Source organism: Centruroides vittatus, unplaced genomic scaffold (assembly GCF_030686945.1).
Source record: "Centruroides vittatus isolate TY-2023 unplaced genomic scaffold, ASM3068694v2 contig_1032, whole genome shotgun sequence".
Classification (NCBI taxonomy): Eukaryota; Metazoa; Arthropoda; class Arachnida; order Scorpiones; family Buthidae; genus Centruroides; species Centruroides vittatus.
This window is the reverse complement of record NW_027120670.1, coordinates 471,884-539,925: the sequence shown is the minus strand read 5'-3', so window position 1 is coordinate 539,925 and position 68,042 is coordinate 471,884. Positions and strand designations below refer to the sequence as shown.

Below are 68,042 nucleotides of genomic sequence, written 5' to 3'. Positions count from 1 at the left end.
TAAATGCTATTCTCAGAACACAATTAAATGCAAAACACACAGTTAAAGCAATAAACACATATGTCATCCCAGTACTCACATATTCTTTTGGAGTTATACATTGGACTCACACTGATCTTGAGCAACTCCAAAGGAAAACAAGAACAACACTTACTAAGCATAAACAACATCATCCTAAATCCGCCACAGAAAGATTAACCCTTCCACGTAAAGATGGCGGACGTGGCCTGATTGACATAGTTAACCTTCACTACAAACAAATACAGTCACTGCGAGAGTTTTTCTACAAAAAACAAGAAACATCACAATTACATAAAGCAGTAACTCTAGCAGACTCGAATAACACACCATTAAACTTACACTCACATCATATGGACACAACACAACATATAAAAAGCATAGACACCATTAAGCAATCGTGGGCTCGAAAGGCACTCCATGGCAGGCATCCTTACGATCTGGCCCAGGATTTTGTTGACAAAACTGCGTCAAACAGCTGGTTGGCTCGGGGATGCCTCTTTGGGGAGACGGAAGGATTCATGATTGCCATACAGGATCAGGTCATAAATACTAAAAACTACAGAAAACACATAGTCAAAGATGCAACACTCACAAATGACACATGTAGAAAATGTCACATCATGCCAGAAACTATACAACACATCACCTCTGGTTGCAAGCTCTTGGCACAGACAGATTATTTACACAGACATAACCAAGTAGCAAATATAATACACCAAGAGCTTGCAAAGAAACACAAATTAGCAGACATCCACGAACCATATTACAAATACATTCCACAGACAGTATTGGAAAACAACACGCACAAAATGTACTACGACAGAGCCATAATCACAGATAAAACAATTTACCACAACAGACCAGACATCACACTCATTGACAAACACAATAAAATCACATACATTATAGACATATCCATTCCAAACACTCACAATATACAAAACGCATGCACTGAAAAAATTAGCAAGTACACAGAACTCGCCCAGGAAATAAGGCATCTGTGGAGGATGGATAAGGTGCTTATTGTACCTGTTGTTCTCTCCTTTACAGGTGTCATACCACACACACTACACAAAAGCCTGGGCACATTACAATTGAATAGAAACACATACATCACTCTACAGAAGGCCACTATATTGAATACATGTCATATTGTGAGAAAATTCCTGAATACAGACACACACACTGATACACTTCTTTAATTTCTGTTTTGGTTACTATGCCTTGACTTTGGTCCGGCATAGTACACAGCCACCGGTGTTAACCGAGTATATCTCACTTAACCCAACATAATAATAATAATTAAAAGACATATATATATATGTCTTTTAATTAGATGTGTTGTAACACATCTAATTAAAAGGCCGTAAGTTTCTCAACCTGGTTCCGCGATCCCACTTTAATGTGATATTAAAGTGGAATCGCGGAACAATAATGAAATCATTTTATGAGAAAAAATCATTTATTATAAACTTATAAACATTTTACTTACAATAAGTATACATGTAAAGAAAAGAAATTAATGTGATGGTTGCATTTGTTTTTCATTTAAAATTTTCTCCATCTACGTTAGAAACACACAAAAGCAAATTGTTTTCGAGTAATAAAAGACGATTCCTATATTTAGTTTTTAGCGCAACCATAGACGAAAAACCTTTTCACAGAGATAAGACGTGGCGAAAGGGATTAATATTTTCAATGCTTCTGTGACTAAATTTCCATATTCATGTCGACGAGCAAGCCAAAACGTATTTAAATCTTCAGATGTAAATTGCAGTTGTAGCGTTTCGATGAGCTGGTCGTGAATCTCAACTGGTAACTTAGCAGCGGCAACAACATTTTCATTAAACGGATTCAGTACCCATCTTTTCGAAAAATCCATTTTATCTTTCGGGAAATACTCCGTCAACTGAGTTTTTAGCTCGCGCAAATGCATCTTTATGCAATCCAAACTGTGGTGAATAATAGTGTCTTGTTCATTCAAATTTTTCTCAATATAATCCGAAGTGAATGGGAACATACCCAAATTTTTGCTTTAAAGGCGAATAATCCAGATATCAAGCTTCTTAATGAACGCATGAACTTTGTCTGCCATTAATAAAATGTTTTTATCACGTCCTTGTAAATTCACATTCAAGTCGTTTAAATGCAAAAATACATCAGCTAAGTAAGCCAACAACAACATACACTCATTATTTTATAAAAACAATGAGAATTGCGTTTGTTTATCATGGAAAAATATTAATTCATCTCGCAATTCCAATACGCAGGTTAACACTTTCCCTCGCGATAACCATCTAACTTCTGTTATTATTCCTTTGGGTGAGGGTCGCGAAATATTAATTTTATTTATACAGTAGAGAGTCGTTAATACGAATCAATTGGGAAATGGGGTTGTTCGGATTAGTGGTTTGTTCAGATAACCGATTATGTACGAAAAAATATATTAACCTGTCCGATGTTCAAATTTTTCTCCGTTGCGTGTCGCTTCGTGTTGAATTTTCGTCGATTTTAAGCCTAACGAAAATTTTTATAATGATAATCGAGGCTATTGTATCGTTAAAAATTATTTCTTTAGTTTGTACAAAATAAATATATTGAAGAATATAAAAACATGAAAATTATATTTTAGAAGTAAATCTAGTATCAAAAACGTTCGATTCAGCACGACACAGTCAGACTGAAAATCGTTCGGATAACCGGCGATTCGGATAACCGGGGTTTGGATTAACGACTCTCTACTGTATTTACTATTTGGGAGTTCGCGGAGTCAAAAAGGTTGAGAATCGCTGATCTAGACTAAGTATTAAACAATATTAAGGGCTAAAAGCAATTGATTAGTCCTTTAAAACTTTCTTTTCATATAAAGCAGTATCTTGTCCTGTCAGACTGCGAGAATAACCCCCAGAAAAGCATCTTTTTAAAACTTTGTCCATGATATAAAAATACTGCAGTTCTATTAAGTTTAAATTGAAAAAGTGCTGCCAACCTATTAAATAACAAACCACGTCAAGTGGAAGATAGACCACAAACATGGCAAAGGGACGGAGAAAACGTACGTTTTGTCACGTGACATGCGACCTTGCAACCTCTCTATATCCTAAAATACAAATTTCATCGTAAACCTCCGAAAACGCTAAGCCGAATTTTAAAGAAATAATTTCGATTTATACCGATCTAATAAATATTTGGTGCATTCCGCTAGATTGCAGGTCTGTTTGATTGCTTAGGATAGTGCATATTTTTACGTAAATTTGTCGTCATTCTTTAGAATTTTCTATTGTAAACTTGAGTTAATGACTTCATGTTGTAATAACGTGCACTATTTCAACCAATCGAACAGACCCTGCGACGCAAAAAAGTTCCGTCACTACAATTTCGTTATTACTTTGACAATATGTGATATAGGGTGTTTGTTGCCATATTCGAAAAGTTGTTTCCTTTAAATTTTTACGGTTGGAGCAAACTACTTCGTAGTTATGACACTCTAAGTACTCCAAGTACTAAGTAAGTTACTTTAATTATAAAATCCTTATAGTTGTTTGGAGACATTTTTGTATCGTTGTAACACATGCCGGTGAAGGATTCTAGAAACAATATTAAAATGAAAGAAAATATTGATAGATAAAGAACATATAAAACGACAGTTACACTTTGCAACTGGTGTAGCATGTACTCTAATTTCAAAAAGTAAAGAAACTTTCCAAATAATATTTGCCCTTCGAGGCGTGTCAGTAAATTTTCGGATCAGCTTTTAGACTGATATTATACAATACTGATATCTAACTCCTGTAGTACTTCAGACTGTTGCATTAATTCCCACGAAACAGATTAGATAATATCTGTTTCGTGGAAATTAGATTAAATAATATCTTATCTGATTTATTTACAAAAAATGCAGCTAGGTTTAAACATTCAAATCACTAAAAATTAGAATATTTAATTACATTGAATAGAATTATTATTTTAGTTTAGCAAGTGTTCAAAATAACGTTAAAAATCATTTTAAAATTCATAAAGAAATATGCTAACTGCGTACACCGTTTTCACACCACTTTTACCTCCAAGAAATATCAATTTTAAATCACTTTAAGGGGTATAAAAGTGGTAATTATGTTAATATTAATTTTTAACATTGAGATTATGGAAATCGATGGCTCGCTTTACGATTGTTTTTCACGATCATTATCATACTATCTTGTAATAGTACAAACAATCCTCTAGCCATTCAAAAATTCATTTTTCTACTTTAAAATCATTAAAACACCTCTAAATCATTGCTAAAAATATAAAATTATCTATTTTATTTAGCTACCTGATATTTATTATCTTCAAATCCTTCCCACTCTCGTGTGATGCAATAAAGCAACAAACCTATCACAGCATATCGGTCGCTATCAGAATTTACGTCGTTTCTAGCTGCACCCTCAACGAAATGAACGTGATGAATTTATTACACACATCGCCTCTTCCGTTAAAAATACAAGAAGAAACATTTTCGATATTCAGGTAAGTAACGTGTATTTTAAAAGACTAATCACTGGAGCGTGACTCTCTTACCTATAAATTAAGATAAACATTTCATGATAAAATTCCACGAAACATTTGCCTCGGTTCAAAATCTGTATTACAGTTAAGTCTTCTATAAATTGTGTAAGAATACCCAGCCAAAAAAAAACGATAAAACGAGAGGTGGGTTGATCGTCATAATACTGACACACTAGTCGATCGTGTGAGGGGTTACTATATTACTTTACTTTCCGGACTGTTAGGAAAGTATTGTAATTGTGCTGAATTTGATCCTCCGGATTTTTTCGGAATACTTCCAAATATTGACAGTTTGAATCTCTGGAATCAAAAAAAGTAAAAAAATAGAAAGAGAAATGGAAAAAATCCGTGCGTTTGTGTGTGTGTGTGTGTGTGTGTGTGTGTGACTACGTTTTTTATAAACATAGTCTAGAGGGTGTGTTTTCGCACAGTAAGGGTACTCTGCTCGTGTCGATATAGGCTAATTGTGGAATGTGATGGCTACTGAAACAGTCACATAAATTCCGAAAGTATGCCAAATCGAATTACATTAGAAGATGAAACAAACAACTAACACAAACGATTAATTTGTTAACATCAAGCTGGACCGGAGAGAGGAAAGGGAAGCCGAGACATAAAATATTACTTTTTCCGCTTAAGAATTTTAAACGTATGGAATGCATAATTATTACAATTCTCTTTAGACAAAACTAAATAATTTATTATAATATTATCTAATGTTATTTATGTTATCATTTAGGTAAATTGTAATCTTCCGAGTAATTGTTAAAGGCGAGCAACAACATAAAATATCACTAAATTTCTTATTAACTTCTGCAGTTAAGAAGCGTGATTTATTACCATGAGCAAGGTGAAAGACGAAATCATGAAACACTTCATAAAATGCTTTGATGATAAATTTCTTTGCATACATTGTCATAAGAAATATGCTAGCGATATATCAAATTTGAAAAATCATTTAAAGAGGCTACATCCCATAGAATTCGATTTAAACAAAGACAAAGGCGACGATCCAGATTTTTATTACGATGTGAAAAAGGTCAAAGTTGAAAAGGACGATGAATCCAAAAAACGACATCAACCGTTAGTGAACAAAACAGTGGAATTACCAGATTTTTATTACGATGTAAAAACGGTCAAGTTGAAAAGGACGATGAATCCAAAAAACTAAATCGACCGTTAGTGAACAGAACAGTGGAATTACCAACAAATTCTCTTTCTCAATTTCAAGTGACCAGCTTGAGCAGGAAGAAAAACTTGGATTACAAGTTGCTTCGTATGCTTGTTACCGATTTTGAACCTTTCGAATTCGTGGAACGAAACGGCTTCTCGGATATTATAAAAGAAATGTACAAAGGCGAAGAAATCCCTAAGGCTAGTGATATTGAAAGACAATTTTCTGCCTTATACGATTTTTTAAAAAAGAAACTGTACGCAAAATTATCGGGAGTAGAATTCGTTTCCATTTCTGTAGACACATGGTCGTTATCCAACCGGAACAAGTACTTAACGTGCAGCTGCCATTTTATATTGGACGAGGAACCACGATCTGCTGTTTTAGAAACCCTACCCATCGACGATGATTCAACTCAACAAATTGGTGAGGTAAGATCAATTTTATATTTTACATTTCTGTTAATTATAGGATAATGCTCATTATAAAATCTTACATTGTGATTTTAAATATGAAATCAGGATAATAACTAGACTAGATAGAATAGTTTTTTCAGCTTTTTTCTAATAGTGGCATCCCCAAATTGATAATTTTTTTCTTTCGGTATCCCTATTTCTTTATCAATATAGTTATTGTGCTTTTCGTACTTTTAGGAACATACGTAAGAAGTGTTTCGGCACTGCTCAGCACTATTTCGCGGCACCACAGTTGAAAATCAGTGGGGTAGAATATTAACAATGTGATTTTGGATTGATGAAATTGTAAAAAATTATCATTTTGTTTGAAAAACAATGAAATTTTCTAGAAATTGTGTATCTATCAATATATTCCAAGAAATAATGCAATGTTTTGCTCAGCCCAAAACCATTTTAAATACTAAATTACAAAAAGTCTGTAAATATAACTTGTTCAAAATAAGATCATCCTATATATTCGGGAAAAAGGCTCGGAAAATTTCGGAAATTTTCTGGATCCTGGTTCAATTCCGAGCCTCCAGATTTATTTACCGTATGGCTACAAATCTAATTAGTAAAAAGAACATAAAGCAGAAAAAAGAACATAAATCATAAATGTAAATTTAAGTCAGAAATATAGTTTAGAGCAATTTCAGTCACAATCAGGAAGTTACTCTGTTGTCCCGGAAAAGATCTCATTGGACAATCTTCCAAGATATGATGTATTATCTGTCTTTCAGCACCACAATCACACTGTGGAGATGCGACTTTTCCCCACCTAAAAAGACTGTCCTACATAACCAATGTTTGGTCCGAATTCTATTTAACACATTCCAAAGATTTCTGGATAATTCAAATACAGGTGGTCGCTTAGTGATACAAGGAAGTTGTCGACTGTTCACCGGAGAGACATCAGCCCAAAGCCTTTTCCAAGATTCAGCAAAGTTGAAATTATTGGAATGCAAAGATTTAGCTCTTAAGAGAGAAGGGTGTCTTCATTTAAGTCGCTTTATGCTGAGGTCACCAATATCCTGATGAATCGGAAGTTGTGGACGGGACAACATTTTCCCGTATTCCCTGAGCAGAGCGTTATCCCTTCGGAGTACAGACGGAGAAATATGGCTCAAAATACGTAACCAATGAGTAGGAGTAGATTTAAGCGTGCCTGTTATGATACGTAGGGTATTATTTAGTTGAACATCCAGTTTTTTTAACATTAGTACTGTTCATTCATACCGGTGCACAGTATTCCGTTGCAGAGAAAACCAAGCCAAGAGCAGAGATCGTAAGGTGGACGGCGAATAGCCCCATGTAGTTCCACATAACCTTTGGAGAATGTTGTTTCTGGTATTAACCTTGGCAGCAAGATTCATCAGATGCGTTTTAAAAGATAAAGTTCTATCCAAAGTGACACCAAGATATTTTGGGTTCTTATTATATTTCAGTAAATTATTTTCAAAATAAACCTTTAATTCTTCATTTGCTAGTTTGTTATTTAGGTGAAAGCATGTAGCTTCAGTTTTTGTCTTAGTCAATTGAAGTCTCCACTGGCGTAAATATTGTCCTAAGGTAGATAAATCCTCTGTCAGGATCTTCTCAGTAATTGCAAGGTCTTTATGTCTCGTGGCAATCACCCAATAGTCTGAATACCCAAATTTTCTTGCCTTTGTTTGAGGCAAGTCAGCTTTGTAAAGACTAAAAAGCAGTGGTGCCAGGACAGAACCTTGAGGTAGGCCGTTATTTAGTTTTCTTATCCTACTTCTCGAACTTCCCATGATAACTTGAAAGGGTCGGTTACTTAACATCTCATCAATTATTTTAACTATTTTTAAGCAGGGTGTAACTCGGAGCAGTTTATAGAGTAGGCCATGCCGCCAGACAGTATCATATGCTGCAGTAAGATTGACGTATACCGCAGATGTTTTCAATTCCCTTTGGTATCCAGCCTCTACAAAAGTAGTAAAGGCTAGTACCTGGTCTGTACAGCTCCTATTCGGTCGAAAACCAGCATGCTCTACCGGAATGCCTGAAACCAGCCTGCTCTAGCCTCTAAAGAGATATATTTATACCTTCACCGCTTGGCTATCCTGCCGCTAACAGAAATTCAAAATGGCGGGCTGTAGGTCTCTGTTATGTATTTTAGCCGCTGATTTGCTATTTTATTCAATGGTGCCAAGTGTTACGTTTACATCATAAAGACATAATAGTTATTTTGAGTGTACACGATAGCACAGGTTCACAAAAATTATTTCATACATTACAGCATATAATTTGCAATTTATTGTGTGACAGACAGCCGCAGTTTAGTGTTTCGTCCAATACATATTTGTGTCTGAGAACCTGAAGCCAACAGAGGCCCGGTGAGAAATCCTACGTTGACAAGGCATGAAACTACCACTGATAAAAGATAAATTAAAAAATATTTGTAGTAAATAAATTAAAAGATACCCCAGTAGATTTAATTGAAGTACTCCTCTATTTTATTTACTGCTCACCAGTAGCCGAGTGGATTAAACCACTAAACAGGGTTAGTTGGTCGTAAGTTCGTGCTTCACTAAGGGTTGGCTACGTGGAGTTTTCGGGGTTTTCTTAACATGTCTAATATCTAAATAAGGGCGTTTTCCAGAGAGGCATCCTTTTGCGAGATCATCCACGTGTTGCATTGTCTTATACCATAAATTGTAATTCATCTAGCCTACTAATAAAAAATTCACCATTAAAGAATTGATTCCGATTTCATATTATGGAAATTTTTATTAGGTTTACTTTGCTTGAATTCTCTTAAATTTTTATAAACTTCCATTTTCAGATATTGAAGCACATCTTTATTAACTGGGGTATTTCGAAAGACAAAATTGTGTGCATCGTGAGTGATAATGGCAACATCTCCGAAGCAATGACCAAGTTAGATATTCATCATCTGCCGAGTTTTGCACACAAGTTAGCACTCGTTGCTAACGATTGTCTGAAATCTCGAGTCGTCACCCAATTGACAAAGAAGATTAACGATCTTGTAACGTTCTTTCAAACCTGCAAGATTAAATATCTTACGAAAGAAATTGAAACGGTTAAAACAAATTTCAACTCAATAAAATTAACATCATCACACTGGATCAACGATTACCATAGAATGAATTTCATCCTCAAAAACCATAAAATGTTAGTTGAACTTTGTAGTTTTTTATCAAATGCACCTTCGTTCTCATCTGAGGAATTGGAAAAGATGCAAGATTGCATTTCTTGCATGGATCCTATATATAAAGCGTGCAAAGAAATCTGCCGCGATAAATATGCAACGCAATCATCGATAATTCCAATTTTGTATATTATCAATCAAGAGTTCAATAAAATGGAAATGCAGAAGATGAAGTCATCCGATGGTGTCGATCTTCTAAAAAAAATGAAAATATCTGTGAAAAAGAGGCTAAACATATATGAAACGTTTCCAATTACCACAAAGAGCACGTTACTCGATCCAAGATGGAAAAAGTCCTTTTTCAGACAACAAATTATTGATGAAAAAGCCGAAAAATTAATTTATGATGAAGATCCGCCTGTCGTTTGCCATCCGAATGATTCAATCGATAGTGATGATCTTAAAAATCCAGCAAATGATGACAGCAACGACGATAGTATATTTAAACAGTTAGATGAAATGAGTAAAGCATGCGAAACACACACATCAGTTTTGAGAAGCAACACGAATCTTCCTCAATACTTACGTGAATCAACCATTCACAGAAAATACGATCCGTTGGAGTACTGGAAGAAAAACAAATGTAGATTTTCGGATTTACATAGAAAAGCCTTAAAGAGTTTCACTGTTCCAGCTAATTCAGTATCTTCAGAATGGATCTCACTGGACGAAGGGATGTTTATGGAAAACCAACGCAAGAAGATAAAGCCCGAATACATTGATAAGTACATGTTTCTGCATCAGAATATATGGCTGAAAAACGTCGACAATTATGATTATTTGTAATTCTGTAAATTTATTAATTACATAGTTTCGTTTGCGTAAACATTTTTTAAAATCATTTTTAAATAAATAAATATTTTATCATATTATTGTTGTCGTTGTTATCGAATTAATTTAAACACAATATTTACAGATAACCAGAAGTAAATATAGACTCCAAATCTTAGTAAATAAAGTATTTAAATACTACGGAAAGACGTGTTGTATTCTGCAGGAGCTAAACACCTCTTTTTTTTTACATAGACAACCGACTCTGATTTAGACTTGTTTCGTCTCTGTGATTTAGACGAAAATTTTGACAATAAACCTAAAATTATTTTGAAATACTGTGTCACCACAAGCAAATAAGTTTCGGAGTTGCTCATGGACAAAGATAAGTCTAATATGAAAATAGAGTAGCATAGTCACAGCGTTTTTTTTAAATTGTTAAATTTATAGACAATTTCCTCGTGCACTCATGTTTGCCTCATATTTTACTTACTTTTCAGAATGTTTATTAAAGTTTTATTTATTTCCAAGCAAACGAAACATTATTTAACAGGAATGGCGTAGTATTTTCATGTACAAATTTCATTTTGTAATTCTATTTTTTTTTTTTTTTTTTTTTTTTTTTTGAAAATTTTTCCGCTGATGTTAAAAACTGTTAAAAACATTATTATTAATTATAAATTAATCTAAAAATGCACAATTTTAATATCTATTTTGATAAATCTTTAAACAGTTAATATGAAATTTAATAAGTTTCATTAAATATAAAAATTTATATACATTTAAGACAATTCGATTTACAGTTTAATCGTTGAAATAATTATTAAGGATACACCGATAAGCAAAATGGCCGATTACCGAATACCGATTAATCGGCCGATTAGTGTTGTTAATTATATTATGATTATTATCGCATGAAATTATGTATTCTTAATAAAAATATAAAATTTCATACGATAAAAATAATTTTATAACAATTTGTTATAAAAATAATTTTCAATATGAAGCTATTTTTTTCTTTTTTAGATTTATGTATTAAATTAAAATGATAAATGATTATTTCGGAAAACTTTTAAATTTTAATTAATAGCCAAATCCAAACCCATCATGGCTTCTAGTATTCTTTGAAAATTTTTTTAGGAAAGATAAAAACGAGAAGTTTTTCAAGGTCAATTTGTGCCAGGCTTCTATATCGAGAGGTGGAAAAAATGCTAAAACTTTTACCACCAAAATCATGATAAATCTCTGAAAAAATGTCATCATGAAAACTTTTTAAAATAAACATAAAAGATGAAAAGAGAAAGTTCGAAACGAAAGAAGCTGGATGTTCGTCAGTAACAACGGAAACTCATATCCAAAGACAAACTACTTTAACTCAACTCAATTAATAGAGAAGAAAAAATTGTGGGACATAAATGATCAACGATCCAACGAAGTTCATTATTTGATTGGATAAATGATAAGTGTAGATAAGTGTTAAAAACATTATTATTAATTATAAATTAATCTAAAAATGCACAATTTTTATTAAAATTACTGTGGAAGCCAGCAAAAATCATACTCTGTTGTGTCTGATTTAGGATTTCGAAATTACTAAAAGAAAAGTAGTTCCTAGTTACAATATTCTCAGCAGAAAATATTTTTCTGAAAATATCATCCCTGATATATTGCAAAAAGTTCGGTCAAAAATTCAAAAAGCTATTGATGATGCAAAATGTATTTCTTTAATCGCTAATATTTGGACAGCAACTACAAACTATTCTTATTTTGTAAGTGTAAACAAAATAAGAAATCATCCTCCAACTGGTTGAAGGATGATTTTCAGCAAGAAAGAGCTGTTTTGCGAATTGTTTCCTTTGAAGGTTCCCATACAGCTACAAAAATCAGTAAACAGATAAACATTGTTCTTGAACAGTATAAGTTGAGAAGTGATAAGATATTCTTAGTACTGAGAAATTCTGGAACAAATATATTAATAGTAGCTGGTATAAGGCATTATCATGCTTTATATATACACTGCAGCTGACATTAAACGAATGCATATTTTCTCAACAAGATGTATATAATCACAGTTAATAGAAATATTATCACACATTTTAATTATACTGGTGTAGCTGTAAGCAAATTAAAAGATTTGCAAAACAAGTTAGGTTTGCAGAAACACAAGTTAATTCAAGATGTTCCTACTCGCAGGATGTTCCTGGAATTCTACATACTACATGTTGCAAATAAACTTGAAACAGCAAAAAGTCCTTGTTACATATGCTATACATAATAAAATTTCTACGTTGAGCCTAAGTCTATCAGTAGTCTCTCGTTGAAAAAATTGTTCTACTTTTAAAACCATTCGAAGAAATTACTGTGGAAGCTAGTACCGAGAAACCACTTCACCTTTAATAATTCACACAATAGAGACTCTAAAATTATTCTTATCATCAAAAGCAAAGAGCGGTAGTTCCTTTAGTGGCATTAATACCACAATAGGAGGACTAGAAAATTCAATAAAAAAGATCTTCAGCATATATAGAAAACAAGTCTTTATGCTTGTCATCTTTATTAGATCCAAGATTCAAAATAAAATTTCAAAAAAAAAAACAAAAACAAAATATGGTAGAGGAAATAAAAAGATGGACAATCGATAGCTTAGATGATGTTGATAATTCAAAATCTCAAGAATTAAATCCTGAAGCTTTTATTTCTGGAGATGATCAAAATGGAGGATAATCTCTGAGTTTTACTAATTTATTTGATGAATTAGCTTCTGGCAAACGAAAGAATGAATAAGAGCACGAACGAACGAACGTTTCGATCAAGAATTATAAAAATATTTACATTTACCTCTTATACAAAGACATAATGATCCATTTTTGTAGTGAAGTTCAAAAAAACTTTTTACAAATTTAAGCAAAATAGCTATGAAATGTCTAAGTGCTCCAGTATGTTCCATTGAAAGTGAAAGAATTTTCCGCACTGGAGGTAACATTTATGAGCCGGCAAGAAATACGCTATGTCCTGAAAATGGTGAAATTCTCATAGTTTTGCATTACAATTTAAGGTTTTAAAGTTTGAATATTAAATTTTTATTTGTTTTATATATTTAAAATTTAAACTTTAAATTGGTTATATTATACCTTATAATATGTATTGATAAAATAAATAATTTAAGTTAAAAAATCTTTTAATATTCAGTTTGTTATGTCATAAATAATAAATATATAACAGAAATTTATTATTCTTTATTACTATTCTTATACGTAACATTCTAACAAAAATATTAAAATGCAAAATTGGCCGATTATTAAAACCGATTCATCGGGGAAATGGCCGATATGGCTAATTACCGATTACTTACCGATTAATCGGTGCATCCTTAATAATTATAATTCTGGCTTAGACATATACCGATTACAACGTGATTTTTTTTCTTTTTTTTATTTAAGTTCAACGTTAAAATATATTTTTTTTCTTGTAGTTAATTCCAGTGGTCAATATTTTGCGGTAAAAGTTTTTAGAAGTAGAACACCAATTGAAATACATTATAGACTAAACATTTGTATAAGTCGCCTTGGCCAGTTATAACAGTTTAAATAACAACCGTAACACAGTCTATAATCTCTAAACTCGAGAAACACTGCCAAATGTTTTCGTTTACACTTTGGCGACGAAAGACGTCACACTGTCGCTGTTCAATGAAATTTAACCGAAGTGTAAGAACGAATCCTCGAATGGTGCTTCTATGTAACTGGAGTAACTATCAGTAAATTGGAAAGAGAAAAAACCAAACCGAGATGAAAAGTCAAGTTCGGTTCATTAAGTAGTAGCCGAGTGAAAGGTCATTTCCGGGTAGCAAAGTCATATCCGGTAGAAAGTCCGTGGAAGACAGACCGGTCAGAGAAAAGGTTTGTTTCTTCCAGAAGAAACTCCTTTTTCACCAAGGCTTTTTACGCTTTACTGATTTTATCATAATTACTTTCGACTTCTTTTGGTCGAGTCCTATTTCACGCGACTGTTTCTCTACCGTCCATTCCGAAACTTCAGGATATCGCCATTCCAGGTGTGCCATTTCCTTAATTCTTTGAAATTGTCCATTGAAAGCGCGAGTATTGTGAAAACAGAACTTTGCATTAATTAAAAATATATTCGTATTGTCTTAATTTAATTTAAATTGTAAATAAAAGATATAAAAATTTCTAATACAAAAATACTTTTAAATGCAATAAAGATTTAATAAAGTCATAGAAGATTATAGAAAATGATTGTAGTAATTATACATTTAAATTATAAAACCTTTCAAAATCAAAAGTGAATGTTATATTTAATAATTAGAGGTATTATTATATTATTTTTATCGTTTCAACTATTTTTAATGTTCGAAGTATAATTAGAGAAATCAGTTTATACAAATTATACAATTCTATCGATTGCCATGGAGGGGAACAATTGTGAAAATAGAAAAAAATATGAGATGACGAGTGAACTCGGATTATTCTAATTGAAGTTTAGACTAATTATATATAGAGGTGCAAATTTTGTTTGGGATATGATGTGTATGCATGTACCTTACCGATACATTATGTAAATACATCGGTGGATAACAATGTGATACATTTATTAAATTTTATTTTGCTTTAACAATTCGATTGGATTTGGGCTTAATGAAAATTAACAATGAAAAGTATGAATCAATTTCTACTAAAATTGATGAAAAGATCCGATTCGTCGTCTTTCCGAAAAACTCGCGCAACGATCGATCATTTATTGTCGAAATAGAGCTTGTCCGAAAATCATTGTCACTAATTACGATATTCTGCTTAACAATGTTTAAAAAATAACCTAAATTTAGAATGATCCGTAGTCTAAACTTACCAATACAGTCGCTGCAAGGGTAGCGAAACTCAAAACAAAAACACTTGAAATAAATACATTTCAATCGCACGAACTGATGATCGAGCCGCTGGCAAATTGTCAGAGTTTTATTGTTGCGACACAAATGTTAAAAATTTAAATATTTCCCCATACAAAACTCCGTAGACGGTGGCAATTCAAACTCAGGGCGCCGGTTTTTTTTTTTTTTTTTTTTTTTTTTAACTCTTTCCGCCCTGTCGGCACTAAGAGGGCCTCTTTTAGTAGGCCCATTATGGGTTCGGCCAGGCCCACAATGGGGCGACCGGGTGGTGAGGGACGGGGCCCGACATATCCGAACGGACCACCCCCCCGAAAAATTCCTGGGGATTATTCGACCCGTTCGGATTCGATCCCGGGTCCCCCAGAGCGGTAGGCTGCCACCTTTACCGCTCGGCCATCCGGCCGTCCCAGGGCGCCGGTTAGTGAACTGGTATTTTTCAATTTGCGACTACACCCTGATATATGTTACAAATGGCAGATCACAAGGCCCATGCCTATACTTTCGGAAGCATCGAAGTAAAAATAATCATTATAAATAATTTAAAATGTTATTATTGTTAATTGTCTACTTGGACTTTACTTATTAATAGGACTTTATACTGGTGTTTAAAGATGGACTTTTCATTACACAGTGAAATGTTTAATTGTAAAACGAGAAATATCCAGTTATACTCGGGATTGGAATATGTGTTTACAGTAAGTTTTAAAATTGTATTTTATTGCTAAGAAATTTTAAGTTATACAGTAACTTATTTGTTTTGTTATTGTTACTTTTTAGTGTTTGGTAGTAATACTGCTGACGAGGGGCATGCTAGCCCGAAACACGTATAATGTGTGTACAGAAATTATTACTACAGGTGATATAATAAAGAACTTTTGTTCTTTCCTGAACTAACTCTCATTACTGTGTCAATCTTTAAACACCAGTATAAAGTCCTATTAATAAGTAAAGTCCAAGTAGACAATTAACAATAATATTAGAATTTAAGGACAGTAAGGCTTTTACAACAATTTAAAATGTCTTTCACTTTTTTGAAGGAGATAGAAAACAAGTAATTTTAAAGTTTGTGTAAGTTAGACATGTTTTAAATATGTCTAATATTTAAAGAAACATGTTTAAACATTACAAATAAAGTTTCTCATTTACAAAAAATGATTCGGAGAATTTTGTGAGAATATCTCTTTTAAAAGCTACATAACTTTACATTTAAAAAAGAAAAAATTTTAGATTTGAAGGTTCTCGGAAGGTTGATTGGTTTCATTGATTGGTTTGAGCAACGCAACACAGCAGTCTGCCAGGGGAGAATTTCTCTGAGAAAACTTTCTGCAGGAAAACTTTCTCCTATTTAGATGTTAGGCATGTAAAGAAAATCCGGTAAATTTCACACGGCAAGCTGTTTAAAATGGAGTTATTTATTTTAAAAAGTTGGTACTTTACCGTTAACTGGGCGTCAATCATTTTTACTACTATTTTTAGCGAAATCGATTTTTTATTTCGTAATTCATGCATGTTTAAAATTACAAATGAAACAATGAACAATTAGAAAAAAAATAAATTTACAATTATTTTGATGTTTTGAGTAAGACATCAAGTTTCAGGGCTACAAAGTTTATATCTGTGGTTTACTCGCGATCATTTGTATCCGTCTTCTAATTAGACACTTTTGTAGGCTTTCCAACTGTCTGGAGATACTGTACTACCTTCTTTCACGTTATTTCGTATTGCATCAATCAATGTTTTAGCTGAATGGTCTCGCACGTTGACTAAAAACACTCTTTCGACTCACGGCAATTCCACCGAAGAATACGTCCAATATACGTATGCGGAAGAATACGTCCAATATTTTGTTTTCTACGTGTAAATCGACTTCGGTACACCTCAACCACCCTTGTTTGCATCACCTAATTTTACAATGATTACAGAGATTAAAGAATTGGTACGAACATAATGCATATACTTATTCCGATAAAGAGTCGTGCTGGGATTATTTCCTAACTCACCATGTAACTTTCCAATTTCTAGGAAAAAAACGAAACGCAATTTCTTCGCTCGAAAGTAGGGTGCACCTTAATGAGCCAATCGGTGCGTCGACTCGGGCTATCTGATTGTGCTACTTCATTGATTGGAATTCCTGAATTGCCCGGGGTCCACCCGATGGTGAGGGGTGATGGAAAGGATGTGATGTTTGCGGCCAGATCAATATCGGCGACGATAAGAAGGTGACGTTCGCCACCACCTGGAGGACTGAACGGCTGTCTGATGTTATAATCGTTGGACGGTTGACAAAGGTAAAGACTCCTGATAAGAGCGCCAACGGTAAAAACCCAAGCTGGGGCACTGACTGAAACAGCATATGGAAGGGACTATAACTCCCTGGGAACAGCTGGGTAACAGCGTGAGTGGTAGCACGCATCTGGAGCATTGTTACAAAGGAGATATAAGCCTACCCTGTCTCTGCGTATTGAGATAATAGGGGGGTCGTCTGTGGTACCCCCAAGGTCGTGCGGAGAGCTGCATATAGCGTTGTTTCGATCCAGCCTAAGATACTAGGAGAGGCGCCCTCCAGGATCGGTGTGCCAAATTTGCCCATTGGGCAGAGGACTGTATAAACGAGTTGGAGGAAGTCTTTTGTCCAGGCACCGATCCAGCACGAGGAAAAGTATTTGAGAAATGGCCCTGCCCAGGCAAGTTTCATCCATAGAAAGGGCAGTCCATGTGAAGGATTGAGAAAAGTGGATGCCAAGGATCCATAGACTAAGTCGCTGAGGGATTGGCCCCAATTAGAGGTTCAAGGATATAGGCAGACGATGGTGCTTGGTGAAAAATCTATCGTAGTGCTTTTGGCGGCCGAAAAGGAGAGACTCCAGGTGGGTTAGCGCCCTCTGCGCCCGTGAGTCTGCCTGTGCATGCCTAGTGCTGGAGATTACGAGATACAAATTGTCGGCATAGAGGAAGGCTGTTGCATCAGTCAGGAGAGCTTCCCAAAGATCTGCCATGTAGCACGTAAACAGAAAAGAGGCCAGCACACTTCCCTAGGAACCCCCTGTAAAAACGGATGGAGGTTGATATTGTGCCCCTCCAACGAACACGGAAGATGCGGTTTAGGAGGAAGGAATTTAACCAATAGAGTGTTTGACCACCAAAGCTCAAGGCAGACAATTTTGCCAGGAGCCCAGTCTGACACAGAGTCATAAGCACCTGCTAAGTCTAGGGCAATGACATATGTCCAGTGGCGCTTCGCCCTTTCGATAGGTATGTGGTGATGTATGGCTATGGGCACCTCTTCAACCACCCTATACAGGAGGAAACCAAAGTGATTCTTGTAAAAGATATCATATTGATTTACGAAGATGTAGAGATGGTGAAGCAGAAGTCTCTCGAAAGTCTTCACCACATGGGAAGTGACTGAGATCGGCGATATAATGAACATGCAGTTGTTTGGCTTTTAAATCTGGTGATTGGGACGATTGCTGCTGTCATCCATTCGATTGGACAAGTTCCTGTACTCCAGATTTTGTTGAGATGTACAAGAAGTTGGACGCCCTTCGGGGAAGGGCCTTGAGTCCCTGGGCTCGGATACTGTTTAGGCCTGGCATGGTGTACAGATGGTGGAGGAGAGTTCTGTAAAGGTCCAGAAGGTGGAATAGGTGGTCTGCAGTGCAGTCCCCAGTGTGGGATGCCAAAAGAGGTGCAAAAGCCCCTATAAGCCAAGGCCGACCAAAGAAGTCTGTGAGGGCTTTTGCCTGTTGAGTTGGCAGTCAGAATGTCTGGTGTCAGAAAAACCAAGTGGAAATTGATGGAGATGGTCAGGTCCCATAATTATCAGAATATCCTATAAAGCAGGCATGTCAAAGATACGGCCCGCTGATCCTGATTGGCCCGCAAAAGAATCATTTGCGGCCCGCGAATATGAATTTAATAATGCTATTTGTTTATATTTTATTATCTTGATACCAAAGAAAATGTGAAATTTTGTACTTAAACAAATAATACTTAATAAACAAAATTGTTGAACTCAATAATTACAGTAGAGAGTCGTTAATCGGAACCGCCGGTAATCGGCACGATTTTCAGTCGGACTGTGTCGTGCCGAATCGAACGTTTCTGATACTAGATTTACTTCTAAAGTATAATTTTCATGTTTTTATATTCTTCAATATATTTATTTTGTTTGTACAAAATGCAAAAATAATTTTTAACGATACGATAGCCTCGATTATTATTATAAAAATGTTCGTTAGGCTTAAAATCGACGAAAATTCAACACGAAGCGACACGCAACGGAGAAAAATTCAACACGAAGCGACACGCAACGGAGAAAAATTTGAACATCGGACAGGTTAATATATTTTTTCGTACATAATTGGTAATCGGAACAAATGACTAATCTGAACCACCCCAGTCCCCAATTGATTCCGATTTTCGACTCTCTACTGTATAATAATTATTATTTTTTGTTTTTATTTATTCGTATTGCTTAGTTATTTATTTTATTCATTTTTGTTTAATTTTTTTAAACATTACATTATGTTTTCTCTATTTCATCTTTTGCATTTTAAAATTAAAGTCCCGTCTTCGCAAGATCATTTATTACATAATTCGCACTATTTTGCATATAAAATGAATGTTTTCGAAATATTAGTAAATTACAGTTTAGCCTTGTACTTTGAGTTTTGCAATTCTTATTTTCGGATCAGTTTAGACTTGTAAACTTGCCGAAAATGTTTGTTCTGTGGTTAAAGTTATTGCTGGAAAAGCACAAATGGTGTTTTTTTTTATTGTCAAATCTCGGGTTATTAAAAAAAAAGATTTTTTGAGTCGGCTACTTTTGGGCTACTTTTTAAAAAATTTTTCGCTACAAAAGCTAAAAACATCTGGTCCACTGTCATACTCCAGACAAAAAATTGGCACTTAAGTAGTTTGAGTTTGACACTCCTGCTATAAAGTATTGCCTGGTAGGGAAAGGAACAGAGATGCCCCCACCACTCCTGGCAGGACTGGCAGACTGCACGGTGGAGCTGAGAGCCGAGTTTCTTATAAGTTTCCTCACCATTGTAGGGATGCCTGCTGGTGCAGTTTTTTGTGTGGAGGTGGCGGCAATGCAGGATCCACCAAGGTGGAAATGCCATTGGGCCCGCAAGACGGGTAGTCGTCTGGTTGTTTTTTGCTGTACAGGTCTGCGTAATGAAGGCCTGGTATGTCCGCGGATGTTCGAGTGGTGAGTCTAGTCTTGGTGGAGCCTTGTTGAGTATGGATGACACACTAAAGAGCAAAGTGCTATCCTCTGGGACCAATGAAGCCGACCCCAACAAGTCCAGGGTACAGAACATGATGTCAATAGCGGTCGATCCGCCCTGCCGAAAGTAAGTTGGTTCGCCAGAGTTCCAGCAACAGAGAACTGCCGATAGGTACTATTGAAAGAGGGTGCAGCTCGCTGTATCCAGGCGCACGCATCCATTGTCCCAGTACAGTTGGTGTGCGTTCCAATCTCTGTCTATAATCCATGGGCAATGCTGGTCCTGGAATATGTCGTTCAGGATGTCCCACCTCAGATGAACCTGTAGAGAGTAGATGTTTAGGAGAGATATCGGGAGCCCAAAACATATATGTAGGTTTCCAAGTATTCTATGTCCAGGTCTGTCGAGTAGGCTGCCGTGCATTGAGCTGGTCAGTGGTTCACTATGGCGGTTAGGAGGCCCCGCCCTGGATAGAAGGGCAATCGTCCTGGAAGATGAGGAAGAAACTGGCATCCGGCGCCAGCCACGTTTCTTGCAAGAGTAAAATGTCGGCGTGGCAGAATCATTCTGCTGCTAGAAGGAGGTCTTTTTTAGGACGGATTACGCTAACATTCCATTGAATGATATGTAAATGTTGTTGGCCATCCCGGATGTTAGGCATGTTGACTAGTAGTTGTTGAAGGTCGCCGTTGTAGTTTGATGATTCCCGCTTAAGTGGGGGACACAAATCTTCTAGTGAAGCCGCTTTGTCAGAGCTAGGCACAGGCAGGAGGTCCCTATCTGAGTTCAGGCCTTCTATGTTAGAGGCGACAGGCGTAGTAGTGGAATGGGGTCTTGAGTCCCGTTTCTTCTTCGTTGATAGTGTGGTGGTCGACAGACCCGCTGGGCAGGGTGGACGTTTTGGCACCATGGGCACTGACATGGATGCTCCAAATCGGTCAGGAATGCAGTTGGTGTCATACCCATAGCAAGCTGTATAGGGCAAGGGTCCAAGGCCCTGAGAAAGTTATGGATCTTCGCTTGTAGGGCTGCAACAGTGGTTTTGAGGAAAGTAACCCTGTTTACAAGGGCAATAAAGTCAGCGGGTCTCCTGGTTGCTGCCAGTGGAGATGTCGGTGTGCGGGGGTGTCAGGCGAGGATCTACTGGAATAGATGAGTTAGAGGCAGAGACTGCCTAAGCGTAGGATTTAGATTGGGAGCGCTGGGCATGCTTTACCTCCGCATAGGAGCATCTCTGTAGGGTGCTGAGTTTGAGTAAACATTCCTATGCCCGATGGTCACCTCCACATCTGGCACACCCACGCCCGGTGGATGTGCAGCCCTCCAGAGCATGGATTTCACTACACTGAAGATACCTACAGCAGGATTTGGGCGTATGGCCGAAAGTTAGGCAGGGAGCGCACATCCGCGTGGGCGGGGGAGGAAACGGTCTCACCTGTACAGTTGGAAAAAAAATGGTGACGTACTTCATTGGGTTTGTAATTGCGGCCGAAAAATACACAGTCCTGATCTGGATGACTGAATCTCAGTCTCTCTGAGTGAAACAGTGAACCTCTACGACAGGGAGGTGAGACGCCGTGCTCTGCGACGCCGTGAGATTTTCATACAGTTCCTGTACAGTGGTGGAGACGTCAAAGATGGATAAAAGCAGTTTGGGCGCTGTCCAGGGAGAGCTGGCCATGGACAGGGAACCTGTTGAGATTGGAGATGCTAAGTCCCGCCTCGGCAGTCCTACAATCACGGGTTTTGAGTAGGAGGTATCTCACGCACGAGTATCGAATATCGATGAATCGACGAGATGTACTGGCTTCTGAAAGTGCGGTTGGAGTGCCACGTGCAATGTTGCTGGCTGAAAACGTGGTAGGGGTCTGGCCCTCCAGAAAGATAATCAAAGGTGTAGCGGGGGGAGACCAGATTGGCATGACCTGAGTTTTTCGCAAAAGTCACTTAATCTGGCTCGCATCTGAGCGAAAAAACCGCGAGATTATTTCCAAGCATAGCACACCATTACAGAATCTATAAGGTACTGTACATCACTTTTATCAAGAAATGTAATTTACATAACCACACGACGTTGAATGACGCAACTATGAGACGAGTTACAGTACTATGCAAACTAGTTTGAAAATAAATTTAAAAATACAATTTTAACTTTTATTATTCGACATTCGAATTTACAACCAAATAACATAAAATAACAAGTTATATGTAAAATATACAACTAGAAGTTGAAATTTAACTTTTTTATATATACCAACGCGAAAATATGCTAATCGTTTTCGATATCAAATGTGTATCGTCAATCATTGTTCAAATTCAGAATAGACTTTTATAACGTTTATACAAACTTAAGTTTGCATTCACATAGTCTTTACTTACGACTAAATCTAAAATACAGCAAATATAAGTTATAAACGCGAATTGACTGGTGCCCAGTTAACGAAAAAGTACTAAAAAATTAATAAATAATTTAATACAATAGATAAATAAAATAATGTACCTTATTTAAATTAATTAATAAATACAATTTAGTAAAAAAACTCTTCTATTAAACAAATGCAAATGGCACATCATGTTAGCGTCAATTAGAGTAAGAATGTAAATAATTGTTGTTTTCGTAAGGTGGCAGCGAGTGTTTGAATGTTTATCGTTTGGTTGGCGAGATATTGAACGTTTCGTCTGTTTTCAAATTTTTTTAAATCAGTAATGGGTGAGTATTTGTGAATTTTCCGTAATTATTTAACGAAAATAAGATAGTTAAGTATATAAATACGCTTATAAATTCCGTTTGCAGACATTTTTTTAATTTTGTGAATGTGACTTTTCAATCAAATTTTTTTATGCTCTTTACTCAGTTAAAAATACATCAGACAAGTTAAAAATACAAGTGTCTGTGTTTTTATTCACAGATTCTCCCATTCACATGCTATTTCCTTTGCTTTTAATCATTCAGTAAACTTACAATACATTGCAATGTAAACATTTAGACAAAGATAAGTTCATATTCTTTTCAGTAAAAAAGTGAAGTAAGGAACATCTTACAAGATTTATTAATCAATATAATGTCAAAGATCATCCAGAAAAAAATGTATATCATTTATATTTACTATGACAAACAAGCAGGTGAATTTTAGTGTGGATGAATGATCTGTTAGTGCCAGGCATCAGCTATATTTTCATCCGTTGAGAATAGTTGTGATTGACAGCGGAGTTAGCTGGAGAGAGATGAGGAATGATGCTCCAGTCTAAATTACAAATGACATTGTGTGCTTTGAGCATTGTCAGTTTACCCACTAGGCATGTGAGACACAAGCCTCTAGAAAAGAAAAGCAATTTTACTGTTGCAATTGTATATTTTAATTTATAAGCAATACCATAGCTAAAATTAGACGTTCTTAGTTTATTGTGTTTATTTATGTAGATCTCCCAATCTTCTGTGTCTATGAGCCCTAGAAGGTCTTAATCTGTTTCCCAGTTTGTGTAGATTTAAATCAGATCCTGACGTATTGTCTTATGGCTGTCGGGCAGACAAATTTTAATGTGACGACACCAAGTTGTGTGTAAATTTAGAAAAGTCTATAGAAAGGAGCTTGTGTTATATTTTATATGTGTTAACATATACAAATGACTGTACTTAAATGAGACTGTAAACATATCTACCTTTGCTAATATAAAATAAAAATTGGCATTAATTCTGAGATAATTCCAAGATAATTAACTGTAAAAACTAATTAACTTACATAGAATTTTATTTGAAAAATATTCAAAATTCAATCCTTTTATATTTGGAACAAATTAAATTTTAGTTTAAACATTTTAAATGTTATATTAAAAAAACGTTTAAGGACACTCCCTGGAAAATGCATTTATATATCTACTAAATAAATGAATGATTTAATTATTTGTAACATCAGATACTTACTTACAAATAATTTAATTACTATATTTTATATAATGACTATATTTGTGAGGAAAATTATATAATTCAAAATGCATAATGAAATGTGTACTGAGCAGTGACTAATGGGAAAAGACACTAAGCAATATAACATAATTATGTAAATTTAATCAAAAAAGGTATATGTAAGAATTTATCATAAAATATTTTTTCTAGCAGTGCATAAAATGATTTAAATTTAAAATGTTTTGACAAGCAAAAAAAGTCATATGATTTTTGTTTGTCTGCTTGTTCTAATGTTAGATTATCAGGAGCTTGAACCTGATGATGATGACTCAACAAAAGTACAAAATAATTGTTTAAATATAAATATATAATCATTCACTGTTAAGATATCTAGTTCTGTCTATAATTATACCAATGAACATTTTAATTTTTTAACAGGGTTACACTGGCCACAGAATATAGGATTGTTTTAAAGTTTCATTTGTCATTTTTGAACAAAATAATAAAAATTTTGAATTGTAACTTTTACAAATTACATCATTTAGTATATATTTATAAATAATAAAAGAAATTTGCATTATTTGTATGTATTTGCAAAAAAACAAAGTGAGTTTGACAGTAATTTTTGAAAATACTACTCATCTTTTGTGGTGCATTATTAAAAATTACACTTAATTTTGGCTGATAAATTATGTTACAACAAGTGTTGTATGATAAAAACAATACTTGCTTTTATGACAACTATTCCTGGAAAATCACTAACATCTGTATTCACAGCTAAGGATCAAGAGTTAGAAGTTAATCAATAATCATTCTTCTAATAAAAATAAAGTGAATGGCAATTGATTAACTTCTAACTCTATTTTTGATTCTTGGTTGTGAATATCATATGGTTATAAATGAGTAGGGTTACCATACATTTGTATTTTAAAAGCTTTGTTTGTGTCTGTACCATACTTAGAAAAATAAACAAATGTCTGTACTTTTCAACTGATCATGCAGTTAATAGTAAAATCATAACCACTTAGATCTAAATCTGACAAAAGGTGCTAAATTTTTGACGATTATTATTGTATGTTGGCTAGGTGGCAACATTGTATAAGCAAATACAACATCTCTGTTGCTTAGAGAACATGCTCACATTCAATATAATAGTTTTTTAATTCATTAGTACTTGTTGTCTAAGTGGTAAAATAGTTTTCTTATATTTAAAATTCTGTGCCCCAAAGGAAAGTGTAAATTGAAACTTTATATTATATGTCTACATTTACTAGATCGAAAAATGTGAATAAATTCCTTTTATTTTGCCTCTCTATCTGAGTACTTTTAATGCTAATCTGTCGGTATTTTGCCTTCAACTGTCATGGTAACCCTATAAGTGAGCCATATATTTTCAATAAGCTTAATGTCATAAATTTAAATGATATTTTTGGAAATTTAGTTTGAGCTGTATAATACTGAACAGAATTGTCTAACTAAAGATATAACACTTAAAAACAGATTTTATACAAGTATAGAAAATTTATAGTGATAAAGTGGATGGTTATAAAGCAAACTTCAAACTGGGTCAAATTCATTTAGACAAATCAAAAGAATAAATAATTGAGTAGTAGTCTTGACAAGAAATGATACTTATTACATTGAAGTATAATAATAATCAATTAGTGATTATATTCATGTTTTATGACCACTTGGATTTGCAAACACTTTGAAAAACTGAAAACAGAGCTGCTTGGTTTGGATAATCATTCTAATTATAATTTTACATCAACATTAAGGAGAATTAATAATAAATAAATAAAACTTATGAATATAAAAATATTCCATATAAAGATTACAATACTTCCACAGTATGATTTTTGTTTCTTTGTAGGTTATTGACTACTTATATTTCTAAGACTATTTATTCATAAAAATTTCAATTAATTAATTAATTAAAATATTAAATGACAGTTTGAAGTTCAATATACCTAAGCACCAGTGCTGTATTGTTTTACAGTATGTATCTACACTAATCAACCAATCATAATTCAATAGTCTCGACAATCCAGCCATTTGCCAGTTCAATATGTCAAATAATCCAACACTAGATGACTCTTTTGTATTACTGGCACTTTTGCTAAATTGTAGACAAACTTCCCATTACAGTAATCTCTCGAGTTATTAACATGCAACTTACATAAATTCACAGTTACGTAAAATGTAATTCTCAAAAATTGGAAAAAAAATCTGAGTAGAGTAACATAATTTTACAAAGAATTATTCTATTTCAAACATTAAGTTCATTCTCTCTCTCTCTCTCTCTCTCTCTCTCTCTCTCTTTCTTTCTTTCGCAATGTACCAATTTATTACATTATTGCTCTGCTAATCCTTACTTTTCAGTCTAATTGTAAGCACATATGCAAGTGTACTGGGCACTCTTTCTTATAAACAATTCTTTTATACAAAAAGAAATATATGTACAGTGCACATATAATAATAAATACAGTATTGAGTTATTAATTATGTAGTTACACTTAAGCAATTTACAAATTTGACTTACGTAAAATTTGATTTACATAAAGGTCTACGGTTCACATTATTTACGTAACTCAGGGTATTACTGTAATTCAAACTTCAGTTCCCATTAACTTCGAGCACCTTCCCACTAAACATGGCTTGATATCAAGCCCAAACTTGGGCACAATATTAAAGATTGGTAGGTTAATCATCTTAGGCTGCACAAATTGTACAGTATTTTATAACACAATATTGTATAAAGATAAAAAAAATCAGTTCCTGAAATTTTCCACCAAAAATATTGTACTTTATACTAAATCTTCCACGGTCACTTTTTATTTTACTGCTAAATTTAGCAGAAATCTTCCAACTTAGCAATACTTGTCACCAGTGATGGCATTGTGCTCAGAAGACAAAGTAGCAGAAGACAATTGAAAATTATCTTAAAAGGATGATTAAGTTGAGAACTCTAAATACAGTAACATATGATTGCCCTCTTTTCATATTTTGTTGTCATACTGTAGCTTGTATGTTTTTGATTAATACAATGTACTAATATCATACAACTACAATGGTACTTTATTTGTACTTTGAATATTCCAGAGTTTGAATGCTACATTTGAAAGAAATTTGACTCAGAATTCCAATGATTCCTCTACAATCAAACTGCACACACAATAATAAAAAATTGCACTCACTATGTAAAATACTTTCTGTTGTGCATCCAAGTTGTCTCTTGCTCTCAGTTTGTGAAAGCATCTCTTGCATTTTACTTGGGTATTTTCAGGGATTTTTTTACAAATATCAACTTCCTGAAACATGATGTATTGATACTAAGCTAAACAATTACTATAATTAATCAGACTATTAATTAACTAGTACCAAATTACTTAGTTTCTAATTATTAATTATAGCATATTAATAGCCTGGTTAATTATGGCAATCATTTGGCCCCTATTATTAACCATGGTATTCAAGAAGTGTATGGAAGCAACAAAACCTAAGAGAAAGGTTACAGTATCAACAGATGACATAAAAAAGAAACTTATTGCAAGCATGCAGTACATATGTGATGGATCTGGAGACCAAGTTTAAGATTCTGAAGTTGATGGCATGCAGTATTCTTAAGAACAAGGAAGCAATAAAAGCATGAAATGTGGCTAAAGCTGTGACATTGATCTCCAGGAGATTGTATATTATTGAGGAGATGGAAAAACTTTTATGTCGATAACTGAGAAGCAATTGGCTGGTAGTATCTTCTCCAAGAGGATTATTTGCAATAAAACCAAGCAAGCTGCATAATGACCTTAATAAACAGAACATCATCACTCCTCACTAAGGGCATTTACAGAAAATTGCATTTACTACAGTAAATGCAATTTTCATTTCATTATACATTATTTACATATTTATTGTTTTCATCTTTTAATTTATTATTCAGAGCATTTAATTGTGTTATTTTTACCTTAAATTTTGTGTATTTGCTGATTAATTATATCAAAATGGGTATTGTTTAGGGTCTAGAAGCAGATTATTTCACTTTCCATTATTTCTAATAATTGATTTGGACTTTGTTGATATGGACAGGAGTTCAAACAACCTCTTGGAACAAATTCAATTCAGAGTATGAGGCACTGCTGTAAATATTTTCTTTCTGAATGATAAGCCATTCAATTTACCTTACTTTCAATAATCTGGCATTCTCCTTAATTTGACACTGTTCTGGTCCCATGTATCAAATTACCAAGATTGTACTATATAAGCTTATGCTTAATGTTTAGAGCTGTATCACCATTGTTTTTAAGTTTGATTTATGATAGAATTGTGTCATAAGTCAAGGACTATTTGCTATCAGCTGTAAACTCAACTAGATTACTGTCAATTTTGAAATTCTAACATTTTTCAATGCCACCAATGGTAGACAATATTCTGGATATTTGCATTTTTAGAAAACAGAATTGATGTGTAAATAGTATTTTTTTTAAATATGCTTTAAAGTTAAGTCATAAAACAACATTTTTTAGTTATTTTAAGAAGAAACTAATAGAAGAACTTGGTAGTAACAACATCAAATAAACTATAGAATTGCCAATTACCCATACAGATCTTGCATAGGATATGCATATGTAGTTAATTAACTTTTGCATAATCTCTTTCAAATGTGGTTTAATATAAATGTGTATGGATTATTTATGAATATGGAACAAAAATTTTTTGCATGAGGGAAGTGTAGATTGGTATTAAAAATGTAAAGTGTAGAACTGTTTATTTGTGTAGAAATGTTTATTTTATTTTTTCTGTACTACATAATGATTTTATTACAAATTACATTTGTAGTTTAAATGTGCTACTTTGCACATATGATGAACACTTTTCTATATATGGTATATGCAGTTTCTGTGGTTGCTACTGTATTACTTTATCTAAGATTAACCAATGTTTTAAATGTTTAAGTGCCAGTTAACTATTGCAAAAAAAAAAAGTAGGTAAACAACATTAGATAAATTACACTATTAATTAATTGTAGTAATAATAATAATAATTAGTGGACAACCTGTAGAATCACAGGATAAAGCAAGTGCTTTGTACTCTGTGTAGTTCTGATATAAGATAAACATTCTTTTATAAATTACATACACAGATGGCTCACTGGAGAACTTGATACAGAATTGTTGCAAAATTTTAATGTTGCCAAAAATTTTTTATCAACTCCCTATATGAAATAATAGGACAGTTTCAGAACTTTAGAACTTTATAATTCTGGAACAGATTGTGCAATAAACTTTTTGTTTTTCTGACATCTGCAGACCTACCCCTATCTATAATAGACACTTAATTTGTTCAAATCCACTGAGAAATGAAGTTCATCTAACAAAAATATCCTTAGTGTAATATATATACATAATGATGACTAATAGATCTTTTGAGTTTCAATATCAGAGTAAAAAACATCAGAATTTTCACTAAATATAGTTTTATTCACTTACCCCACTTAATATTATCAGTTGGTTTTTGTTGTCAGTATGGACAAGAAATTTGAATATATATTTTGGAAGTAGGATTGAAGTCTATGATTCTGTAAGTTTAAGGAATTATTCCATATTGATATCAAATTGGCCAAATTTAAATTGTGTTATTACTCTCAAATACTTTTTACAGATTGATTTTAATAATTAATGATGGTATCAGCAATGTGTTTTTTGTAGAAAGTTAGGCAAAAATTGTTAACTACAGTTTTGTTTCTCAAAATATGTTGCCAAGATCAGCCAATGATTTATCTTTCAACTTATTTGCACTACAAGTGTATTGCAATGTATAATATTACATAAAAAATCTGGTCAAACATAGGAATTTTGACATTTCTAGAATAGTTTTAAAATTTGTGAGACTTAACACAAAAAATTGATTCATTAAGTTTATTATGTCCAGAAGTTGGTTACCTGATATTTAATATGATTTTCACAACCAGTTAAAACTGGTTTGGAACAGTTGATGTTGCTATTTGTTATCTAATGAAGAAAGTATTCTGTATTAATCACTCTTTAATAATAATATATTGGTTCATTAACCTTTGGACCACCTTGTATGAGATGTCATTCCAAAGTGCGTCTCATCCACTTTTCAGAATTCAATAAAGTTTTTTAAAGCTTTAAACCTGACACTGATAATATTTGTTTATAAACTAACATGTAGAATGGATACAGTTTGGAATGACACATCTTTTGTTATTTATATTTTTAATTTTTCAAAATTAATTTTATTTCCAGAACAAGAAATAGCACAAAACACCGAAGACCTGAAAATACCCAATGAAGAAACATCGCTGCCTTCTTTTGATTTAGAATTAAGTCTCACCAATTTAGAAAAAGGTAATTATTTTTTTTATATTTTATGTATAGTACTTGGATATTTAATACAAACATTTAAACTTGTCTAAAACTTATATTGGCACATAACAACCATTTCATTTAACAGTTCATTTTTTATTATTATATGTTATTGTCTTTAATTCAGGGTAGATTATTATCTTTCCATGTCATTGATTATATATAAATCTATACCAGAGAGATACAATAATTACCTAGATTTTCGTAAACTATAACATTTTGTTATTGTAGTAGAAAAATTTTAAAGGCCAGTAACTAAAAAAGTTTATTAATTACTAAAGCATTATCTATTTATATTAACTGGAGTGTGATACTAGGAAACTGTAACATTAATGAGTCCTTGTTTTGAACAATTTTTTGTTCTACTTTTTTGATGTTTTTTCTATTTATAAATGATCTTTAATGAAATTCCTTTTATGTGGAAAGTAGATCATAATGAAAAATTATTGTTATTATTATTTTATTTATTTTTTGGTTAATTTGAACGAAAACAATATTTGTTGTGATCTATTGTCTATTTTTTATGTAATGTGATCCACTTTCTTTTTTACATTGAATTGCAAGATATTATTATAAATACATTTGCTTAAAATGATATGAACAAATTTTTGTGTGATGGAAAATAAAATGTGCAGCACATTAAAACTAATGCCTAATGTAATAATAATATATAAGTTTTCAGTGTTTTTCTGCAATTTTATATAGAAACAAACGGTACAAAAATTTAATAGTAGTGTTAAAAATAATTATATGAAAAGTAAATATTCTTATTTTTATTTCAATATAAAGTTAATTAATGCTGTTTTACTGTGTTAATGTAAATAAATGCTTTATGCCTGCATTATCTTTAAAGAAATGGTTCCTTGACCTTTTCTGCCACTCACATCTCTTGAAATTTTAAGATGCATTCTCACACCCTTGTGAAAAATTCATTATTTTTATTTAAAAGATAGCAGTATTCCATTTCCTCGTGTTTAATTTTACCTAACTTTACATACAACTTAAGCTATTAAGAAACAAATTTCATCTGTGGCCGTTAAACAATATAAAAACATTAAGGTTTAGGTTAGAGATTATAACAAAGAATTTGTAATTATTCATTTAAATTTCCTATTGATATATTTTTTTTATTACAATCTTATTTAAATCAAAATCAGTTCTCAATGAAAAAAGGATTTAAAGCTCATTAAAGAAAACTTTATCCTCATAAAACATATATTGCAGAAGTTTTATATCTCCTGAATAAGATATCTTGAGATATGAAACTAGAATAAGAGTCATTGTCTTAATCAGACTTGACTCACTGAAGGTTTTTATTAATTGGTGACTTTTTTTTATTTTAGACAAGTTTCTTTCACAGTTTCTTCTGAAATGTCTTCTATTTTATTTCTATTAACAACTGAAATTTAATTTTTTAAATGTTTTATAATTTATAAGAAAGATGGTGAAACAGTTTAACTATAAATTTTTAGGAAATAACAAAGAACTGATAATCAAACAGCTTAAAGAGGAAGAAGGCTCAATTTTGCAGTTACAGTCAATACTTTTATCTAAAAAGTTGGAAAATAAGTCACTTATAGAAGCAGTAGAAATAGTTGCTGAAGTGACAAAAAATGGTAATAATTTTAATATAATCACTAAAATCTTAAGTATTATGTTTGCTCTCTGAAGTTTGAAAATAAGTTTCATTCTGTGTTAATAAGCAAAATTTAACTATTTAATGTAATATAAATGCAATGTATGAAGTTGGCCTTTTTTTGCAGATGCTGCAAGAAAAAGATGTACAGACGAAGTACTAATATGCTATTTATTAGAACTTTTATCGAGTGATAACAATGCATTATTGTTGCAGGCTGTTCGAGCTTTAGGAAATATATGTTATATTAATGGTAAATTGTAAATAATAATACTTTATTTTTATTTTTAACTAAGATATTAATTATATTTTTTAAAAATTTTTACAGATGAAGCTTGTGAAATTGTGATGAATCACAAAGGTGTTTTTAAAATTATTGACTTATTGAATAGTTTATCTAGGGTAGAATCAACAGAAACTAGATATTTGATATATGTTTCTGTTGGATGTCTTATGAATCTAACAGACACAATAGGTAAAATTTTGAATTTAATCAAATTATATACAATATAATTGTTTTTTTATATTTTACATATGCATAAATTTCTTCTAATAGAAAAAGTACAGGAACAAGCTATTGCAGGAGGTGCTATCAGCTTATTGTTAAAATATTTAGAAAAATATTATGAAGATGAAGAAATTGCAACCAACTGTTTGTTGGTTTTGAATTGTTTATCTGTTTGTGGTATGTGTTTAATTCCATATATTTATATAACATTTGCCTTTTCTTACCTTCACTTTTTAATTATAGTAATTAAAGTATTAGTAGTAATAATTACAATTATCATTTTTAACTTTTAATTTCTAGATTAATAAAAATTATTTTAGAAATTAAATGGTTAACCTTTTACTAAAAAATACTTAAAAAGATTTTTTGAATTAACTTTTAGTAAAGAAAAAATTCAGTAAAAATTAAATAAAATATTTCATCTATTTTACAATTATTTTGAGTCACATATGGAGATTTTTCAATTTACATGTACATTTTCTTTAAAGTGTAATTTCGAATCATAATTTTAACCAATAGAATCAATAGTTCCAATATTTAAGTCTCATTTTTTACAAATTGCAAATTTACAAAAGAAAATAAAATGATTTAAACTGCATCCTAGAATTGAATATTTTCTTTAAATTGAGGATATTTTTTTGATAAATACAATTGCCTTGGATAAGTTACATTTTCTATGTACTACAAGATTTAAAATAAAGGTACCTATTTTTGAAATTTGTTTTCAACATTTTAGCTTTCATGTTGAAGTAATTACCCTACATACTTTTTGTATTAATGCCTTCTCACCATAAGATATTTTATTAATTTTTAGAACACACAAATTAATACATTTTTCTATCAGAAATTTCTTAAACAGTCTGATCATAACTTGCTAGATATTTTTAAAAATTAATATTTTAATTATTAATGTAACATTTCAGACAATACATATAGAAAAAAATTGTCTGGAATGAAAGGTCATACTCCCTTGTGTTTCATGTTAAAATTGTTTGTATTGTTTTACATTAATCATTAAAATTCATCCTTGAATTTGTTATATATTACCTCTTTGTGAGAAGCATTTTAAAAGCAAAAATTTCTGTAATGGTTGCAACTTTTATGTTTTTAATGATAAATGCAAAAACAATTTGATTTCTTTTTTCCAAATTAATAAATAAATAAATAATGATGACTTGAAATAACTGGTTTTAATTCATATCTCAGCACAATTTAACTTTTTATGTTTAAAAGTCACTGAATTTGGTCCTACAAATGCTGCGGGCTACTAAATAAAATTTCATTGAAACAAAGAAAAATGTTACATAAATTTCTTATCTGACAGCTTTTTTTTTTTCTTAGAAATTTTTCTATTCATTATTTCCTTCTATCATTTATTGCTTTGAATAATAATGTTTTGAAAGCAAAGCCAACCTCATACTTTTTTTATTTAATTTTCTGTTGAGTGGCAAATGTTTCTCTGTTCATTATAAAGTTATTGCAATCTGATATTTATGATAATGAAAGAAGAAAAATACAATAGCTACAGATTTTTAAGCTAATTTACTCTTACAATCATAAAACTGGTTATTGAATACTATCTTAAAAATACCAAATAGTAATTAAAATTCACATACTGTTACTAGTCTATTATGTATTAGTAATGTAATTTTCTACTCAATAGAAAGGACAGATTAATCATTTAGATTTGATAGTGTTTATTATTTATCTTATCTTTAAAATACTACTAAATTGCAATGAAGAAACTGGTATTAATGAAAAAGACAGTTTTAGGAAACTAAAGAGAATTATTGAGAAGAAAGAAGAAATGCAAATTTGATTTATTGATTTACATTATTTTAAAATATTTCAAGCATGTGATTTATTATTTTCAGACATTTTAAATATCTACAAACTTTTGGATATGATTAAAATTTTATAGCAGTTCTATATTATTTAAATATTTTTCTACAGGTTTTACTAGAGATTTTACAAAGAATAAAAAATACAAAATCACTAAATATACAGTGGGTGATCGGTTAACAAATATAATCCATTCCAAGACTTTGTTCACTGTTCGAATTGCTCGTTAACCGATTATCGATTTACCATAGGTTTTAATGGAAATTTAATTAATTTGTTCTGGAGACACAAAAATTAAAAAAATATATACTTTCTTACTATGTTTATTTATATGTAATAATAAAAATACATATATAGACAGTCTTGCATTTTTATTAGTTATGTTTTTTCTGTTTGAGGGGGTTAAAGAATCTGTCTAATGTCGATTGCTTTTCTCCCTTCTTCAGGATTTTTCAGAAGTAATTAATAGCATTGTAACTGTAGAAATTCCCAAGCTTCAACCTGGTTTGGATGCCATTCTAAGACCATTGTTCTGACATCCTCCTACTTTTTCAAAAGATGTTTAACAGCAGATATCGGCATTAATCCTCTTTTTCAGGAAAAAAAAAAAAAACATATCTCGCCGAGTTTCTTGGTGTTTTTCTGTCGTCAGATCTGTTTTAGGTTCCATTCCATTATGAGCTCTTCATCTTTATTTCTCAAATGTGATTTTTGTTATTTCTTTAGCTGCTTGAGTCTTCTTGATTTATACTGTATCTTTCTTAAATAAGATTGAATATTGATAGCAGCCTACTGTTGACCTGTTCAAGCCCTACTGCCCAGCAACATCAGGCATCTTCTGCCCATACCTTTGCTATTATACTCTCACCTTTCAAAAAGAAAAACCCACGCAAAACTTAACGAGTGCCTGCTCGACAGTCTTGCGAAGTTAGAAAAATAAAAGGCTGGAATTACAAGGCAGAGTTTGAAAGTTCAGAGGAATACAATCAGTATATACCGGGTTGAGCATCGATATTGACGTCTCCCACACTCTGAAAAGTTTCAAATTGTTGCCTGAAGACAAGAGAAGACCAATCGGTATTCATTATTTTATATCGCTTCTACTTGTGTTTGTTCTGTGAGGTGTTCATTATCCAATCATGTGTTTGTTGTCCAAACATAAAAATCTTTCACGAAAGTGTTCGTTATCCAATTTGTTTGTTAATCGATCTGTTCATTAACTTGATTACCCACTGTATTTGTATTTTTTCTATTGCAGAAATAGATTTTATAGATCTATAATTTAATTTATTAATTATTTAGCCGTTCTATTGAATAATGTTGATAGTTTTTTCCCTGATAAAATTTTAATAAACAGTAGGTTTTATGATAAAATATATACTGTACTAAGAAACGTTCGACTAACTGATGGTAAATACCAACCATATATACAAGTTTTGGCTTACTTACAAATTCAACTTTAACGAAGACTTGGGAACAACTCATTCACAGCTCAAGGACTGCCTGTACCTGCATTGGTTTAGAAAACACAGTGAAGCGTTGAAAATTCAGACCTCAGAACTCTGGATTTGGCTGTAAAAAAATGGATATTAACACTATCAATGGTAACTTCATTGTTCTTTCAGTCTGTCTTGAAGGTTTTCGACCAAAACTTTCTTTCTGAATTTCCGTCGGATGATAAAATTTTTGTATAAATTAAAAGACACAGTCGTTTTTAAAAATTTTTTAGACGATCACCATTTTATTTTCTTTCTTGTTCTAGAACAAACTGTTACTGGACGGCTAAGTAGCCTCAAAAGAAAGGTCTAGTCGTCAGCAGTTTGTTCTAGAACAAGAAAGAAAATAAAATGGTGATCGTCTAAAGAATTTTTAGAAATGACTGTCTTTTAATTTATACAAAACTTTTTTGTTAATTTAATGAAATGATGAGTGATAAACTGTTTATACTACATTTAAAACATAAATTATAGTCTATAGTATAGTATACAGATTGTGACAAATATAAAAAAAAAAGTAATTCTGTAAATTATGTTTTGGGTCTTTAAGTATTTCTACATTCTGTATGAAATACTGGCTAGAACTTAGAACACCTAAACTTAAATAAATAAAAATAAATGAGCAATTATTTATTGTGGCATTGTCACAATGCAAGGCTGCAATTTTTACAGTAATCATATATTTAATTTAAAATATATGCTCTCCACTTTAAATTAGTAGTGGCTTGCACCTGTACATCAAACTTTTCCTTTAACAGTTAGATAGATGACCAATATAACTATTATCTTTCGGGGAAAAGGTTTTAAATTGAAATAACATGACTTCTGGTCTAGACTGGAAGTTTCTATAAAGTTAATCATGGCCTCCTGCCCCTAAGTTTACATATCCGATCTTGTCTTTCATCTACAAGGGTGGATCAAATATAAACGGTAATTTTTTTTAGACATTTATTGATTAATAATATACACAAGTGAAAACTTTAGTTCTTCTCTACATAGCCTCCTGCAAGCTCTACACACGTTTGCCAACAATTTGTAAGCTTCAGTATTCATCTCTCATAAAAAGATTGAGGGGAAGTTATGAGTCAATTGCACATGTGCTCCTCAACAACTCCTCATTGCTTGCAAATCGTTTTCCTCCAAGTGATTCCTTCAAGGGTGCGAACAAAAAATAATCACTAGGACAAGTCTGGACTACAAGGAGGGTGTTCGAGGGTTTCACAGCCCATTTCTTCCAATTTATTCCTTGTTAAGAAAGCATTGTGAGGCCAACAACCTTGGAACCCATCAGGCACTAATTTTTGTGAAGCCAAGATGATCAGTGATAACGGATTGAACACTCCCATAGCTGATACCCATTTCTGATGAGATTTCTTCAACAGTTAACTGGCGATCACATTCAATAAGCTCTTGAACAGCACAGATGTTGTCATCTATGAGGCTTGTCCTTGGATGTCAATCATGACCTTCGTTTTTGACACGTTCTCGCTCACTCTTAAATTCTCTGGCCCACATATACACACAATTTTGAGACAGTGTACTGTCCCCAAACTGTGCCTTCAATTGACTAAAAATTTCCGAGGGTTTAATGCCCTCATTAGTCAAAAACTTAATGATGATGCTTTGTGCAACAGATGAATGTACCTTTTACTCGGTCATGGCTGTACTGATGACAGAACCAAGCCAGTTCCCCCACTCCTCACAAACCAAACATCAACTGCCCTCTACATCATCTAGCTAGGAACTGTGTGTTAAGCAGAATCGCAAAATTTCCGTTTATATTTGATCAACCCTTGTATCTTACTTTTATCAAGATTAACAAAAGACAGACAGACAGATGGATCGATGACAGTGGGAATTTATAGGTCTACAATTTTTCAAATTGCAGCCCAATTATGGTGTACTTGGGATTTATAGTACTTAAAATTCTAGTTTATGCTTATATTTGAAAATATGAATGGGATTGTGTCCCAATTAGTTTAGATTTTTGATGTTTTGCTGTATTAAATATGATTTTGTCTAATAGGAGACAAAGCATTTTATATTTGAAGATTTTTTTTTTTTTTTTGAAGTTTTCAGTCAAGATAAAAAATTTTAATAATTTTTACTTGCAAAATCTATAAAAATAAACATAGTAAATGTTCAAAAACAGTTTTGTTATAAAAATATTTTTTTCCTTTCATTTTTTCTACCACTTTAAATCACTTTTTTGTTTAAATATTAATAGTTACCAGTGAATTTCAAAGAATAATTTAACTTTAGCTTTGTGCTTTATTGTTTTCATATTAATTTTATTTTTAATATATTTACAATCAAAATTAATTTTTAAATTTCAACTTAATTAAAAGTATAGCTGTATTTTTTAAAATAGTATATTTTGTAAAAAGATCTAAAACTTTCATGCTGTTGTTCTCTTAAGCTTCATTGTTTTATAGTGTAAAAATTTACAAATTTCAGAAAATGGCAAAGCAGAATTAATGGGAAAGTCAAGTTTGAGATCTTTAATGAATGGTCTTGAAAAACCTCTTTCTAGTGATTTGATGGATTCATTGTTGGATTTACTGGAGTATCTTGCAGAAAATGGTAAATATTGTATATGTATGGAATTATTTTAAACTTTTATTTTTAATTTCCAAATTAAAAAAATTTAGATCCTGCCAAAATAAACATGGCTGAATTAGGAATGGGAGATATTATGTTGCAAGTTATCGAGAAATGTCATCGAAATGACTGGAAGGATGAAAGTCAACATATTTTAAAACTAGCTTGTGATTTAATCATTCTTATTTTAACTGGAGGTAAGAAAAGTTTCAAAATTCTCTTTGCAAAGCTTTAAATTGGTATAGAATTGTGTTTAATTTATTTGATATTGTATTTTAAAATTGTAAATTATATTTGAGTAGAGAAACAAAGTAGTTTTTAGTGGTAAGAACTTTACAATTTCAATGTTTGAGTTAAGGTTTAGATGTAATTATGTGTGCAATCAACCTGATAAACATTATTAATCAAATGATAAAGCCGATTCTTATTGGGTAACAATAAGATATTAATCAGTTTGACTAGTGATATGTGGTTAAATTGTCATCTCATGTTAGATTAATAATCCAAAATAAATTTCTTCTAGAATATTCCAAATTAAATTTATTTATTTAAAAAATTATTGTTATTATGTTTGGTTTAATGAGTTATGCTTGGTTGACACCAGTTACTGTATACTGTGCTGGATTAGAGTCAAGGCACAGCAACCAAAACAAAACAAAAATTAAATAAGTGTGTCAGTGTGTGTGTGTCTGTATTTAGGAATTTCCTAACAATATGACATGTATTCAATATAGTGGCCTTCTGCAGTGTGGTGAATGTGTTTCTACTCAATTGTAATGTTTCCAGGCTTTTGTGTAGTGTGTGTGGTATGACACCTGTAGAGAAGAGAACAACAGGTACAATAAGCACCTATCCATCCTCCACAGATGCATTATTTCCTGGGTTGACTTGTGTGTACTTGCTGATTTTTTTCAGTACATGTGTTTTGTGCATTGTGAGTGTTTGGAATGGATGTCTATAATGTATGTGATTTTATTGGGTTTGTCAATGAGTGTGACGTCTGGTTTGTTGTGGTAAATTGATTTATCTATGATTATGACTCTGTTGTAGTACATTTTGTGAGTGTTGTTTTCCAATACTGTCTTTGGAATGTATTTTTAGTATGGTTCATGGATGTCTAATAATTTGTATTTGTTTACAAGCTCTTGGTGTATTATATTTTGAAATAACCAACAATTGCCTGAAAGATTGGGCTAGACTTTGACTAATTAAATGATTAATATAAAGTAATTTGTTACTAGAGGGAGGCACTAGGTGCTATTTCTTAACTAAATTAATAGTTAAGTTATAATTTTTAATAAATTATTAAATAATTTAGAACCTTCTGGAATAAAAGAACTGACCCAGGGTGGGGCTTGAACCCACAACCTTCGCTTGTCATACTGTGCACTTGCCTGTTGTTCCATTCATACCCCAATCATAATTTATTTAATAATTTATTAAAAATTATAATTATTAATTTAGTTAAGAGATGGTGCCTAATACCTCCCTCTAGTGACAAATTATTTTATATTAATCATTTAATTAGCTAAATTCTAGCTCAATCTTTCAGATGATCGTTGGTTATTTCATTATATACTCATTGGGCTTTAGCATGTTTATTATATGTATTGTATTTGCTACTTGATTATGTCTATATAAATACTCTGTCTGTGCCAAGAGCTTGCAACCAGAGATGATGTGTTGTATAGTTTCTGACATGATGTGATGTTTTCTGCATGGTCATTTGTGAGTGTTGTATCTTTGAGTATGTGTTTTCTGTAGTTTTTAGTAGTTATGACCTGAACCTGTATGGCAATTGTAAACCCTTCCATCTCCCCAAAGAGGCATCCTTAAGCTAACCAGCTGTTTGTCAACAAATTCCTGGGCCAGGTTATAGGGATGTCTGCCAATTCAATTCCTGCTAGCATGGTGTTTAATCACAGATTCTACCAATTTTTTCAGTAGATAATTGACTATATTATCCCATTGGTGCATAATTTCACATTCAAGTTCTTGAACACAGCTGAAAATTGACAATTGTTTGCCTCTACTTTCTGATTTAAAACCCTCAGATGTTTTCAATGGGATTTGAGTCAAGACTTTTTGATGGCCAAGGTAAAACATTAATTTTCTTTGACCTGATAGAGGCTCTAGTCTTGAGTTTCCCTTTGAGTTACGGCAGGGGGCATTGTCTTGTTAGTAGTACCATTTTTCTTCCTAAATGTGATCTAAATGGAAGCAAATGTTTTTCCAATAACATCTGATAATTTTCAGATTTTAATTTAATCTTAACTTTAACAAGAATGAGTTTAACATCATAACAGAATTCTCCCCAAACCATGGCAAAGCCTCAACTCATTTTTCTACTAAAAATTCCTTAGATGCCTAGCACAAATCGTGCCAATATGCATTATTCCCATCTGAGCCATCAAGATTGAACTACTTTTCATCTGAAAACACCACATTGTTCCACTCTGGGTCAAGAACTGTTTATCCTATATCATTCTAATCTTGCTTGTTACTTACCCTTTAATTTTTTATAACTTGATTCTTGTTTTTCTGTAAATGTTTTCCAAACAGCTGTTTGTAAAACTTTTTCCCCAATTTTATGTGAAATCGCTCTTGTGGACATGTTCTGTTGAGTTGTCAGACTAAAAGCATGCCTGTAATCCCATGAGGACAATGATTTTTTCAACCAGGTCTGTTGTTCTATTTATAATTTTCTTTTTTTTTCCAAAAAAATGTTGAATTACTGTTTTGAGCCTATTAAGGAGACCAGCTATGGCCCTTTCTGAGTAACCAGCACAATAATAAATTTTCCAGATTTTTTCTTCTCCCAGTTCACTTCTCCCAGTTCACTTCCTGCTAGCATGGTGTTTAATCATAGCCACTCAAAAATAAACTTAAGAAAACTAACATTGCAATTAGTCATGTGATATCAAAGAAAACAGACAATCATTTGGGTGATAGAAGTTTTTCCTAAAGGAAGGGATTAAACCATTTTCTCATTGTAGTCTTATAGTTTATCAAAGTGAAAATTTAACTTTTGTAAGACTAATATCTAAAATGTGTTATGAGCAGTGGTGATATTCAGCGGGTTCACACAGGTTCGGCCAAACCCGTTGGTAAAATTTTCAGTTTCCCGAACCTTGTTAAATACACGTAACATTTCTCAGTACTTTTGTTTCTTTTACAAAATATATTAAAATATACGTATTATACTCTGTAACACTACTAAACTAGAGCCTTATACCCTGTTCGCACCAAGCATTTCAATCTAGATTGTGAGCACGGTTGGGGACTATGCCTTGGTGTGATCTCTCTCGACCGTTTAAATGTCGACTGAAACGTGGTTTAATCGCAATCGATTCAAGAGAGTTCTTGAAACTAGATCCAGTCATAAGAGAGATCCCACAATCTCACGCACATGAGATAATACAAGATGGCTGTGGAACACAGGGCTATGGACAGCAAAATAGAAAGGATATTGTATTTCGAGAGATGATGACATTTGTCTATTTAGAGTGAAAAATTTCTCTGCCTTAAAAAAAAAAAGGTCGATATCATTAATATACTATTGTTACCTGGTCTTTGCCCAGGGCCCCTTACGTTCCAAATACGCCACTGATTATTAGATATATCGCACAAAAGGTATTGTATTTATTTCTAGCCAAAACTTCCATTTTGTTTGTTGGTGATTGTTAGGGAAAAATTTTCTGTTAGCGAACTCTTTGTTAAATATTTCGAATATCACCACTGGTTATGAGTGTTGAACTGATTGTTCAAAATGCAATTAATTATTATATTTACTTTGTTCAGAATAATAAATGACCATTAAATATTGTTAGTTTTGAGAAAACTACAGAAATGTAGTGGTCTTATAACTTCTTAACAGACTGTATAGAACTCAGAATAGAGCAAAAAGAACATTCAAAAATTTGTATAGATTGGCTTCATTGGTTGAAGGTATTGCCATATTAAAACTATTCTTTAAAAGTATAAGGAATGCCAAAGAATGAAAGCACAACAGATTGAGAGTAAGAAAAATCAAATGAAAGGAAAGTTGGAAGAGACAGAATAAAATGATTCAAACTGAAAAGGAGAGGAAAATCCAAATTAAGAAATGAGATTAACATCATGAAGTTAGCAAAGTATGAAGCCAGTTCAACTTCTGTCCAGAATTTCAGTAATAATGATGGAACTGAGTAGGTTACATAGTGGCAATTTATTTTTTATTTCCTCTAAGTACTTCCCCTCTATACACTGACACTTCTTCCATCATTTGGTAATGGTAGTATATCTGCAGATAGAAGTATTTTGGTTGGTGTCGGAGCTGCTGCAAGACTAACTCTCTGAAGTAAAAGTGTTCTTCATGCAGTAACTTTAGTCCCCCAAGGCTTCCTTTGTCTCCTGCTCCAAAGCAAATCCAAACAGGTTATTGCACAAATGTTGTTAAATGATGGTGTATCAATCGATGTATTACTTTCTTCACATGATCACAATTCTTGGAAGATAGAAATTATTATCCATTTACTTTAAAGACTTTCAGGCTTTGTTACAATCTATTATTCCTTCCTTATATTAAAGAAGATTCTTTCTGGTCATGCCTTATGCATGACATTTTTAATACCACTTCAGCTAGACATGTATGCACAGTGATACAAAAGATAATTATAAAATTTTTTCTAGTAAATATTTAGTAAAAAAAGACCAAAAAGATTTCAAATCATTTTTAAGAGCAGCAAAAATGAGGTACTGTAATTTCAAAGCACGGTTAAAAGCTTGTGTCTTCTACCAGAAAGTTTACCAAAAGGTATTTAGGATAGAATAAAATTAGAAGAAATGTTAAATGTTTATTTCTTTAATAGATACAAGCATGAGCATTTTATATGAAGAAGGTAATGGAAATGTCTATCAGAAAACTAAATGTTGGTTGAATTCGGATGATGATGTCATGCAGATTGCTGGTGCCTTAGCAGCTGGAAATTTTGCTAGAAAAGGTAAGGATAATGTAAGTTATTTGACTTTCATGATTTTAGTGTTAAATTTTGAAATGTTTTGTAGATAGTTATTGTATACATATGGTTGAAGATCACATATCAGAAAGTCTTTTGTGTCTTCTTGAAAAACATAGTAAAGATAATGATATCAGACTGTTGCATGCTGTTTTGTCAGCTCTCAGAAATTTAGCTATACCTGGTAAGTTGTTTTTAATTTGAATTATATTAAAAAGTGATGATTTATATTCCTATTTACAAATTGTTGGTTTGAGTAAACATATTTTTATAATAATGAGCAGCTATTAATTTACTTTTTATGCAAATCATTCTAAATACAGAACAGTTTGTTTATACGGAGTGTAAATGAGATAATATTACACAGATCATGTTCATTGGTCCAGTGATAATATTTGCTTATTATACTTATTGCTGAAAATGTATCATATGAACAGTAACAGGCTGTGAAATTTTGCTAGTGCTGTTATTCCTATGATACTATGACATATGACATGTTACAAATGCTCACCTGTTAGGAAAATGGATTTGTTTATTGCTAAATCCTTATTGATTGTGATACTGTAATATCCTGTACAATATCATATAAAGTGTTTTAAGTGACTGCTGGCAGCTTATTTACATGATTTGCACTTGATATTTTGCCAAACTCTTTGGAAGATAACTGGAAATGTTTTGATGTTGTACTTGCTGTGACTATTTGTCCTAGAATATCTTATTGCACTGTTGCTTCATAGTAAGCAAAACTTCACAGCCCTCTACTACTGGCCATAAATATTATAAGCAAATATTATCACTTGGGATTACTGAACCTGCTCCCAATCTGTGTAATATCATCTTATTTACATCCTGTATAGATTAATATTGACTATAAAATATATCAAAAACTCTTAATTAAATATCACACCATATATATAATCAAAAACAAAATATTTCAAACATATTTATATAAAATATATATATTTAAGATTTCAGAATGACTGACTAATTTTTAACATTAAATAAATATAAGATTCTGAACTTATAAAACATAGTTCATATTCTCAGCACTTCAGATTCACATTAAAAAACTTAAATGACTATTCAAATAGAATATTTAACTGAAACTAAAGATATTTCAAACATATGAGATCAATCATTAATTCCATAATAATACCATTTTATATTTATAATAAAATCAAAGACAAAACCAATACATAAAAATAATAATCCAATGAAGAAGCCAAATAATAATTTAAATAAAGCAAATGGATAAATCATTACCGTAAATATAACTTTTAATTTTTTAGATCTATGTATAATTAAATATGCTACAACAATACAAACTGCTATAATTTACCTAGAAGAATTACATGATAGATTCTATCAATTAAAGCTGATTAAATCTAACAAAACTCAATCTTTTCTCAACAGTCATCAAAATAATTCTTTTTATTTGAAAATAAAATCAGTACTACTATCTCAATAACATTACATAAGTCTTGTCTTTTTATGTTCTTTGAATAACTTAAAAATTTAACATTTTTATACATAATACAGTGAAACCTTGATATATTGTTTCTGCATGTATCACTTTCCAGAAACATTGTTTAATTTGCCCATGAACAAATCCTATTTAAATTATGAAAATTAAATCTACATTTACTAGATTTACTGTTGTCCTGTATCTATCAGTTCAAATTTTTAGTTCTGAAGAACATTAATCCTAGATTGATCATTTGTAAGAAACACCACACTCAAATGTTAGTATGCACCACCTATGACCTACTATACCAACTTGAAAGCATGAATGCTGACAGGTTTTCAGAGACTTTCTATGCTCTTGATGAAATATTTGGTGCACAGTGCAGGAAAAACCTCTTCTTTGTAGATAGTTGTACTGTTCATTCTCCTTACACATTCTTCTTGAGATGTAAAGGTGATTTTTTTATCCTCCAAACTTTACCAATGTGATACAGTTGAAATGAATGTGATCAAACAGCTGGTGCAGAACCATCCATTTTTATTGTTTTGTACAGTGTGGTTAAGGGAAGAAGAATGAAGAAGGGTCTGACACTATGGAGATTAACAGAAGTGTTGAGAATGATGTCATGCAAGATGAAGACTGACTTTGATTGGAGCAAGCAGTATTGGCATAGACTATGACCCTTCTTGTGGACCAGAAGCTTGCAATATGTTGGTGTATTATAGTGGAAAGTGAAAGTTGTTTGGAGGAGGCAAGGTGATGGCAGTGATGATAACAATGAAGCTGAGGCCAAACCAGTGCTGAGTTTTACTGAAACACTTTGTATATTAGAGACCATAAGAGCATTTCTGTATGCTCATGCCATCACAAAAAAGACCAAACAAACATTATAAATATTGAAAGTTTATTGATTAGTTTGAAAGGAAAAGATGTATATGATGCAGAAACAGCATCTACAAAAATACAAAATATTATACTGTGTTCAATATTATATTTTTAATATTTCCTTCAAAATCATAAGTAAGCAAAAGAAACAAATGTTTAAAATTTTTTATAAACAAAGAGACTAATTCAAGAAGGATATAAGTCCATAAATGGCTAGTCTTGAGTCAGCAATCATTTTGCCTTCTGTTCATACAATAGGAATATATTAAATATGTTACACCTAATTATGGCTGTCACAAGCATTCTAAGTCAAATAATTTAATGGTAGCACAGTTTTTTGTTTATCTTGAAACATCAGTCCATGGGCTTATTTTATATCATTCTTGAATTAACATTTTCAATTATTGAATATATGTTTTTTAGTTTAAAATATTTAAACATTAAATATTTTTTGTATTTTGTATTAAATTTACTATTTTTTCTTTAACTTTTATAAAATCAGATTATATATAAACTATGATTATATTTTAGCTCAAAATAAGATTGTTCTTGCTCAACAAGGTGCTATTGAAAAACTTCTTCCTTTGATATCTGTAGAAGCTTATCCTATAATATTTAAATTGTTGGGAATATTGAGAATGTTAATAGATAAACAAGGTAATCCTTATTTAATAGTTTTAAAAATAATCTTGAGTAAAACAGTAACACATGTATGATAAATTTTCAGAGAAAGCTGCAGTTATTTTAGGAGAAAATAAAGAATTTGTACAGAAAGTAATAGATTGGTGCAAATCTGATGATCATCCTGGAGTCAAAGGTAAATTAATTAAAACAATAAAAATATTTTAATTTTCTAATTAATAACTTTTTTATACATAAACATCTGAAAGCCCAAAGTTGAAATTATAAGCTAAACAATTGCTGTATTAAATCAGGCTACTTTACTGCTACAATTAATAAACTGACTTGCCAAAAAATTAGAGACATCAACACATGCAATGTTGTTAAAGGAGAATTGCTTTGAGCTGGAACATTTGCATATGATGCCATAGGTATGATACTTAACAATTATGTGTGGGCTTGGTTATAGTAGCAATGGGCTGTGTAAAGGATTTATTGTTCTTTGATCTTGGATAAATTATTGGAGTAAGAAGAATGGGTCATTCTATCAGTGAGGTGACCAATTTTCTTGTGCAACAGTTTCAAGGATTTACCAGGAATACTTAAGTTCTATCTTGAGGAAACCGTGTTTTGTATTTTCTTTTCTTTTCTTTCGAAGACACAATGTAGTGACATAAACTTAAACACTGGGCGAATTTGCCCAGTGTTTAAGTTTACGTCACTACATTGTGTCTTCGAAAGAAAGAAAAGGAAAGGAATACTTAAATTCTGGACAGACACGTCAGCAACGTGTGCACAGCACTTGTGATTGGTGCAAAGAGATGGCTGCTGGTGGCTAACCAGGTTAATAACCATGCAATGAAGGACAACTCTGTGCCAAATCACATCAGACTTCAATATGGGCACTGTTGAATTCATTATTCAATGCACTGTATAATGTACTATGCATCCCTTGGGGTTTGCTAGTTGCCAACCCACTCAGTTACCACTACTAACACCCAGACATCAGGCAATGTGTCTCACCTGGGTCAACTAACATCAAAATTGAACAGTGGATGACTGATGCAGTGTGATATAGTCAGATGAATCTCGTTTTCAGCTCTTCTGAGCTGATAGTCATGTTTGTGAGTGGCAACAATTCATGAAGCTATGAATCCATTATGTCAGCAAGATGTTGTGCAAGCTGATGGCGTCTCTGTCCTGGTTTAGTGTATTCTATTGGCATAAAAAGGGACTGCAGTTGACTTTGACAAATGCAATGTATACTAATCTTATGGTAGATGTTTTGCACTCTTTTGTGCTTACTATGTTTCCTGATAGTGATGATTTGTACTAGTAGGATAAGGCTACTTCCCACAGGGCATAGGTGCACAACAATGGTTCTAGGAACATTTGACAGATTTTCAGCTATTCCTTTGGCCATCTCGTTCATCAGACTTGAACCCCATAGAGCATTTATAGGACACTGTGCAAATGTTACTCAATGCCTTTCAGAACTATCCAACAAATGAAACTGAATTATAAAGAACCATTGAACATGTCTTCTGGATTGAAATATCTGTTCAGCCACTCAGGCACCTCGTAGAGTCGATGCCATGTTGTGTAGCCGCTGTTATTCAGGCTCAGGGAGGAGCTACACATTATTAGATAGTTGAGGTAGTTGACTAATTTTTTAGCATTTCAGTTTAATTAGATTCTATATAATTTGAAACTAGACATTAGGCACTATCTTTTAATGTAATTATAATTATTAAATTATATAATATTTATTAAATAATTTTAGAATATTCTGGAAGAAAAGAATCAACCTGAAATGGAACTCAAACCTGCAACTCCTGCTTACCATTTGGATGTATTGCCAATTACACTATTCAGACTTCCATCCAATCCTCCCCCTCCCCTCCCCTCCCCTCCATCATCCATCCAATTGTCCTTGGCCTGTAATCACCTACTATGGCACACAGCCAACCATCGTTTTTCTGTGGTATGGTATATATGGTATATACAGTTGACTTGCCTTAAAGCAAATACCAATAAAGTGAATTTTGCCATTGTCACAACATTAACATTTTTGTTTGCTTTATCATGTGAAAATTTATCAGAATTCAGTAAACAGAAATGTAAATTACCTTCACAATCTCCAAGAAATAATCTTATTTTCACTAATAATTTTATTATTCATGTTGAAAAGCATAAAAAGCAAATTGGTACCATAAAAAAAAAATTTTTTTAAATTTAAATTTGAGTTTTAATTTGTTATAAGATTAATGTTTTGTTGTCAATACTACATAATAGTTTGTTTTAGGAGAATCAACAAGAACAATAGCTTGGTTAGTGAAGAATTCACTCAATCAAAGTGTGATGAAAAATATAGCCGAAGCTGGTGGTCTCTTATATTTAATAGAGATGATTGGTTCAAAGTATCCAGTAATGCAGAATGAAGCAATTGTATCTTTAACATTAATTGCATCTACTGTTTTGAGTATGTATGCTTATATCCATAAAGTATAGTATTCAAATTAAGAATTGTAATGAAAAGACTTCATATATTTACAGATTCATGTAAAGATGCATTTGATATGGAAAAAATAGTGCATGTTCTTTGTCAGAGCTTGTCAAGTGAACTTGCACCCGAAGTTGTTCAGAACATTTTGACTTTCATTTCTATTTTAGCCAGTTCAGGTATGATTCTTATAAATTTTAATATTTAAAAACTTTGTATAAAATTAATACTTAAGTTAAATTTACATTTTTACAAATGTCTGTGTTAATTTACATCAGGTCTATTAGGTAGTATATTACTTTTATCATATGAGGGTGTTCAGGGCAAATCTGGATTAGTGGTCATAGAGAAAACAAATGGAGTAAGAAGGGAAAAAATCCATTTTCCATATAATCTGCTAGAACTATTTATTTGTTCCAGCATTTGATAAGTATTGCACTATCTGCATCATAAGAGATTTTGTTCTGTTTAGGCTTGAATCAGGTTCAGACAGGCATGAACAGCAGCATTAATTTTGAACTGGTCATCCAGGAACTCTTTCAGAAATCTCTAAAAATGGAAATCATTTGTAGCAAAGTATGAAGTGGCCACTACAATGTCTTACAGTGCATGCCTCATATCCTGCTTGTCTTTACTTATTTTTATCATTATTAATCTCCTAATTATCACTTTTTCCTTTATCTTTTTATAAAATACAGAGTATATTCTACATTTATTTGACTTCTCTTTTGCATAATTCTATTTTACTATTTCATTGTATGAATTGCAAAATGTTTGGTCTAATTTACAAGTGAAAAGCTAAGAGCTTTTTAGAGGATGTAACAAGAATATGCTGCTTATATATTGGATGTGGAACAAGAAAGCATGGATGATGATGAACATCTTTTGGACTGGTTTCATCATTGTTTTGTTCTGAAGTCAAAGAATAATTAGAAGAACTTGGATTTCCATTTAAAATCATTCTTTTACTAAACAATATCCCAGGACACTCAAGTGATGCAAACATGCTTGCAAATGACAAATAAGATGTTGCCTTTTTACTTCCTAATAATACATTCATCCACTTAATTGGGGGATAATCAGATTCTTTAAAGCTAACTATACGAGATGTAAGAGTCACATTGCTGCAAATTAATTTCAGCATCATTTGGTTTTGGACTTCATCTTAGTGTACAGTTTCTTCCTAATAAAACCAGGTGCCTAGAAGACAGCAAAGACAAATCTATTATCATTGCTGGAAGAACTTATGACCTGAGACTGTAAAAGATATCAAATTATAATCATCATCACTAAACCCACTACATAACAATAAATATACTACAACTGTTGTGTGAGTAGTAGTAGATTTATTGTAAAGGATATCAGTTCAGATAGATCAATTTAGAACCATTTTGGACATACAAGATGAGAAAATAATTGAAGAAAATAAGGAGTTGGCCAAGGAGAATTGGTGATTTTGAAGACAAATTCTCAATGTTCCCTTCTATGGTCCGTAAAGAAATTATAAACTCAAGTGAAAAATTTTCTGTTTTAATTTCTTTTTATCCATAGTCAATTGTTGCTATATGAGATGATTTGAATTAGTCTTAAGATTTTGTAATGAAAAAAACAAGTCTTTGTATTGTATCATTTTAATAAACAATCAAAAATTTGAATTGTTACAATTTTTTGTTGTAAACAATTTATAAACTCAAGGGTGATTTAGTAGATTTTTAATACTTTGTGGACCCTCCCTTGTTTTCAATTACCTCCACAACTCGTTTAGGCATTGAATCAAGCAGGTTTTGAATGTCACTTAGTTTAATTTTGTCCCAGGCATTATACAATGCAACTTTAAGCTCATTGGATGTGTTGTATTGTTTTCCATGGCAATAAACTAATGCCTCAAGTTGACTCCAAAGGTTTTCAATGGGATTAAGGTCTGGACTATATGCTGGCCAAACCATCACTTCAATTTTTTCACGTGAAAACCACTTTGTAGTACTGGCTGACTTGTGACAGATGCATTGTCCTGTTGATAGATCCACTCTTGACCACCAATGAGAGGACCAAATGGGATTAGATGTTCATATAACATAGCTTGGTACATCTCAGAATTCATTCACCCATTAATAAATGCCAAATCTGTTTTCCCTTCATATCCGATTGCTGCCCAGATCATTACTGAACCTCCACCTTGTTGTCTACTGAATTTGACCCTGGGATTCTTTCTTGTATCGTGCCAATAATATGCTTGGCCATCCGGGCCATCCAGATTAAACTTTTTCTCATCTGAGAAAACTATTTTTTTTCCATTCAGTTGTCCAGGTAACATGATCTTTTGCCCATTGCAGCCTTGTTGACCGATGTAACTCTGTTAGCTTTGGTTTGGACTTCACTTTCATAAAGTTTATTGTTTTATTCTTTCTCAAGCTTTTCCACACAGTTTGGTGGGACACTGGAATTGGTAAAACTGCAGCTATCTCATGAGTAGACAATGATTCATTTGTTGCAAGACTAGCAATGCGGCTATGGTCACGAGGCTGCAGACTTGGTTTTCGTCCTGTATGTTTAATTTTGCTATAATTGTAGTACCTTTTTTAGTACGTTTTGTACTGCAGTTTGAGATCTTCCAAGTTTTAAAGCAATTTTACGAGTTGGCCATCCTTTTCCCTTAACAAAATAGATTTTTCGTATTTCACTTTCAGTTAAGGTTACTCCCCTTGGCATTTTTTCACTTTATTAGTTTGAATTCTTAGACTCACCCAAAATGTTACACATACTAATTTACATAAATACATACATAGTGGATTGTTCCATTCAACGGTAATAATCAGTTTTCACCCTTGAGTTTATAAATTGTTTACAACAAAAAATTGTAACAATTCAAATTTTTGATTGTTTATTAAAATGATACAATACAAAGACTTGTTTTATTTCATTATATATTCTTAAGACTAATTAAAATCATCTCATACTGTAACAATTGACTGTGAATGAAAAGAAATTAAAACACAGAAAAATTTGTCTTGAGTTTATAATTTCTTTACGGACTGTAATTGGTTTATAAGCAACAGTATTAATGGATAACTGTCTGAAGGAGTTTGTTCAAATTCTGAGAGTGATGACAAAGTTGAGGAGGAACAATTCCAAGAGAAGAAACTCAGCCTAGAAAAATCTAATGCATGCAATCATGATGTTAAATGCTTTACCTACTTATTTTATGAATATTAAAACAATCTTATTTGTTCAGTGAAATTTAAGGAAAGGCTTGATATTTTAACATCATATACAACTATGTTTAGAGAATGGCTTTTTATTAATTCCTCCAAAAGACAATCTTATCAATGCATAACACATCTAGTGCCACTTTATCTGATTTTTCAAAGTCAGCAAACTGTGTTTCTCTAGCTTCTAACATTCTGAACATGGAAAACTACTCTGTGGTAAATATCCTGATTTGAATGTATTTTTCTCAAATAATGTTCTTATAGTGTAATAAACATCTGACTAAAATGTTATTCAGTATTGTGAAAACAAAATTTGTTTTAAAAGTTTTACTTAATATAAATGGTTGCTTAAGTTTATGATGGTAATATTCTAAAGAATCAACAATTCACTCTCCAATCATTTATTTTGGGATAGTAGGTAGTTATTAATTCTCAACATGAACTTGTTAAAAGCAACTCAAGTGGGAAAATGTAAGTTACAGATGACTTAAGTGTATTTGGATGCCAGAAATATAAAAATTTTTGTGCTAAGGTTTTTTTTTTATTAAAAAAACAATTTTTATAATTTACTTTACACTTAAAAATATTATTATAGTACTGCTAAATTATGTGTATAATAGCTGCTGAAAGTAACAATTATGTTTGTTGTGAACAATGATTTATCTGAGTAACACCTAGAGCCAAAATCCCTAACATTTTGTGCTCATTTTGCACAAAATATGAAGTTATGAATTCTTTAGAAAATTACAATAAAATTTAATGTATCATGAATTTAGTATGTGTGTTCACTATATTCTCCAGTGAACAGAGATTTCATAAGTGTCTAGGCAATCATCTGAGATTACATGGGGTGGAGCACATACTAACACAATTTTATTTTATTTGGTACCTATTGGTAAGCAACCCGTGCATAAAACAAGGCTTTTTAAGATGGTTAGTTATAGTGTTATCTTAAAGATTATAAAGAAATATATTTAAAATGGGGCAATGCTGCTGTTTAATGCTAATAATTACTTTTTCTTATAGATTTGAAAGAAGAACTGTTGAAGTGGAGTGATATCAAATCATCAATCCAGCTCATTTCAGAAAATTCTAATGAAGACATATCCAAGCAAGCCAAGAATATTCTTCAGATTTTAGAATCTTAAGCAAAGCCTTGTATATCATAAATTTATATTTATTAACAGATAGGTGCTAACTTTATTTTTGGTGCCGAAAATATGTTTATATATAATTATAAAAATTTTATTTATATTCTCTTATAAATTCAAAATGCCATTTCAAATACTCATACCAAAATTATTAGTGTATAGATGTAGTGATTAGAAGCATTCCCTATAAAACTCATACTAGTCATGTTAACAAATTTTGAACATTTCCATTTTTTAGTTTACCAAAAAAAAAAATTCCTCTTGTAGAGATTATTTTTATATACACATTCCAAAGATGAGCCAAAGTTGTTTTATTTGTATGGTGCTTTAAATTTATAAATGTTGGAGTGTATATTTTAATTTTAAAAACTACTTTAACATTGTGAAAATGTATTCGTTTGCAGTCTTATCTCACTTGATATTCAGCTTTTCCGTCTCTTTTCTCGGAAAACGATTTATAACTGTCTAAAGTCAATTTCTAAATTTTAATCTCCTTTTTTTATATGTTTTTTTAAATGTTATACAAAACAGATCTTTTGATATTCGTAATTCTTTTAGAATCTCTAAGATTGTCATTTTATAATTATACTCTTTGTACGTCGTGCATTTCTAACTTCTGTGATCAACCGTCATGGTCCAAACCATTTAATCAATTTTAGATGTGAATCCGACATCTCTGCGGCCAAGACTTAAAAAACTGTTTGATGCCACGATTTGCCGACTGGAGTAGGAAGTCGGGACATCAAAAAATTTCTAGATATAATTTTATACATATATAAAAAGAAAACACGAGCGTTATGAAATGCAACTCTCATCACGTTATATACATTATAAATGTTAGAATTTCAGAAAATTGTACATTGTGAGAGATTATAGAGAGTTGTATATCCTTGCCAGCTTGAAACAAAGCATAATAAAATTGCTGCACAGTGTAAATAAATTTATTCATGTTGTAATCAAAAGATAGAATGTAGAATATTTTCTACTGCATGAGATGTTGCAGTTTAATTATTTAAAGAAAAGAAAAAATATATATATAGAAAATAAATGTTCTTATTAATATATTCATATATATAAATATATATACAAATATAAATTTTCAGATTATCTTAATTGTATTAAATGATATTTAGTTTTTCTTTCAATAATAAAGTTTCAATCAAAGATTTTTTTGTTGTTTAACCTTCTTTACATTTGGTAAGAAACAGGTATTAATTTTAATGCCTTTACTTTAGAATATATCGTACTATTCTTGTCAGTAATAATGGTGAAAATTCAAAATATTCTGAGTATAAACTTTAAGGATAGTTCTAAAATATTGACTATAAAAAGTTATTAGTACAGTCAGACTTAAAGATACCAAAGTCTCTGATGATCCACTTAAAACATTGTTTCTTAAGCTTTTCAGTGATTGACACCTCTTTGAAAATTGTGTTCCGACTTTTACATTTATTGAAAAATACATACATATACATAAAAACAATATCTCAGTCTAATTGCTAGATTGTTGCTTATTGATGATAATGTATTTGAAGCAGAACTTTTTTGTTGAAAGGGCTGCATTACCATAAGTCATTGCATTCAGTGATTTCTGGCTTTTGTTTACATAAGCAAAAGTGATGAAAATTCCACTTCACATAGGAAGATAGTGGTAAATATTAGAAGTTTCTACAATGCTGCTTTTGCCAGCTGTGGATCAAAGTCCAATTTTTCAACTCCATTTGAATATGTGTTTTTTGCTCATATTTCAATAAGATCGTATTAAATAGCCGTCGGCCATCGAATTTAGATCAAGATGCTACCGGATTCAGTAGCATTTCTGAAATTTGCCAATATCTCCCGTGGAAAAATATCCGTGAAATGATTCGCTCAATTGTTGAAAATGCATATACTGCAGTTTTCTCATTTTCCAGAATGATTGCATCCAGGAAAGTTTGCAAAATTTCCATTTTAAACTCGACATTTCCAAATTTTAGTTTTTCAATAAAAAAAATTTATTGTAAAATTAAAACTAAATGATATCAATGCAAGGTTGTTCTTATCAAATCCTTGCATTGGTATACTTAATTCATTCTGGTGGCTGAATATATCTGCTAAAAAGACAAGTCGAAGCCTTTATCTAATTCACACTTTTGGCTAGTAAGAAACTATATAATTTCCTGATGCATTTCAACTACCCCGTTTAGTATAAGTTCCTGGAAAGCCACCTGATTTTGGTTTGATAAAGAAGTGCAATATGATTAGCATCGATTTCCTCGCAAAAAGAAAGATACGATGATAAAGGTATATCAAGGATGAATGCTTAATTACATTTACTGCAATAACTAAGTGTTTTAACTTTCCTGGCAAAACTTCAAGATGTCAAGACTGTCCCTGCAGTTTGAAAATTATCTTGCAACATAAAATGCATTGTGGTCGTCGGGTATGATTTTTTTCACTTGTGCAATCTATAAGCAACAAAAGCAATTAATTATGCTTTACATAAATAGATGCATTTCGGGCCGACTTACATTTTACGGCCCCTCATTAGTAACTAAAATTATTAAGAGCTTGGTATAAGTACTGTTTTTAAATGCTCACTTATTTCCTTGTCTTTAGGAGAAAAAGTCGTTTTAATTTCAATTAAATGATTGTATAATATACTTGAATATTTGAATTAATTCTAAAAATGCAAGTTTGTTATAGTATACGTAAAATTATTTAACACATTTTCAATAATATGTAATATTCACTGATTAATATAATTATCTGGCATATTACGTTATGTTTATATCAGCAATTATAACTTTTATTAATAAACCATCAAATTTGTTCAAATAAAAATTAACATATTCGTGATAAAGAAAAACATTCCCATAGGCCAACTTTTCAGTATGGATACTCCTCTGAGCACATTTCTTAAGCCAATGTACAGGTACTGTACAGTACGTTGCTTTTCAAAAGATGCTCTTCCCTGTTTAAAAGGATCACGTGGCATCATTGGGCATAAATTTATATAAATAGTTTCTTCACTATATCTACCCTATTGGGAAGATGCATAAATTGCACCACACTCAAAAAAGCCAACCACACGTTGCACCTAATGAAGCCAGCATAAAATGTCTGAATCGTCACGAAAACCGCTTCACACGGTGCCAGTCGCGTGCGACGGTCGCAATCGCGTTACGTCACGAAAGAATAACGTGTGAAATTAATTTTTGATAAGATTTTTACGAAACTTTAAACAATATTTAAATATTTTAAATTTTTTGTAAAAAATTCTTTTATACATTAGTTTTATAACAGTTACAAAATCATAATGTCATACTGTGAAGGATATTTTAAAACATTCTGAAGTAAATCGTATTTATTATGTATAGTAACTAAGTTATTTTTTAAATAAAACACTTTAAACGCAACTTCCTCATGAACTTCGACCTTCAGAAAGCGGAATAACAACATTAACCTCATTCTCGAAGTTGATGTTTCCAGTGAAATCATCGTCTACACTTTCTATTTTAATTCGGAAGATGAAGCGAGTTTTTCTATATTTTCTGTTTCTGTAAATTTCCAGTATGTACATTTTCAGTAGCAGAAAATTATTTTTGGCAATAGACATTTATGCTTACATTTTTGCTGTGATTGGTATAGTGTTTGTGGTGTTTGGTGCCGTCTACTTGTTGAAAATGCTTATTTACTGGATGAAATTTTTATATATTTTTAAAAGAAACATTCAAGATAAAATGGATACAATTACATCTGTGGATAGGAGCAGAAAATATTAAAAAAATGGAAGAAAAATGCATCTAAAACAGAAAATCGTGGGCGATTTTCAGTGTGAATTTCAAGAAATGCGAGGTGAGAATATTGGAAACGGTATTGTGAAAAGTAAAAATATTTTTAATTCATTAAATATTAACTAAAACGAATTGAATATAATTAATTATTATTTTATCTCTGATACTTTCTGCCGTAAACTCGTGGTTTTCTCGAAAGTGTAATTTAAGAAACATTTAATTAAATAGCATGAAAAAATTACTAAATAATTATCTATACGAAGATGTAGAGAAGAATTGGAGTTTTGTCTGACATTCATTATCGTTGTATATAAAACTTATAAATATAAAATGAAAACACCTTTACGGAAGGAAGACAACTGCAATTTGACCTAAATACACTAGACATTACTTATAATATGAATTTTCTGGAATTAATATCTTCAGTAAAGTAGGTCACAGACGTTCCTTTCTGCTACAATGGGTACTGGCTCTACGACTCTCCGATGCACGATTGATATTTTCTCAGTGGCACGTTATTCTATGGGCGAAAAAAGCAATTTCCTGGGGCCTACGCCAACAAGGATCCCGAAACAAATCTTTTATAAGAATATATTTCCCCAAAAAAATTCCTCGAAGAAAAATGTCTGAAGTCAACACGATACGTTGAGCCCACTAATTCAAATTCGCCTGAGCCCCATGAAGCTATATATAACACGCCATTATATTTTCTATTATGACATATGGCATTGGACATATAAAATGTTCCAATTTTTGTTCGTCTTTACGGTGTGGTGTTATATAATTCAAACTATTTTCAAGAACGTAACCTCAATTTATGACACTCGGCTACAGGTAATACTATTGCTCGCTTTACGACGACATTCCAGGAAGTACGATGGTAATCCCAAAAGTAAGGTCTAATTTTTTAAATATAAAGAAACGTTTATACAAAAATAAAGTTCATATCATTTTAAAGCTTGAACATTTATTTATTTTTCTACTTAATCGCCATTTCGGTCGATTCATTTTTGTAGGCGCTGTAGCAGTTTTTGTATGCCCATGTCATACCTGCTCGCCGCCACGTCGCGGGTCCTATCTTGCGCACACCTTCCGATATTACAACTTTTTCGTTAAAATCCTACGAATTGTGCTTGGGGAAAGCCCAATAACCAAACTGCAGAGATCATCCAGAGTGATTCGCCGATCTTCACGCATGGTTTGCTCAACCTTCGCGACTGTCAAATTGACGGTCTCCCGCTTCTTTCTTCGTCGTGAATTTCAGTACGATCAGCTGCAAACTCCTTATACCATTTGAAGATGTTTTTGATATCTATGCACGACTCGCCACGCACTTCCGTCAATTGGCAATGAATTTCAATCGGTTTAACATGACATGGGCATACAAAAACTGCTACAGCGCCTACAAAAATGCATCGACCGAAATGGCGATTATGTAGAAAAATAGATAAATGTTCGAGCTTTAAAATGATATGAACTTTATTTTTGTATAAACGTTTCTTTGTATTTAAAAAATTAGGAGACCTTACTTTTTGGATTACCCTCGTACAAAAGAAAAGACTATTGTATGTTTCTTCTGAGGATTTTTAATATCAGCAGATCTTGTATAATTTCAAGTGTTATATTAAAAATTATTGTGATATTTTAAGGTATTCTTAAATAAAGGAACATAAAGTGCATAAATCAGTATTCATTAGATCTTGCTTAAATATCTCTTAACATAACCTTAACATAACAAACCAATTAACCATGTGTTTGTTATGTTAAGGTATGGGGATTTAGAGGAAAAGGGATGCAAAAATCCTTACAGTTGCATCATAGAAGGTATGCAGCTATTACAGTACAAGATGAATTAACCTTTAAAAGATGATGTGTTAGAAGTTCGTTAGTATTTCAGTGATGATTGAGAATAGCCTATTCTCAAACATGTAGAAAGGATGATGTTAACACTAAGTGATGAATCAGATGATGTCGAACCAGTTGTAGTGGAACAAAGCACCAAAACATCATTCTACCCTCGTACATGTTACAGAACTTGAACGTTGTCAACTTGATGTGAAGATGTTTGAGATTAGGGGAGAAATGTAAACGATATTTAGAAAGTCCAGACTGACAGATGGGAGGGATGGGCGTGACGTATCGGTACCATTTGCTAATTGCTCAGTCCCACAATACCTTCAACTTTCTCCCAGGTCATATTGAGCATCTTCTAATCTTGAAGAAAATTTCTACGCCAAATATTCCTAGGGCGTCCTCGTGATCGTTTAGCACCAGGGGAACCCATTTCATGGCTATCTTAGGGATCCTATTGTTCTCCATACAAAAAATGTGGCCGGCCAATGTAGCCGTGGTATGCTGTAGCATTGTCTCACTTCCCCCTAATAGGGCGAACAATGTTTTAGGGTAATTATATAATAAAAATGTTTTTGTCTTTATTTATTTTATCATTTGTGTCTTGATTTTTAGTGGTTCTATTAATAATTTTCTATACATACAATATGAAGATATTTCTTTTAATGATTTGCAATTTAAAATCTACCATTAGCAACTAGAATTTTCTGTTAACTCTCTTGCTATTTTTCTTAAATTAAGTTTTCTTAATTTTTCTTAAATAAAGTGTTATAATAATAGTCAAAATATTTTGACTATTATTATAACACTTTAGAAACTTAAAATGTAACAAACATAATATAGTACAGTTGTTGTTTATTCAATTTCCGTTGTATAGCATCTTTTAATCCAAAAATTTTTCTCGGTAGACGATCTCACAGCTTTCCGGTCAGAAAATTACGGCTTTATTTCAAAAATTGAACTACAAATGCATTTCGGGTTGGTTTAAGTTTCCAACCCCTCTTCAGTGCTGTTTAAAAAAAAAAAAAAAAAAAAAGAAAGAAAATGTATATACAAATTGTAATCAAAGGACACGACATTTAAATATCACTTAAAAAGATTTCTACAATACAAACACTTACATATCATATAAGAGCACATATTAAAAATTCTATTTCTATATTATTATCTTTTCTTCCATGGGTATATATAACAATCCACTATATTATAAAAATATAAATTACTGTGGTTTAAAACATTTCATAATAACTTTATACATTTTAACAGTATAAAACACATCCATTTAAGATATTCCAAAAAAAACTTAAGTTTTTTTGGAATCTTAAAGAGGATGTGTTTGGAATAAACTTAAGAGAGGTTAGAAACTTAAATCAAAAATGTAGGAACAGTTTATAGAGTGGAATATAATTTTTATAATTCAAAAACATATTGGCGAAACAGGCCGTTTATTAGAAACAAGAATAAAAAAAACACGAGGCTACTATTCGACTTAGGGTCGAGTTATAAACTCCGTATCGTAACCGTATGGCCGTACCGCATTCCGTAAGAAAAGTTTGGATCGATCAAACTTTAGGACAATCAACCGTTCGGACGTCCTGGGCGTCAATGTGTTTCTTTGATGGTCGATCGAAGGTGGCCCCGGGACAGTGGCGTTGACAAAGCTGATGTTTTTTTTAACAGAAAGGGCACAAATATTTATAGAACGATCTCGCTCGCTCGTTTCGATACCACATAATGACGTATCCCGCTAGCAGTAATTGTTCTGCTACTATAAAATTTCTCGATAAACAGCTACAAGCCGCATATATTATTATATCGGACAGTAATATATGATTAATTTTACATTACTAGATACAAGCGACCCAGATAAAGTAGCCGTTTTGTAAAAATTCATCGCCCTCTATAGTTCTTGAAAACCGCGAATTGCATCACCCTGTATATATTTTTCCACCTGTGCATGGAATATTACAATGTTTAGTATTCCAGTATACTGCAGTTATATATTGTACTCTGTAAAAACATTTGTGTAAAATACAATTAGACGATGTATCGAGAACAGCAAATAGAATTAGTTCAGGTTTTTGTCTTGATTGATTTAAAAATTCAATCAAGACAAAAACTAGTCATATTCTTAAATAAACTCTATTCAATATTCTGTCGACGTCATTAATTAATGCTAAAGACTTAAGATAGTTGATATATTTGTATATTTCTATTTTCTTTTGTAAGCAGTTATTGCTTAAAGAGACTTTATTATCTGTGTAAGTTTCTTCATCACTAATAACAAATGCACAAATCTCCTTCACATTGTCCGGATAGACCTTTCTCTGCGCAAAAGTCCTCACACTCTTTCGGTTTGTCGGGGCATCCGTGATATCCCGTCACCATCGAGTGTTCTGATAAAATACAAATAATTATAATTAATGTCTGTAATTTGATATGCTTAAGCACAATTATCGGTTATGTAAATTAACATTAACTTAATTTTCTTACGGATCTTACCGTATAAGATGAACAGAATAGCGACTATTAACAAGAAGACAATTGTCCCCTTCATTGTTATGTTTTACGTAATACACCAGGAATTTCTGTAAAATAGAAATTTTTTTCTGATATTGTATGAAATGATAAAATACCCGAAATAATTTACTTGTAAATTAAATAAACTTATGATTAAACAAGTGAAAAACATTCACTTCGATAACCTTCGAAATTAAAGTAGAAACCAAAACAATTTTTCTAAAAATAACACTGAAATAGCAAATACTTACGTGAATATTAAACGATTTCTTTGTTTTCTGTAGATACTGTAGCGATGTCTACGACAATTTATATCTTCACAGACATCGCTGTAACGAATAAAGTAACCAATGAAATTGTCCGTTTTGTATTTTTTGCTTATTGTTAAAAAAATGTCGACAATCATTATGCTGAAAATTCAAAATAGAGAAAGGTTAAGTTAAATCATCCTGCTGATATTACTGTTACTGATACCTAAATTAACATGTCATGTTACTACTGTCGTAATGTAATTAGCATCATAACTTTAATTGTCTATTGTTAATAGCAGGAGTCTCGAACTCAAACGCAACATGCAGCCAGTCAAATACGTGTATATTAAACGCGGGCCGTATTCAATATTATTCGGTAAACCTAAACATACTGTAATTTTTAAAATGCACTAGCAAAGGCTCTTTGTTACCAGGCCTTTACGATTTACGTAAACAGTTACACGCTTGAAATTTTTGTTATAATTCCCGCATGATAGAAACATTGATTTTTACTAAATCAATCATCAATGTGTGAGCCGGATATGAAGCCTTAACGGGCTGTGTCCGGCCCGCGGGCCGCCAGTTTGCGATCCCTGTTTATAGTTATTATTTTGTTCCATTTTATATTCATCAGGATGTTGATAATAAATTCGGGTGCCTAAAGACCAGTGCCATTATATTCCTAAGCATGTAGGCCTACTATACGTTTCATGATTTATCTTTAATGATCGTTATTGTTACATTGCGAGTTTTCGAAATCATTTACTTTAATTACAAAATCATTGTTACATGATAAAACAATAAATCGAAAGAAAGCTTAGGAGCAGGAGATCCCAATTTACTGTATACAAGCTTCCGGTCCAAATCGGAAGTTACGATAGAAAATTACCAAAATTTTATATAAATAACATAGAGATAAATAATGTTTACTAGTATATATCCAAACCATTGCAAGAACAAACCGAAAACCTTCAATTAACATGAACCACCATATTGGCAGTTTCAGTGGCGTAGCGTAGGGGGCGGCAAAATCACTATCGTTGAATTAACCTAAAATATGTGAAAGTTCCTATTTTCAAAACGTCGGATGTAAATTCTTCAGATACTATTGCTGCTGAAAACCAAGAAGCTGAAGTAGTGCAAGAACGTGACACACATGTCCCGGTACCTGTAATTAATTCTTCGAGTTACTCAGCTTCACGTGCTCCTCTTGTTGTAGATGCGAAGATTGCTGCACCAGATCAAATTCTAGCAACGTCTACTAAGTTGGAATCTATATTAGCATGTTCAGATATAGTTCTCGATAGCTCTGAGACTGAGACTGATAAAGCATTGGCATTGGTTTCTTCGCAGTACAGGGACTTAGATGATATCGGAAAATGGCCTGAACATATAGATGAAAACACGAGATTGCTACTTGTGCAGCAAGGTCCGGAAGTTTTATAGCATTCCAAATCACAAACCAAGTGTTCAACATAATCAAAATTTTTGCAAATGGAAGGAGTTAGAAAACAGACTTCAAAAAGGACAGACTATTGATTTAAAAAAAAAAAAAAAAAAAAAAAAAAAAAGCAATATTTGTGGCGAAAGAAACAAAAAAAGTGGCTAGAAATTCTTGTTAGAATGTTTGATATTATTAAATTCCTGGCAAAATAGAATTTGGCTTTTCGTGGCCACAGGGAGGACAGTACCAGAGCAATAGAGGTAACATTTTAGAACTGGTGCATCTGCTTGCAAAATAGATCCAGTACTCCGAGAACACCTTGTGAGATTGAGAATGGGTCAAAAAATTTCAGTCACGTATATGCATGTCACCCGAAATTGAAAATGAGTTCATTGCAGTTTTAGGAGATAAAGTTCGCCAACAAATTATCTGTCAACAACAAAAGACCAAATATTAGCGAGGTTGAGGCCGAAGTTTTAAACGCGAAAACGTGTACGTCGGACGTTCAGCGCCGCTTTCTCGTAAGTCTAGAAGTTTGAAAATGGCGTTTGGAAAGTCAGTGGAATCATGCTCGACATTCCAAACGCCATTGTCAAACTTCTAGACTTACGGGAAAGCGGCGCTGAACGTCCGACGTACACGTTTTCGCGTTTAAAACTTCGGTCTTAACCTCGCTATTATTCCATTATATTCGATAGCGCTTCAGATATTTCACACAAAGATCAAACAAGTCAAGTTATGCGATACGTAAAGATTGAAAATCAGAAAGTCGAAGTAGTGGAATCTTTTATAGATTTCATTGAAACAAAAAATAAAACTGCTGAAGACATTTCTGACATGATTTTAAGTAAGCTTAAAGCTGATGGTCTTGATATAATGGACTGCAGAGGTCAAAGCGTATGATAATGCTGCTGCGTAGCTGGAAAGCATACAGGAGTGCAACGAAGGCTGAAAGACATAAATCTCAATGCCGAATTTTTACCTTGCTCAAACCATTCGTTAAACCTGGTTTGTTTGCTCGCTGCTTCAATTGAAACGAATTCCGTAACTTTCTTCGGTACATTAGAACGATGTTATTCATTCTTTTCCGTGTCCACACACCGTTGGGAAATTCTAATTGCTGCTACAGGGAAGATATTAAAAAGGATTCAGGATACACGATGGAGCTCAAGAGCTGAAGCAGTAGATATGACATGGAACTATTATAAGGTTATTTTGACAACTCTAGAAAACCTGACAGTGGCAGACGAAAGCTTGAACACACGGTCAGACACAGGAACTTTGCTAGTCGCAATGCAGTCATTTTCTTTTCTGTTTTTTGGACCTCTGTAAACCTGTACTACACCAGGTCAATGATGCCCAAAATTATTTAGAAACAGGGGGACAACAGCGTTGCAGACGCTACTCATAGAGAAACGAGGGGAATTGGTAGAGGGTGCTTTAAAGGGCTAAAAATTTGTGTGAAGACCTTGCCATTTTAATGGAATCTCCCAGACGAATAACGACGAAGCAAATTTTTGACGACGGAGTAGGACATGTTATTTGTCCTACGAACTTGTCCTACGAAAACGAGTTGAGAAGATTTGTTAAAATTTATTATGAAATTTAAACTGGAAGTTACTTTATCTATTGGGTTGTTCGGAAAGTAATTTCGTTTTTTTCCATAGAAAAATAAACGCAATATTCTTATAATAAATAAATATTTTATTGAATTATATATTGACCATTTTGATCAAATACCTGTTGTCATTGTTTCTGGTAGTAGCATGATTTCACATTCATAAAAATTTTGATCGTTGTTTACAAAAAACTGATCCAAGTGATTTTTCACATTGTCATTTCAAGTAAATGTCTTACAGTTTTAAAAAAATTGTATAGATCGGAAGAAGTAATAATCTGAGTGTGCCCGATCTGGCGAATATGGTTGGTGCGATAACACATCCCATCTAAGCTATAACAGTTTCTGACGAGTTACCAAACTTGTGTGAAATTTGGCATTATCATGGTAAAACACTACACTTTGTTCGTTGATCAATTCTGGCCTTTTCTGTTTGATGATATTACTCAATTTGTTTACTCGATGACAGTACACTTTCGAATCAATTGTTAAATTGTCTGGTAAAAGCTCAAAAAAATTTCTTTAAAATCCAACCACAGAGAGCATCTCTCGTTAATAACATTGGAACCCAAATATCGAGCTTTGAAACGAAACCAATTCGTTTTAAGTAATAATAAACGGTTCAGTTTAACAGATTTAATCTCTTAGTGATTTCACGTGTTGTTATACGGCAGATTGCTTCAATCAGTACCTTTATTTTGTTTTCATTGGCTTCAAATGGCCATCCAGAATGTGGTGTATCTTCGATATTAAAATTGCCAGAACGCAATTTTGTAAACCAGTTTTGGCACTGTCTTTCTCTCGACACATCATCTGCAAACATGTACCACAATTTTTTTCTTGTTTGAACAGCATTTTGATTTTTTAGTTATAAAAAAGCAAAATATGCCGAAAATGATGCTTCCGATTTTCTATATTTGATGGGTCACTGAAAAAAAACAATTGTACAGAATCAAACGAAATTTTTTACAAATAAGCCTTAAAATGTCAGCTGTCGAAGTACATAATGAAAATGTGGTTTAAAATAAAATTGGTAATTGGTAAATTGGTAAAAATACATTTAATTCCTCTAGTAATAAAAAAAACGAAATTTCTTTCCGAACAACCCAATAATATAATAATATTGCTTCGAATATTCCTCACAATTGCCATAAGCAATGCCAGCTGTGAGAGAAGCTTCTCTGTACTGAAGTTAATCGAAAATTATTTACGATCGACAACGAGTACACTAAGATTGATTAATCTGGCTATTTTGGCTATTGAGCAAGAAACGACTGATGCAATCGATATTGATAGTGCTATTAAAGATTTTGCTATGCAGGAAAATAAAATTTTATAATAAAAAAGAAGTTCTATTTTTATTTCTAATGTAATATATAATTATTTCACTCGTTATTTCTTTTCAATAAAATTAACAATAAATTAGATTAACAATAAATTTTCTTAAAGTAGTAATACTGTTTTTAGATAATAGTTTATTAATATGAGAATTCAAAACATGTTTTCGCAATTAAATTTTGTTTTCTAGTTTGTAAGAATTTTAAATTTTGGAGAGAAAAAACATTTCTTTGCAGCTTAATATTTTCCTCGCTCTGGAAAACTTTATCTTTATATTTTGTAGGGGAAAGACAACATATTTGGCATCAGCCCCGGACGGCAGAAACCTACGCTACGTCACTGGTTTTTAAATTAGGTGTTAGAAAGATGAAAAAATATCCGGAGAACTGCAACTGACCAGTTCTTCGGTGAGGCCACTACCAATTACTAACGTTTTGTGGTTTATCCATTCGGTTATTTATTTAAAGAAATGTATTCTTATGTTGTATATGATAATACTCCCTTGGAAATTTCCATTAGTTGTATATGCAATAAAGAAATCGAAACATATTACCAGGTATATTAATTGATTTTAATACTTATAGGCAGTTTCTAGATATTTCTTCTGCTCTTGTGCTGATGATAAACATTAACGAGTAATTATTTATTGTGACATCTTCACAATGCCAGGCTGCAATTTTTAATTTATTTAATTTAAAATATCTGCTCTCCACCTCAAATTAGTAGTGGCTTTTCCCTGTACATTATAGTTTTCCTTTAACATTAGGGTGTGAAAAAATCATCGAGTCTTATATTAGAGATAAATTAATTTGTGATTTAAATAATGGAAAGAAGAGACATCATCTACAAATTCAATTTCAACATTAAACACAATGAAACATCACACTGATGATTCTTCGGACTTCGAATCCAATGTCGAAAAAATGAGCCGACATATTTAAAATTGACAGGTTGCTTTTTTTATATTTCGAAAGGTTGAAGACATGCGGATTTTGAAACACGAAAGTCACAAAATCGTCTTTCTAAGTACCCGTGTACACATAAAACACGTAAATTATAGCATATTTATTGCTATAATTTACAATTAAAAAATATCAAAGTTTCTTCACATATCATATACTAATGAATAAGTAAACATTGTTTCGTATGACAATATTATATTTTCGTTATAAATTATAAAATTTAATTGGATTTTGTTTTAAAATAATTTTAAAGTTTGCAACAAAAGATTGCAAATATCTCTACGTTATTACTATAATTACAAGTAGAAATATGGTTGTTCAGTCATTGCCATTGCTTCCCTAATTGTGTTGCATTAATCGCCGTTAAGACTTTTTTTATAGAGATTTCATTAAATCGTAGAAAGTAACGAATTGCATCTGCAGTTAAAATTCTTCACACTTATCGGCAACTTAAGGGTCGAAGTATTTTCTAATCTCAAAAAGATTTCACATGGAAATTTTTCAAGCAGATGTGAAAACTAATTGTATATTGATAGATACGTTGTATTCGATATTTTACTTTCCTAGCTGTAATAACATACCAATGAAAAGTATTGTAATCGTGTGAAATTTGACTCTCCGGGTTGGGTTTTTTACTGATCTCGGTGTATTGAGACCTCCTAACTCTAAAAGGTAAAATAAAAACTGGGGAAAAAGTCGTACGTCCTGTCTACATATTTGTGTTAGTGTCTATTTCGTGTAATATCTTGGGTTAAAGATTAAGAAACGAA

The 68,042-nt window shown here is 32.1% G+C and overlaps 2 protein-coding genes and 1 long non-coding RNA gene across 3 annotated transcripts; 2 read left to right on the top strand and 1 right to left on the bottom strand.

The window, feature by feature from the left end:
• Positions 1 to 5,228: 5,228 nt before the first annotated feature.
• On the top strand, positions 5,229 to 10,180 carry LOC136990879 (zinc finger BED domain-containing protein 4-like). The gene is made up of 2 exons (XM_067289333.1): positions 5,229 to 6,174; positions 9,008 to 10,180. Exons 1-2 carry the CDS (start codon positions 5,848 to 5,850, stop codon positions 10,178 to 10,180), a joined length of 1,500 nt encoding a protein of 499 aa, XP_067145434.1. The 5' UTR covers positions 5,229 to 5,847.
• A 12,745-nt stretch (positions 10,181 to 22,925) lies between these two features.
• LOC136968113 (rap1 GTPase-GDP dissociation stimulator 1-like) lies at positions 22,926 to 54,665 on the top strand. The gene is made up of 15 exons (XM_067262064.1): positions 22,926 to 23,018; positions 30,479 to 30,580; positions 32,071 to 32,214; positions 32,362 to 32,487; positions 32,563 to 32,709; positions 32,791 to 32,919; positions 38,538 to 38,663; positions 38,732 to 38,878; positions 43,532 to 43,663; positions 43,728 to 43,862; positions 46,560 to 46,685; positions 46,756 to 46,845; positions 48,955 to 49,131; positions 49,206 to 49,331; positions 53,388 to 54,665. Exons 1-15 carry the CDS (start codon positions 23,015 to 23,017, stop codon positions 53,507 to 53,509), a joined length of 1,833 nt encoding a protein of 610 aa, XP_067118165.1. The 5' UTR covers positions 22,926 to 23,014; the 3' UTR covers positions 53,510 to 54,665.
• A 6,620-nt stretch (positions 54,666 to 61,285) lies between these two features.
• On the bottom strand, positions 61,286 to 61,922 carry LOC136990859 (uncharacterized). Its single transcript, XR_010883121.1, has 3 exons — positions 61,911 to 61,922; positions 61,642 to 61,727; positions 61,286 to 61,535 (listed from the first exon to the last, which is right to left on the bottom strand). It is a non-coding gene; the product is annotated as an uncharacterized lncRNA (long non-coding RNA).
• Between the last annotated feature and the right edge of the window lie 6,120 nt (positions 61,923 to 68,042).

Excerpts from the sequence above, each read along its gene's own strand:
- LOC136990879 (XM_067289333.1), top strand. The coding sequence starts at position 5,848 with ATGCTTGTTACCGATTTTGAACCTTTCGAATTCGTGGAACGAAACGGC. Across the intron at positions 6,175-9,007 it reads CAACTCAACAAATTGGTGAG|ATATTGAAGCACATCTTTAT; the intron begins GTAAGATCAATT and ends TTCCATTTTCAG.
- LOC136968113 (XM_067262064.1), top strand. Across the intron at positions 38,879-43,531 it reads CATTCTTATTTTAACTGGAG|ATACAAGCATGAGCATTTTA; the intron begins GTAAGAAAAGTT and ends TTTCTTTAATAG. Across the intron at positions 43,664-43,727 it reads TGGAAATTTTGCTAGAAAAG|ATAGTTATTGTATACATATG; the intron begins GTAAGGATAATG and ends AATGTTTTGTAG.